The sequence below is a fragment of the Kogia breviceps genome, chromosome 1 (assembly GCF_026419965.1).
Source record: "Kogia breviceps isolate mKogBre1 chromosome 1, mKogBre1 haplotype 1, whole genome shotgun sequence".
In the NCBI taxonomy this organism is placed as follows: Eukaryota; Metazoa; Chordata; class Mammalia; order Artiodactyla; family Physeteridae; genus Kogia; species Kogia breviceps.
Genome location: NC_081310.1, coordinates 22,947,385 through 23,017,705, shown reverse-complemented (window position 1 = coordinate 23,017,705; position 70,321 = coordinate 22,947,385). Strand labels below are relative to the sequence as shown.

Genomic DNA, 70,321 nt, shown 5'->3' with positions numbered 1-70,321 from the left:
CAGAGGGCAGGACTAACCCCAGGACAGGCTACCTCCCAAGCTTTCTTCTCCCTGCTTCCTGCCATCTCCCCGCAGATCACCACCCTAACACGCTGGCTGGCAAAAACAGCTTCTCTGTGATTGGTACAGAGCAGGCAAAGTTACTGGTTCACACTCTGATGCACAGATAGCAAAAATGGATTCCAGGGCAAAGCATGATGTGAGCCCTTGCCCGAGCCTTCCCACCATCGAGGGAGAGGAGTCTGGCTGAGCAAGGAGGAGGTTCTCAACAAGTGAGAGAGGAAGAGAGTGTGTTTATTCTCCCCGGAGGAGAGGCTGTTTAGATTAGGAGTTTGGCTGAAGTGGATTCTCTGCCCTGGGAATAGCCTCAGGCAAGTATAGACTCCAGAGTAGCTGAGTGGAAGGAAGCTTCAACCCTCTCCCCACCCTTCCCTTCCAGGCTGAGCATTCACCAGGGCCCCATAGCGCTGGGGCCAAGCCCAGGGCTATGTGAGGGGAGCGAGGGGGGACCTCATCAGCATATTTAGTTACCAGAACTTAGCCTGCCTGAGACTCCAGCTTTGGTTTTGGGGTTTAAAAATGTATTCTTTTTTTCCCCTCCTTTCCTTTTCTTTTTACAGATTAATGATTTCTTCTTTTAATTAAAAATTTGCATGTTCAACTTTTTTTTTTTTCAAATTCAAGCAAAATAATGTAGGAAAAAATCCTACTACCTGCTAAAACTAGAAATGAATGGAGTTGGGCAAGACCTTAAAACAAATGGAAGGACACAAAGGAAGGCTGAAACTGAAACTGCACAACTCAGACTGGGACTTGAACCCACTGTCTTTTAATTGAGATCACACACCTGGTCTCAGGAGTTAATGAAGCTCATCACAGAAAGAATTCAGTGAGAGACAAAGTGATAGGTAAGAAGTGGATTTATTTAAAGAGATACACATTCCGTACACAGAATGCGGTCCATCTCAAAAGGCGAGAATGGCCCTGGGAGAAACACACTCCACAAACAGAGTTTGGGCCATCTCAGAAGGCAAGAGGCCCTGAAATGTGGGGTGGTTATGTTTTTATGGGCTGGGCAATCTCATAGGCTAACGAGTGGGAGGATTATTCCAATTATTTGGGGGAAGGGGTGGGGATTTCCAGGAATTGGGCCACCACCCACTTTTTTGCATTTAATGGTCAGCCTCGGAACTGTCATGGTGCCTGTGGGTGTGTCACTTAGCATGCTGATATACTGATACTATATATATTAGGTGAAAGTCTAATCTTCCACCATCTTGGACCTATTTGGTTCTAATCAGTATCTTCAACAGCTATGTCATTCTTTTCAAAGTTGTGCCCTGCCCCTTCCCCTCCTGTTTCATTAGCAATGGACTATTATGCCATTTTTTGGATAAGAAGACTCATAATAAAAAATAACAATTCTCCAAAATTTAATTTACAGATTTGAGGCCATCCATTAAAAATACCAAAAAATACTATTTTTTTTAACCAGACAAGCTAATTATAAAGTTTATATGAAAAAAGGAACAGGAATATCTAGGAAAATGCTGAGGAAAAAAAGCAGTGACAGGTGATGAGGCCTCCCAGATATTAAAATATATTGTAAAACTTCAATAATTAAAACAACTCAGACAGACCAATGGAACAGAAGTGAACATTTTTAACGGGCCCCCAAATAGAGGAATTTTGTATATAACAAAAAGGCCCTCAGTCGATGGGAGGGAAGATGAACTATTCAATAAATGGAGTAGGGAAAACTAGGTAGTCATGTGGAAAAAATAATTAAATAGGAGTCATGCCACACAACAGCATAAGACCAGGACAAATTCCAAATAGATTAAATGAAGAAGAGAAGGAACCATAAAATTACACTGAGCCCAGTTCATTCACCTCCCAGGCTTGGGCTACCTGGCTCTGTGGAGAACACTGGCCACTGTTGCCATAGCCTTGTTCCCTGGCACCATCACTATCACAGTCTCCAGGATGTTACCCGAAAGATTGAGTTCACCTCTTGGTGGCTGTTAAGCCAAAAGACACAACCAAGCCAAAGATGGGAAGATGGAAGGACTTACTACTCACAGCAAGTAAGGGGAGCACCAGGGACCCTTCCCAAAGCAGTGTCTCCCCAATGGCAAAACTGGGGAAGCTTTAAGCTAAGGGAACATGCAAATTCACAGAGGGGCTTGAGCAGAGGAGAATGCAGCATAGAATTGGGGCACAGGTTGCCAAGTCTAAGCTTTAGTTGATTGAGGTCACGAGGATCAGAAAAGGTCATTCCATTCTCCACCTGGGTGGGGGGGGGGTCATAGTTCTTGCGGAACTCAAAGATATGTATCATATTGTTATGTAAATCACTTGAGGAGGATGTAGAACTCTGTTTTTTTCCCTGAACTATTGTTTCTTGACTGCTTTTCCTTTGTTTATGTATTCCCTCACTTCCCTTAGACCATTAATTACTGAGACCAGTTCAAGGGCAAGCATGGTGGCCAGGCTTAGATCACAAAATGACTTAGGCCAAAAAATGGCTTCTCTTATGTCAAGAAAGCCATGCCTGGTTCTCTTTCTCTGGGGACCCACTACCCTATCTGCTTTCAGTAGGGGTCTGGCTCTGGGATAGCCTCCACAGTGACACCACAGCAGGAAACACAGCACTGAGAACATGGCCAACTCAGTCAAACCCACAGAGCCTCTGACTCCTCCCGCCACTTCCAGATTTAGATGGAGCTTGGGGCTGTGAGGTGTGAGACTTGACTGCCCAGAAAGCCCACAACCCGGAAGTCCAGAGCAATCAATGCCACCACATGTTTTTTTAACATCTTTATTGGAGTATAATTGCTTTACATTTTTGTGTCAGTTTCTGCTGTATAACAAAGTGAATCAGCTATATGTATACATATATCCCCATATCCCTTCCCTCTTGAGCCTCCCTCCCTCCCTCCCTATCCCACCGCTCTAGGTGGTCACAAAGCACCGAGCTGATCTCCCTGTGCTATGCGGCTGCTTCCCACTAGCCATCTATTTTACATTTGGTAGTGTATATAAGTCCATGCCACTCTCTCACTTCATCCCAGCTTACCTTTCCCCCTCCTCGTGTCCTCAAGTCCATTCTCTATGTCTGCGTCTTTATTCCTGTCCTGCCCCTAGGTTCTTCAGAACCATTCCTTTTTTTTTTTTAATTCCATATATATATGTTAGCATATGGTATTTGTTTTTCTCTTTCTGACTTACTTCACTCTGTATGACAGACTCTATCTAGGTCCATCCACCTCACTACAAATAATTCAATTTCGTTTCTTTTTATGGCAGAGTAATATTCCACTGTGTATATGTGCCACATCTTCTTTATCCATTCATCTGTCGAGGGACACACCAATGAGAGACAAGAGTCAGGAAGGAGCCAGTGGATAATTTCTCTCCCTTCCACCTCCAAGGGGCTTTTCTGAAGCATGGTAGCAGAAGACCTGTTTGGAAGCAAACTACTATATTTCTTGTGAAGGCATGACCAGCTTGATGACATACTACCTTGTTCATGCCTTCCTGCCTACCCTCCTCAAATCCCTTTTACCCTCTCTCTTGCTGCTCTGGGACTGCATCTCCTAATAAAGCATATTTATATCTTTGCCTCACACTCTGTTCTCTAGATCACCTGGGCTAAGACATGAGAGAAGAAAGCATGGTAGACTTCCATTGTAAACTTGGAATGAGAAAGGCCCTTCTAACTATGACTCAAAATCCAAGAGCCATAGAAAAAAAGACTGGCAAATTTAAATACATAAAAATCTTCTGCATGGCAGAGAACACCATAAGCTAAATCAAAGGCAAACCACAAACTAGGAGAAGTAATTGCAATTCCTATCTCAGACAAAGGGTTAATCCACCTAATGTATACAGGCCTCCTAGAAGTCAGCAAAACAAAGACTCACACCTCAATAGAAAATTGGACAAAGGATATTAATACACAGTTCACAGAAAAAGAAATACTAATGGGTCCTAAGCATGTGAAAGGATGCTCAATTTCATACAAAATAAAAGAATGCAAATTAAATCATCACTGAGAAATATATAAAGAGCTCATAACTCAAGAAGACAACTCAGTAAAAAATGAGAAAGATTTGAAAAGATACTTCACGAAAGATACAAATGGCCAATAAGCACATGGAAAGAGGCTCATCGTTAATCATCAGGGAAATGAAAATTAAATCTATGATTAGATACCACCATATACCCACTAGAATGGCTAGAAGTTAAAAGACTACAAAGTGTTGATGAAAATGTGAAGCTATTAGAACTCTTATACTTTACTGATGGGAATATAAAGTGGTACAACTACTTTGGAAAGCAGTTGGCTAGTTTTGTAACAAGTTACACATACATGTTTTATATTACTCAGAAATTCCACTTCCTTTTCTTTACTGAAAAGAAATGAAAACATATAAACACAAAGAGATTTATCTGTGCGTGAATGTTCATAGCTACTTTACCCATAATTGTCCCAAACTGTAAAGAACTCAAATGTTCACCAACATCTCAATGAAAAACAACACAACTGGGACTTCCCTGGGTGCAGTGGTTACGAATCCGCCTGCCAATGCAGGGGACACTGGTTCGATCCCTGGTCTGGGAAAATCCCACATGCTGCGGAGCAACGAAGCCTGTGCACCACAACTACTGAGCCCAGGTGCCTAGAGCCCATGCTCCACAATAAAGAGCTTGCCAACTAGAGAAAGCCCGCGCACAGCAACGAAGACCCATTGCAGCCAAAAATAAATAAATTTATTTTAAAAAAAAAACCACAACCAAAAAAATGTGGCATATTTATTCAATGGACTAATACTCTGCAAGAAAATAGACTGAACTGTTGATACATGAAACATTGTGGATGAATCTCAGAACTGTGCTGAGCAAAAGAAGCCAGTTATAAGACAATACACATTGTATGATCCCATTTCTATGAAATTCTAGGACAGGAAAACTAATTGATTAATTAATTAATTAAAAACTAATTAATGCATTTATTTATTATCACTAATTTATAGTGATAGCTTTCAGAGCAGTGGTTTCCTGGGAAGGCATGGAGAAGGTGTTGATTAAAAAGAGGCATGGGGCTTCCCTGGTGGCGCAGTGGTTGAGAATCCGCCTGCCGATGCAGGGGACACGGGTTCGTGCCCTGGTCCGGGAAGATGCCACATGCCGCGGAGCAACTAAGCCCGTGAGCCATGGCCGCTGGGCCTGCGCGTCCGGAGCCTGTGCTCCGCAACGGGAGAGGCCACAGCAGTGAGAGGCCCGCATACCGCAAAAAAAAAAAAAAAAAAAAAAAAAAAAGAGGCATGAATGCACCCCAGTGTTCATTGCAGAACTATTTATAGTAGCCAAGACATGAAAACAACCTAAATGTCCATCGAAAGATGAATAAAGAAGATGTGGGGGCTTCCCTGGTGGCGCAGTGGTTGAGAGTCCGCCTGCCGATGCAGGGGACCCGGGTTCGTGCCCCGGTCCGGGAAGATCCCACATGCCGCGGAGAGGCTGGGCCCGTGAGCCATGGCCTCTGAGCCTGTGCGTCTGGAGCCTGTGCTCCACAACGGGAGAGGCCACAACAGTGAGAGGTCCGTGTACGCCCAAAATTTAAAAAAAAAGATGTGATACATATGTACAATGGAATACTACTCAGCCATAAAAAGAATGAAATAATGCCATCTGCAGCAACATAGATGAAACTAGAGATTATCATACTAAGTGAAGTAAGTCAGAGAAACAAATACCATATGATATCACTTATATGTGGCATCTAAAATATGACACAAATGAACTTATCTATGAAACAGACTCACAGACACAGAGAACAGACTCATGGTTGTCTGGGGGAGGGATGGATTGGGAGTTTGGGACTAGCAGATGCAAACTTTCTGCCACCCATTCTCCTCCTTCCTCCACATCTCCTCTTCTCCTCGCCTAGTGCTGGACACTCAGCGATGAGAGGGTTTATGATGGTCATGAAGGTAGTGACCTGGGTGTCAAGTGTGAGTCAGCACAAGCCACATGCCCACCACCTCTGCTAGGTTCTCTGTCAAGGCATCTAGTTGTTTTCACCTTCCCGAGGATCCAGGCAAAAAGACAAGGGGCTGGTCCTGAGCCTGGACTATCTGAGCCTTGGCCTACAAGGGCTCCCGGACTGGGCTCCATCAACACCTCAGACCCCTCTGAGCAGCCAAGGGGGAGGGAGGAGGAAAGAACAAGCATGGAGGCTCCCCAGAGAAACACTTCATCGCCCATTGAATTAATTTTCTCAGCAGATGTCTCCTTGAGTTTTATGAAAACCTGTTTGCGTCTGATAGACTAGAGCAAATCAACAAGGGAAGCTGATACTCCCCGGGGGCTCTGCCTCTGCAGAAGGGAGTGGGTTGCTTCCCACAGACTCCCCAGCAACTGCTCTGAAGCTCCTTACCACCAGTCAACGTTCCCTCCTTTCCTGTTACTGCAAATAGGCTGGGTTCTGTCTAAGAGCCGGGGCCTGGGGCTGGTCAGACTTACCATCATGCATTCTGAGATGTCTCCATCACTTTGAGGGGCCAGCCATTCCTGGGTCCCCCTGCCTCGTCTTTACATGGACAGTCAATGCAGCCCCCAACCCAGGGAGGGCCCTGGGACCCCAGTGTTCCTCCCTGCTACAAGCCCAAGATGACAGAAAACCCCACAGCTCTGTCCTGAGCTCCTGCTTGCCACGCTGGAAGGAAGACACAGAGCCCTGAGGCTCAGCTCCAGGGGTAAAAATCTCCCACCCCCGGCACCCCAGCCCAGAGGAGGATGTTGGGCAGAGTTCACCCTCAGAGCCGGAGGAAATTCCCAGCCCTGCCAGCGGTAAGCTGACAGCCCCAAACCAAAGCTTGGATGTCCCTCTACTGGGATAACGTAATTAGACTTCCATCCTTGTTCAGCGCTGTCTCCAGCAGGGCCGGTGCTTTCATTAATATGGTGGAGTCTGGAGCCCGCAGCTGCCTGCCAAGCCTCCAGCTAATTGGAAGCTGATGGCAGCCTCTGAGCGAGGGATAAATAGGCTCTGCTGGCATCCCGGCAGCCCAAGATGTCACCCCAGGCTGGGATCCCCTGGCTCTGCACCCTGCCGTGGTCGACACCGTGTCCATCATTCCAGCCTCCCTTCTGATGGACACAGTGATAATCCTTCCTCAGGTGTCAGGTGCCTGAACAGGGGACAACCCAACCATACCCTCCAGGCCCCCACTGCCCTCTGTGCAATTCCAGGATGTGCGTGACAGAATCAAATTCTTAACCACAAGATGTGGACAGCCCACTTCCTCACTTATAGGTGGATATATATTTTTCACTTTCACGTATGTAAAAAAAAAAACCTCTTCAATATGTCCAGTCAGAGTAGGGACTCAATTTAACAATTAGTCAATCCAAACCTCAGCCTGTTTGCTGTGAAATTTTAAGAGTGCCAAGCAAGGGCTCACCAAGCAGTTGTTCTGTTACAGGTGCTATGGAGATCCCTGCACCAAGATACAACTCCGGTTTGTGCTGGGATTACCACGGCCTTCTCTGGGCTATCCGGAATCAGAGCTGGGGACCCCCAAAGGGGCTAGCTACTCTTGGGGCCTTAGGATGATTCCCTTGGCTAGAGGCCCTGTGTCTGGGCATCTGACTGGCTGGTAAGCGGGAAGGATCCCTCGCCCAGGGCTCAGATGATGAACTGCTGCCCGGGGAACCAACTGTGATCGAGGAACAGACCAAGCACGGACCTCGTTCCCCACCAACGTGCCTGACCAGCTCTCTCATCACACGCCTGTGAGATCCCACAGACAGGATGGCCACGTGGGAGGAATCTGTGGTCCGTAGCTGATGTCCCCACTGAGAGTTCCTGGACAAAGGCCCAGACACTTGCTGAAGGAAGAGAGCCATCTTTAAAGATGTGTCCCAGTAAGAGCAGAAATGCCAGCACCACCCTCCTTGCTCCCCCTTTGCCTCACAGGGACTCCCACACCTCTGTCATGAGCTTGTGACTCCGAAAATGTCAAGACAGCAACACTGAGCCCCCAGTCGGGGCCACAGCTTGGGCCCCAGGCTGAGGAGCTGAGCCCTTCTCATCACGTCCCTGTCCTGTGCCCAAAGCCATAGCTGCAGTTGGGGTATCACTCAGCGGGGTGTAAATAAAGAGTGACTGAGGGCTTCCAGCCTGTGGAAGTCCCAGTTGCCTGTGTCCTGGGGGCTGGGAGGCCATATCCTTGTTCCTTAGGAAGGAAATATCTGGCTCAGTCCCTGAAGGGCTGCTATGGGAGGTGGCATTTGAAACACCCCATTTTTATCTGGCTAACCTCACACTTCCCGCCCTGAGAAGTCTCCACGCCCAGCTCACCCAACCCTCGAGCAGTAGCCCCTGCCTGCCTGTGGCCTCCACACCCCAGACAGGGGTCTTGGGTGCCAGCCTTCCAAGGAGGAAAGCCAGGGAGGGGGACCCTCCTTGCTGGCTGTGGCACATGCCCCCAGCACACTGCCTTCTGTCTCCTCTGCCTCAAAGGAGGCTCTCCTCTGAGGCTCTCCCCTTCCCTGCGCTCACGCACCCCTCTGTCTTTCTCTCTAGGGGCTGAGAATCTCTCTGGCCTTGGCTCTCAGCCGAATGATTGTGCACTTTAATTTCTTTACCAGGAGATGCCTTTACAGCTCTGGCCTCAGTAATTCACACGGCAGCAGTCTGCAGGGATGGGTATAATTCAGTGCCGAGAGGGCTCTGGGCTGTGCTGTTTGAGATGAAACTGCTGGGAAGGAGGCTAGAGCAGCAGAGAGGGGAGAGGCCCTGCGGGAGTGGGGGGGTCCTGCCCCCGCTGGGGGCTGGCTTAGTGCATTTGTGGTTTAGAATCCCCTGAAGACTTAATTTTTTTAATTTTTTTTTTTTGCGGTACGCGGGCCTCTCACTGCTGTGGCCTCTCCCGTTGCGGAGCACAGGCTGGACGCTCAGGCTCAGCGGCCATGGCTCACGGGCCCAGCTGCTCCGCGGCATGTGGGATCTTCCCGGACCGGGGCACGAACCCGTGTCCCCTGCATCGGCAGGCGGACTCTCAACCACTGCGCCACCAGGGAAGCCCCCCCTGGAGAACTTTATAAATGACGCTCCCCCATTCCCACCACAGACCAATCAAATAAAGCATGGGTGTTTTTAAAAAGCTTCTCTGGTGATTCTAAAGTTCACCCTGAGATGAGGTCAACAGGTTCAGGTACAGCTGCTGGGGAGGGAGAGAGAGGATGGGCCACTTCCAGTTGAAGGGGTGTCAATCCTGCCACCCACCTCCCCCTTTAAGGGCAGAGAACAAGGGGACAGGGGTGTAGACCCTGGGCGAGTGCCCCGGGCTCTAAATGAGAAGGTTGACCTTGCAAAGCTTGGCTGGAGGCGGAGTGGTGGGGGTGGGGGTGGGTCCCTGATGCTCAGATGCCCCAGAGAGTAACCAGAGAAGGGGGCACCGAAGTAGCTGGGCCTCTTACCGTGCTTCCTGACCTCACCTCCTGCTCCCTGAGCCCTCACCCCTGCTCTCATCCTCTAAATCCTCCCCATCCTCAAAGGCCCAGCTCAGATGGCACCTCTGATTCATTCAACAGGCAAATACATAGCACCTACTGTGTGCCAGGCCCTGGTTTCTGGGATGGGAAGTGGAGACATGGTTCCAGCCTGAAGCTGCTCACAGCAGAGGGACCCTGGGAATCACAGCTCTTCATATGGTGCAGTAACTGCCATGGAGGTGCTGGGAGCCCAGAAGCAGGGCTCTTAAATCAACCTAGGGGTCTTCCCAACGGGGCTTGAGGTTTTCTGGGGCAACAGGCTTCCCTGGAGGCTTTCTCAGACTCCCACAGCCTCGATTAGCATCCCCCTTTTCCCTGTGACCAATGCATGGGCACCTTCTCTCCACCAGGTGTCCCGTAACAGATGTTTTGTGGCTGCATCTGTGAACAGAAGTGAGGTGTTTGGGTGGGAGGAGGGTGTCTTATTCACCTTGGTAACCCCAAGGCCTAGCTGGGTGCCTGGTGTGCAGTAGGTACCCGATGAATGGTTGTTGAACTAAATACAGCCCTGGCTCACTTTCTTTTTTAAATTATTTTATTCATTTATTTTTGGCTGCGTTGGGTCTTCGTTGCCGCACGCGGGCTTTCTCTAGTTGCGGCGAGCAGGAGCTAATCTTCCTTGTGGTGTGCGGGTTTCTCATTGCGGTGGCTTCTCTTGCTGTGGAGCACGGGCTCCAGGTGCACGGGCTTCGGTAGCTGTGGCACGCGGGCTCAGCAGTTGTGGTGCATGGGCTCAGTAGTTGTGGCACATGGGCTCAGCAGTTGTGGCGCACGGGCTTAGTTGCTCCGCGGCATGTGGGGTCTTCCCAGAGCAGGACTCGAACCCGTGTGCCCTGCCTTGGCAGGCAGATTCCTAACCACTGTGCCCCCAGGGAAGCCCCGGCTCACTTTTGTTGGGGAAGGAGAAGCACAGCAAGGCCTTTCCCGAGGCCACGTCCTCAGGCCTCTGTGACACCAGGCCCTCCGCCTCTCTGTGCTCCGAGCACAGCACAGGCAGGCGGGGAGGGCGTGTTCAGTGGAGGTTACTGGTGCTGGGGCTGCTGCGGACCCTGAGGACGGCCGGCAGGAAGAAGGGGTGGGGAGGGCTGTGGGCCTGAGGTGGAGGCCAGACCCTGCCCCTGCAAGCAGGGCAGGATGGAGGCTGCAAGGACGGCCCCTCTGGAGGGCACCGAGTGGACAGGGCTTTTCACCTGGGGGACCAGAGCCAACACCACAGATGTGTTCCAGGGCTGTGCACGATTCACAGGAGGGATAAGGGACAGAGAGAGAGACTGAGCAGGGCCTGGGAGTGTTCTGTGAAGAAGAACGGGAGAAAAGAGGAAAGAAAGCATATGAGGTTTGTGGCAGATTAAAGTGAGGAGAAGGTCAAAGTGGAAGAGAGACGCGAGGCCTGAGGCCCCTGGGGGACCTTGACCGGTAGCCCTGCAGCCCTGCCAGGTGGGACCCCCAGATCCCCTCACAGGGCAAGCCTGCCTGGGCCTCAGCTCCTTCTCCCACCAGAGCCAGAAGTGTATAAGGATCACGTGGGGAGACTTTTCAAAATACACTGGCTCAGGCCCATCAGTCCCAGAGGTTTTGATCTGGGTAGGGGCCCAAGATGTGTATTTGAGGGGGAATAAAGGAAATTAATACATGTAAAGTGCTTAGAAGGGCTCCCATAAGCACTCAATAAATCTTAGATGTTTTATTCATTAGTTTCCAAAAAGCCTCCCTATTTTGAGTATCTGCACTGCACCAGAAAAGCCAACACTGATAAGCCAACCCCTCTGCCATCTTACAGAAGGAGAGATTGAAACTAGGGAATTCAGGGAGTGCTAGATGCAACCTTTCATCGAGGCCTGTCTTTCCTGCCTCCAGACCCATCCACTGCTCTCCATCCGCATCACGCACAGCCATGGTCCAGGCCAGCATCCCCTCTCACCAGCATGGCTCCAACAGCCCCTGTTTTTCTCTGCCTCACGTCCTGCAACCGTTCAACCAGAGAGATTGTCTAAGGGCACGTCTTCCTCCTCTCCTACCAGTCCCCAAATCTCTTCTAGAGCATGCTGCCAGGAAACAAAACAAGATGACCAAACTGGGATGAATTAGATCTTTCTTTCATCACCATCAGGCTTAGTTGTGCAGTTCCAGTGATGCATGTGTAGGGGGTGTATATTGGACACCATCTAGTGGACAGTAGGACAACTTATTTCCAGGCTATGGAATGAACTCCCCAAGCCTAGTCAGACTTCTAATATCAAAGATTTAGTACGTAGCCAGATTTTCAGAGCAAAGATTGCTTTGACTCCACAATAAGGTCAATGTAGCAAAGGTGACTTACAGCCTTCTTGGAAGGCCCTGGCAGTAGGTCCAGGGAAGGGAAGATTAGGGTGGTTCCACACAGAGGGTGACCTAGCCTCAGGGCTGGCTCTGCCGCTAAATGCTGGACCATGAGCAGTTTTCCTAGTGCCCAGGGCCTCCATTGCCTCATCTGTAAGCAAGTAGCTTATACTACATGAATCAAAAATCCCTTCCAGCTCTAACAGCCTATGGTCCGATTAGATCACACTCCTCCTGCCAAGCACAGGTCTCCTAGAAATGGGGTGACCATACCATTTATCATCCAAGCCAGGACAGTGTCTTCCAAGAGAAATGCTAAACCAAATGGACACCAGCACTGCAGGCATAAGTTGGATTGTCCTATGCAAACCAGGACAAATGGCCGTCCACCTATAAAGAGGCGACTCTTTGGAACCGTCAGTCATAGGATGAGGACATATACTCATAACCTCAATGCTTCCCATGGTTGTCCTAAGGATAGAGTGAAGAGGGAGAGAGTCCCTCTTTCCAGAGTGCCTTGGTTTGGGTTCCCTCAGAAGCAAACCTGACACAAGGATTTGGGTGGTGGTTTATTTTGGAATGGGAGGGAGGTGGGTAAGAAGTGAAACAGAAGAGGGACCATCACCAAAATAGTCTGCTTTAGGTTCCCTCTGAGGGCAATTGAAGGTTAATCCAGATGGGAAACCCTGGGAGCTTCAGAATGATCCCATCCCCAGGGCGAGGGAGCTGCGGTATTTCTAGTCTCAACCAGAGCAGATCCCAGATGCTGGAATGGAGGTGGGAATGTGCTGAATAGAGGAGATGAGGGAACATGCTGGGGGCACCCACAGAGTCTACTACACTGGGCTTCGGGGACGTTTTCATATCATACTATATAGGCAACGTTTTCAAGAGAAAAGAAGGAAGGAATAAGAGATAGCTTTGCCTCATACTTATTTAAGAAAAAGCTGCGGCTCATAAATGTACAATGAACCCATGAGCATATCCCCAGACCACCATCACTGTTAAGAGGGAAGGATTCTTCCTCACTCCTGATGGGAAAGATTTTCTAAGCACATTCTTGGCCTTTCTTTCCTCCTTAAGGACGCCTGAAGTGGTCCTATGGGGTGATATCCAGTTCCCCCTGGGCCAAGGGCACCTGCCCCTCCACGTCCTTGTTTACGCTACAGACAGCCCCCTGCAATCAAAGGGACAGCACTCAGCAGACAGGCACTGAAATGGACAGGGTTTCAAATCCCAGCAGACAAACCCACTACAGGTAGAGTCAGACGGTTCAAGGGCCGTCTGAAGGAGCCCAACGGGCTCCTTCCCACCTCTGTGGACAGACCGGGTCAAATGTCTTATGGAGAGCTTCCATCAAGGTTTGTTTGGTGGTGGTGTGTCGTTTGAAATTTTTTATTATGAACTATGTGAATGTGTATAATATGTGTAACCCTTTTAAAGAATAATAATAGTCATGTACTCATCATCCAGCTTGATAAATAGAATTACACCAATAACTTTGAAGCTCTCTGAGTTGTATTTCCCTCTGTCTTCCCAGAAATAATCACTATTGAATATGTGTTAATCATATCCTTGCTTTTCTTTAATGTATCATAACATGTGTGCAATACATTGTTAAACAATATAGTTTAGTTTTCTACTGTTTTGAATTTTATATAAATGGATGCAGTCTAAATGAATTATTCTCTGACTTTTTTCACTCAGCATTGTGTTTTTGAGATTCATATATATTGATATGTAGGCTGTAATTCATTCAGTTACATTGCTGTATAGTATTCCATTGAAAGATGGGTGGTTTCCATTTGGGGCGGTTATGAACAATCCTACTACCAACATTTTTGTAATGTTCTAGTCTTCCTGATGCTCATGGGCAAGTATTTTTCTAGCAATGGAATCATAGGTCAGAATGATGAACAAGTTCAACTTTATTAGGCAATGGCTGGTTGTGATTTTATTCTGCACTGGGATTGGCTCTAAATAGGGAAGTCACCGTTGTTCATTTATTTTGCAAATATTTGTTGAGTTCTCTTTGTGCCAGTCACTGTGCTAGGTAGAATTTCAAAAATGAGCCAGACATTGCCTTTGTCCTCAAGGATTCACAGGTTAGAAGGGAAAGCCAGCTATGTGAGCAGATTTTTATAAAACAGGATTCAGCACATGGTTAAGGAGAGTCCATGAGTTTAGTCTAGACTCTGGGCAGCTTTGAGAGAAGCCTTCTTTGGTTGTGTCTCTAGGGCACTGTCCCTGGGTCTGGAGAGGGGCCTTGCCCTCCATGCCCCATCTGTGGTATAATCCAGGTGACCAAGCCTGTCTTGGGGTTGACCTGGGTTCCTGAGTCTCCATCATCACTGGTTTGCTCACTGCTGCTTCTTTATACCCTTGCCCACAGCTTTGTCTCACAATAAGAGAATGCTTCTTTCCAGAACACTAGCCCTTGACTCATATAAATTAATCTTGTTCCTTACTGGGGCAGAGTGGGGAAAGCCTGGCTGGAACAGCGGTGCTCTCTCCACTCTGCCCTCACTAGCTGGGTGACCTTTGAGAAATCACATTACCTCTGACCTCAGCTGTAAATCCAGGAGACCCCAGACACAACTCCAAGATCCCTCCCTGTTTAAAAACTCTGGGGGTGGAGAGTGGGGCTGTTGGGCCGCTATTATTGTATTCCAGGGAATTAAATTCGACTCATTTATTTCTCAATAAGTCAAATAACAAATCACACTACAATAGTGTTCTACTGTAATTCAAACAGTCAAATGTTAAAACATTAAATTATTTGTGTGTATTTAGTTCTAACTAAATTTTCTGCCCTCTGAAATTGTACAGAAAGGAGAATCGCTGATTTTGATGCTATTTTTTTAAAAAGAACAGTTATTGAACAATAAATCGTAACAGTTGAAAGGCGCCTCTGTGTGAATGCGGTTAGGAAATCTGCACTCTGATGAGAATTACGCAATGATTTCCAAAGCAGCTCTGTTTCATAAACACAGATTCCCAACTGCGTCGTAATGTAACTGTGCCTTGGGGAAGCTATTACCCTCTTGAATTGGGAAGCTACCCGTAGCTTTAATTTCTTCCCTTTCCTCCTTTATATGTTTTGTAAAAGAACAAAGGTGTAAAATAAGATCGGCTTAGTCACTAAGAGAACAGGAACAGAGATCTTCAAACTAGAAACAAGGGAATGAAAATGTTCATTATTCGTGGCTTTGCTCTCACTCGAGAAATGAGGTTGCTGCCAGCACTCAAGTTCCTGCATCGGCCCCAGACCTACAGACCAAGCTTTGATCTTCATCTTTCTAGAATATTTCAGTCCATCCCAACAAAGCCCCGTTCTTTTTTTTTTTTTTTTTTTTTTTTTTTGCGGTACGCGGGCCTCTCACTGCTGTGGCCTCTCCCGTTGCAGAGCACAGACTCCGGACGCGCAGGCTCAGCGGCCACGGCTCACGGGCCCAGCCGCTCCGCGGCACGTGGGATCTTCTCGGACCGGGGCACGAACCCGCGTCCCCTGCATCGGCAGGCGGACTCTCAACCACTGCGCCACCAGGGAAACCCCAAAGCCCCGTTCTTGATAGAAAATCAGCGTCCAGGACAATTGCATGGGCTTAGCAGGGAACATAATTTTCTGAGGCAATGGTGAGTTTCTTTATGTCAGCCTCGTGGTTCAAAATAACGAGGCTTATTTGCTTTGTGAGAAATGAGCTCAGAAGACGGCACAGGCCAGGGCCCAAACCCGCCAGCTGAACTGCGTCCTCCTCTGAGGGGCTCTGCTTTTCACCAGGCCCTGTTGGACTTGCCCTCACTTCTTTAAAGGCAAGTCAAAAAATTTTTTTTTACATATTTATACAAGTATTCAATCATTGATTCGTTCATTCAGCAATTGTTCACTAGGTGCCTACCCTGTGCAGATGCAAAGGCTAAGGGTAAAGAATACAAAAGAATTCATGTGTTAAAACTTGCCTCTGGGGGCATCCAGAGCAGGAGTCTTGCATCATTTTTTATCCTTGAAGTCATGTGGCTTGGCTTGGCTTCTACAGGCTGCAAGTATTACTTACATAATCAGGAAAAACAACAAGGCTGTTTATATTGTGGCTTTTTAAAAAGGGAGACAAGAAAAGGATGGTGAGGCCACGTGTGGTGGAGGCAGCCATGGAAACAGCCCTTCTCCGCCTCTCACTCTGCACAGACCCCTGGCTTCGAGCGCACACCCCAGTCTCCCACCATCATTTCTCTCTTCCCTCATCGTGCAAGAGCATTATTTTCCTCTAGTCTCACTCTGTTAATAAACCAGGCAACATGATGTACGGTAAAGAGCATTTGGAAGTTAAGAACAAACAGGGAAAGAAAATAAGACATGTTTATATCATTTAAAAAGAACTATGACTCTTAGAGTAAACAAGGTGGGGAATATTTTTTAATGGGCAAAAGGTAGAACAAGAAATTGAAACAGCCAATGAATATAAAAAAGATATTTGGGCTTCCCTGGTGGCACAGTGGTTGAGAGTCTGCCTGCCAGTGCAGGGGACGCAGGTTCGAGCCCTGGTCTGGGAGGATCCCACATGCCGCGGAGTAACTGGGCCCGTGAGCCACAATTACTGAGCCTACGCATCTGGAGCCTGTGCTCCGCAACAAGAGAGGCCACGATAGCGAGAGTCCCGCGCACCGCGATGAAGAGTGGCCCCCCGCTCACCGCAACTAGAGAAAGCCCTCGCACAGAAACAAAGACCCAACACAGCCAAAAATAAATAATAATAAAATTTTTTTAAAAATACCTGGAGGGCTTCCCTGGTGGCGCAGTGGTTGAGAATCCGCCTGCCGATGCAGGAGACACGGGTTCGTGCCCTGGTCCGGGAAGATCCCACATGCCGCGGAGCAACTAAGCCCGTGAGCCATGGCCGCTGGGCCTGTGCGTCCGGAGCCTGTGCTCCACAACGGGAGAGGCCACAACAGTGAGAGGCCCGCATACCGCAAAAAATAAATAAATAAATAAAAATAAAAATAAAAAATACCTAGAGACACTGCTGAGGCAGGTGAGAGCAAGGCGCACCAAGCAACTCTGTGCCTCCCTGAGGAAAAATAACTAAACACGGGCAGAGGAGGTCCTAAAAAGCCTGAGGCCAAATGGCATCATAGGCACTCTGGGTGAACTTGCTGGAAGGAGCTCAGGAAAAACCATCCAGATGCTTCGGTCAGCTTCTCAAGATGTTCTTTAAAATGCTCGGAAAGGTGGAAAGCCTTGTCTGCCAAAGAGAAAGGAAATTGGAGAAATGTCAACAGTGGACAAGGCCCCTTATAAAACAGAAATGAAAACTTTTATTCCTCCCAAAATGGAAACGAAAAGAAGTTCAGGGATTTCAACCACCCAAAAAGCCTCCTTTGGCCTCTTTCTCGTCTTCTGAGTACCTCCCCCAAACCACAGGAGATCCTGGCCTGTCTTTTGGCAATGATGCAAAGAAACTGGGAGAGATATGAGTGACAGTGCTGCCGACGGCAGGCTGCCTGCCATCCGCAAAAGAAGTCTGTTCAGAGGAAGGAAAAGTACTGAAAGGATCTTGCTGCATCCTGAGCCAAAGGAAAGCTGATGTGGCAAAAAAAAAAAAAAAAAAAGGAGGCTGTCAAGGCTGATCCAGACAAGAAAAAAAAGGTAGAGGAGAAAGAAAGAAGGAGAGAAAGATGAGGAAGAGGAAGATTAAGACAACAAAGTTGAAGGTGGTGAATGAAGTAGTTCTAGGGCAACATTTTTTTTCTTGTCTATTAAGCATTTAACCTCGTGGACACAATTCATTTCTTTTTTCATTCCTTTTAAATTAAAAAAAAATTGAAATGCAAAGCTGGGTCAGATTTTCTTTTAAACTGCCCCTTTTTGGGGTGGGATGTTATTGTTAACAAGGATTCCCAAATAATTTTTTATACAACCCTGTCCTGGTGATATTTTCCAAGGCCACTAACCTTACCTGGTGTTGTATACTGGTTGTGACCCAGCATGGGAATTCAAAGCAGGCTCTTGTAGGTGCACAGGACAAATTAATTATATAGGGGCACTGTCATTTTTTCAGTTGTCTCTCATGCAGCTTATACAAAATAATTGTTCTGTTACTGAATTCTACTCTGTAATTAGGGGTCGGGGGAGTTGTAACAGTTTTGTGACAGCCTGAATGCTTCTAAGTAAATATAATGGTTTATTAGTTTTTTGAAAAAAGAAAATTATTTTACGGCATTATAATGAGAAGCAAACAAAATAATGTTTGGGAAGGCCCACTGTAAAACACGAAAATCTATATAAGTGTGAAGGAACCTTATTATTAAACAGGTGGGCTGTGCAGAGGACGTGCCAAATGTGGATTCATTCATTCATTCAACAAAATATTTTGAGTGCTTGGCACTGTTCCAGGCACTGAGAATATTACTACATTGCAAAATTGATAAAAACCCCTGCCCTGGTGGAGCTTACATTTTGGTGAAAGAGACAGACAAAAAAACATATACATGTGTACGAAATATGCTAAGGCGTAATAAGTGCAAAGAAGAACACAAGCAGGACAAGAAGTTGAAGATGGCGTGCAGACGAAGCATCTTAGCTGGGGTCATCACAGTGATGTGTGAGGAGAAGCTGAACGAAGAGAGGGAGTGAGCCCTGCCCTCACTGGTAAGGACTGTTCCGGGAAACGTAAATGCAAATCTCCAAGGTGGGAGTGAATCTGTGGCATTTGAGGAACAGGAAGGAAGCCCGCGTGGCTGGGGCAGCTGGAGCCCTCAGGAGACGGAGGCCATGAAGTCAGGGTAGCAGACAGGGCTCAGATTCAGCCACAGGAAGAATTCTGGCTTTTATTCCAAGTGTGATGAGAAGCCTTTGGAAGGTTTTGAATGTCGAAGTAACACAGGTTGAGATCTAAAGTGACCTCACATGCTTTCGTGGGGAGAAAAGACTGCAGGAAGGCCAGCAGGGAAGGGGACTGTCTCAGAACCACAAAAGATGACGGCGGTCCAGACAGTGGTGCTGTGTTGATGGGAAGGTGGTGAGAAACTACTGAGGTCATGGAAGTCAGGATTCAGTGATGGATTGGATGTAGAGCAAAAGAGAAAAGGAGTCAAGTTGACTCCAAGGCCTTTGGCTTAAGCAACGTGGAGAACCATGGGCCATTTCCTGAGGTAGAAAGTACTAGGGGAAGTTTTGGACATCACTGGATATATATATAAGACATCCAAACAGAAATATCGAGTAGGCAGTAGAATATACCTGGCTCTCCTTGGTGTTTTACGGCAGGAATTCTTTTCTTTCTCAATTGAAGTATAGTTGATTTACAATGTTGTGTTATTTCTGCTGTACGGCAAAGTGATTCAGTTATACATATTATATATATATATTCTTCTTCATATTCTTTTCCATTAGGGTCTATTATAGGAAATTGAATATAGTTCCCTGTGGCATATAATAGGACCTTGTTGTTTATCCATTCTATATATAATAGTTTGCATCTGCTTGTCCCAAACTCCCAATCCAACCCTCCTCTTTGGCAACCACAAGTCTGTTCTCTATGTCTGTGAGTCTGTTTCTGTTTCGTAGACAAGGTCATTTGTGTCATAATTTAGATTCCACATATAAGTGATATCATATGGTATTTGTCTTTCTCTTTCTGACTTACTTCACTTAGTATGATAATCTCTAGGTCCATCCATGTGGCTGCAAATGGCATTGTTTCTTTCATTTTTATGGCTGAGTAATATTCCACTGTGTATATATATATATATATAAAAAACACATTTTCTTTATCCATTCATCTGTTGATGGACATTTAGGTTGTTGCCATATCTTGACTATTGTAAATAGTGCTGCTACGAACATAGGGATGTATGTATCTTTCTGAATGATAGTTTTGTCTGGATATACGTAGGGCAGGAATTCTTAACCTTTGTGTGTGCACCCAGGACCCATTTGTTGATCCATTGAAGTCTGTGGACCTCAAATGCAATGGTAGCTTCTAGATACACTATCGGGCAAGTTATCTAAGTCACAAAACAGAAAGCCCCACAGACCAAATTAAGATGCTTGAATTGTGGGGCTTATTAAATCCATCTGAAACACCTGATTGAAACTTCCTGCAGCAGGGAACAACATGGGGTGCATAACATACCCAGGACAGGCTAGAGGTGAGGTGGAGCACACCATCTAAACCTGGGGTCATGCAATGTTCATTTTTCTGTCCCTCTCTCTCTCTCTCTCTCTGTCTCTCTGCTTCGTCATCCAACCCCACTGACAGTGGGGTTATGAAGACCAGAGCTGAGGACGTTCAAGGCAACTCAACAGACAGTATCTGGAACCAACTCACAGTCACCTATCAGAAAGATACAGGGGCAACTACACCTGGCCACAAATGTAGCTTGCCAACCAGCCTGCTGAACAGACATGGGTTTTATCTGCAATTCTTGGGCAGAGTGCAGGGGAGCCAGAATGGGACCATAGCGTTATCGCCAGTGAGTGGCCATTAGGGAGGACATAGTTGTCAACCCTGACGTCGAATGATGATGCCTTTTGGTTTCCCTCCAAGTAAAATTCTCTTATTTGTTCCATCATATATTCCACTTAACTCTATTTATCTTCAACATATCTAACAGGTCACTACTTAAGCTTCTTCCCTATGTCCCACAACCTACTTGCTTACTCAGCATCCATGTCTCAAAAGCGACTAGCTTTCTTCTTCTCCTCTCTGTTTAACACGTTTTGTTTCATTCATTCCGTTTATTTTTCTTGTCCTCTATAGAACTGAATAGCCTCAAAGACAGCACACTCCGTTACAATGTTTGAAATGAATAAAATGCATAGAATTTAAAAAGAAACCAGTTATATAAAAACACAGTTCAACATTAAGAAACAAGATCTAGTAGCAGCAGGTCTCTTAACTACCGCAATTTAAGTAGTGATGAGCTTAATACTGAGTTCTCTCCAACAATCGTAAAGCGATAGGCAAGCAGCTGTGCTAACTATTGCTGACAAAGTCACAGGTATTGCTAAGACTCCCAGAATCTGTATCCATGCATTAAAATTCATAATGAAGGCGATGCTAGATTTCAGTTAGTATTGGGTCCCAACGGTCTGCGGACTGCAGTTAGAACGTCCGCCGAGGGCGAGCCCAGGTTGACCTTTCTTTGGCAGATCAACCACATTCCCGAGCCAGCCCAGCGCCTTCCAGACCTGTTGGCCCTCAGGGGAGAGAGGATACACGTATTAAAAAGGAACGAGGCTGGAATTAGTTGTGAGAGCACGTAAGCCTTCCTGGGGACAAATGGTTAAAGGGGTGGCGCTTCGTCTTTCAAAGAGCTACAGACGCGGGTAAGCCCGGCCTCGGCCTCGGTCCGCAGCAGCCAGGGTCGAGCTCCCGCAGCCTCAGGCGCCAGAGAAACGCCGCCCCACTGCCGGCAGGGGGCGCGCGCGCCGGCGGCCCCGCCCAGTGAGCACGGGCGCCGGGGCGTGCCCGCCGCCAGGCATCAGCAATCTATCCGGAGCGGCGGGTGGCCTACGCGGCGTGCTTGGAGGCGGCGGCGGCTGCGTCTCTAGACGTTCGGGCGCCAGCGGGGAGCGGACCGGCGGGCGAGGCGGCGGTAGCAGCAGCTGGTCTCTAGGTAGCGGCGTCGGGCCCTCGGAGCTGCAGCAGCTTGAGGAGGAGGATGGCGGAGTCATCGGACAAGCTCTACCGGGTCGAGTACGCCAAGAGCGGGCGCGCCTCTTGCAAAAAATGCAGCGAGAGCATCCCCAAGGACTCGCTCCGGATGGCCATCATGGTGCAGGTGTGGGCGGAGAGGCCGCTTTGTGCGAGGCTGGGGTTTCCGCGCGTCCGGGGAGGGTGGGGGGAGGGCTGGTCGGGAGCTGCAGGTCGGGAGCTGCAGGCCGGGCCGGCCCCTCCGAGCCCGCGCGGGGCCTGCGGGCGCAGCTGCTTCCTCTCGTCCCGTGTATGGCCCGTTTTGCTGATCTTGCAGCAAAAGTCCGGGAAATACGGTCAGGAGCTGGTGGTGCCTTTTACTTTGTAAAAATAAGCAGCCGCTTCTGTCCTTATTTCTGGGTTTGTTTTATTGCCATTCGCCCTGGGAAGGAAACGTACGCGTGGTATTTTGAAGGTAGTCTGGTTTTGACCTACCTTATTCTGGAAGATTTTTGTCCTACATTGATGGTGGCGACTGGCAAGTGAGGGTTTTTTTTTTTTTTTAATCTATTTTTGGCTATCATTTCAACACCCGCTCACTCTCATTTTTTTTAAATTATGCAAAACTATGCAAGTTGGTGTCATTTCAGTACACTGCATTCACTTTTGGCTTAATTTACGGTTTAACATTTTCCTCAAACTTTCCAAGTTCACAGACACGTCCTCCTGATGCCTTTGCAGCTATCTGGTTTGAGTAAGAGTGGCTCCTGGGGTTCCTCAACTGGGCTTCTTGACAGATTCGGGATTTCCCTGCGGTGGTCCCTGAGGCTTGCCAGATGGTGGGAGGGGTGTTGGAAAGAGGTAGTATGTCTGGAGGTTTCTGCCTCCTTCAGCTCCTGTCTGCCTGCCTAATCAGGGTTTCCACCTGCCCTGTCTTCCCCACCCCCCCCCCAACAGAAAGCTTTTATCCAAGCTTAGTGCTCATGGTCAAGGTAACTTGATTTTCCTTCCGGGCCGTGAGGCAGTATATGTTTTATGAATGACCGGATGGTACTGCTAGCTTTGCAGCAGTTACTGGCTGGAGGGGAGTGGGTACCATAGTGTACTTAGGCAGTCTCATTTCATACTATGGCAGGGACTGAGGTTGTCAACTTGGAATCAGCCTCAGGGCCACCTAGCTCAGTACCTGGCACACAATACTTATTCGTTCAGTAAACACTCGCTGAGCAGCTGCTAGGTTCTGGGCACTGTGTTAGGTACTAGGGGCACAAGGAGAGACTCCACCCCTGGGAGCTTCCAGTTTGGTTAAAGGGGTGATGACTGGTAAACATTGCTGTACAGGGGTGGGTGCCACCTGATGGAGCTGTTCCCTAGGCATATGATGTGCCCAAGATGGGAGCTCACCACAGAAGTGGCAGGAAGTTGAGGATGGAGAAGTGGGCAAGGCCTACCATTTGAGGCGCTATATCTCCCGCAGAGCATCTTTTCGCCCGCAGAGCATCTTTTCCCGCAGAGCCACTGATCGTATGAAGTTGCCATTAGTGCAGGGGCTCTTAACCTGGAGTCTGTGGGATGGCAGATAGAACTCAAGAGGTCCATGAGTTTCAGTGAGAAAAAATATGCATGCCTATCTTCACTAGACTTAAGTTACAATTCATTACTTCCTACAATTATGAATGTAACCTGCAAAGCAAAGGTGCATTAGGAGTACCTGTGATTTTTGTCATCAGTAGTAGTTACTGTTATTTTCACATCACTTTACAGTTGTTGGGGATTTCTTAAAATAACCATTTACACTCATTTCTCGCTACAAGATCACAGAAGTTATTAAAGTGGGTACTATGTCTCGTTATTTAATGCTTTAAAGCTTGTAGATTACTGTATCTCAGTAAACGTTTTAAATGTTTTGATAATTATTTCAATATAATTGATTTCCTTTGTGAGCCTATGTATTTTATCATGCATTTTAAAATGTTAGTCTGAGAGAGGGACATCCATAGCCTTCACCAGACAGCCAGAGATGGCCCTGTTCTATTGGGAAAGACAGACAGAAAACCTCAGTCCAGCCAGTGTGTGGAGACAAGGACACTGGTGAGGAATGAAGAGGTGGGTTGGCTCTCTCTATCGGAGTCCAGGTGGTAAGAAAGTCTAACATTCTGGATCCTTCTTGATAGTGAAGGAAATTATTATTAAAATTAAGTGTGGGGCTTCCCTGGTGGCGCAGTAGTTGAGAGTCCGCCTGCCGGTGCAGGGGACGCGGGTTCGTGCCCCGGTCCAGGAAGATCCCACGTGCCGCGGAGCGGCTGGGCCCGTGAGCCATGGCGCGTCTGGAGCCCATGCTCCGCAACGGTAGAGGCCACAACAGTGAGAGGCCCGCGTACCATAAAAAAAAAAAAAAAAGAAAAAAAAATTAAGTGTGGTTTTCTCTAACTGTAATTGGGGGTGGAGTTTTAACTCAGAATGTAACACAGTGGTCTTGTAGGCTGAGCTGGTGAAGGCCAGAAAGAAAGAAGCCATTCTTCCCCGCCCACCCCCGCCCCACTTCCCTTGGATTTAAATACCTTCTTTTACATTTTGTATGGGAGGATTGTTCTCTGAGTATCAAATACCTGATACTTTAGCTGGCATGCCCTGGGGCAGCCTCGAGGGGATGAACTGGGCCTTCCAGGCTTTTGACTTGTTGGTGTTCTTGGGAGGGCCTGCAGCAAACGGCATGGTGACTTTCTTCGTGGTAGTGGTCGTTCCGCTCTCTGCGGGGTAGGGTGGCCGTGGTGTGGCCTCCTTTCATGGCCCTTTTCTCTGGAAACAGACTGAGAGTGGCTGGGTGAGGACCCCGGTGTGTGGTAAGCACTCATGTTTGCTGAGTATACAGCCAAGGATTCTGCTGCTTGCCCGAGCCTGGTAGCTGCTGAGTGGAGCCAGTAGTCTTGTGCCCTTGGTCCAGTTCCCTTCTGGCTGTATCGTTCTCAGTCCTAAGTTCTAAAATAAAGCCTTGCCTTGGTTAAGGGGTCTTTCCTCTCTGGGGGGGGAGGACGGGAGCCCTAACAGTCCCCCAAGCCTGTGCTGTGAGTACACCCTTGTGCAGGTCTCCTCTCTGGTGCCTGGCAATGCGCCAGTGGGTGGGGGCGTGGCACCCAGACCGAAGTTTAAGGGGCAAGTGTCAGGGCCCAGCAGAGCCAGGAAGAGATGCCACGGCCATGAGTTCCAGTGGGGGGCAAAGCCACTGAGCCACGTGCCCCCCTTTGCTCTTAGAGCAGGCTTAGACAGGGGTCCCAGGGCAGGAAGACCCAGGTCGAGGCCACCACAGATGTTGTAACAAGACGTCCAGACGCTTAACAAGGTGTCGGCTGCCTTGGTGAAAGTTTGAGAGCCAGGGCACAAGTCTACTCTCTGAAATGCCGTTTGTCGTCTCGTTGTGGGGGGAGGGCTGTCTTAGGTTTGGAGGGAGTGTCTTTTCCACGGCAGGAGTTCCTCCATCCCACCTTTCTTCCCTCTTCCCTCCGGACTTGGGGCACTCCACAGACACTGTGTGATTGCCCTCTGAGCGGCGTGGCCGGTTGCTAGCAAGACAGGCATCGTGCCTCTCTGGGAGCTTCTGAGCCGGCGCAGGACACAGACATTGATCAAATAATAACCCAAATGGATCTTGACTCTGGGGGCCATGGGAAGGGGTGTTATGGGACCTGAGGAAGTGCCGTTCGCCCCAGGTAGGGCTGGGGCACATTCTGGGCCCAGGAAACAGCCGATGCTGCCGTAAACCCGAGCTGCTTGATGCTGAAGAGTCCTGTGCCCCAGCCTTATTAACCCTACACTTTATTTAATACCGTATATTAAATCCAGAGAGAGGCCGCTCGCGGAGTAGGAGAGGGCCAGTTGGGAGATCTTGTCACTGCTTTCTCAGAGTACTTCCCCTGTCCACACGACTCCATCCTGAAAGTTCCGCATGGTATTTATTTTTAATGCTGTTTTATGCCATCTGCTTGACATTTAGATTTATGTTCTATCAAAGCAGATGTTTGGGGCCTCTCTTGCTTCGGTCAGACCGTTTGTATATTTTTAAGTACCTCTTCCTGCCGAGCAGCGTAGTGGAAAGAACCGTGGTCACTGTTTCAAGTTGAGGCCGAGTCACTTGCTGCCTGTCTGAGCCCCACCCCCATGCAACTGTGAAATAAGGGTGCTGTTTCCCCAGAGGCAACTTCAGGGTGTCCCCTGGTGGCTGATGAGGGGGAGGAGGGACCTCCCAGCTGCTGGGGGTGAGGTGACACCCCCCCCCATCTCTTTCACTCTCCCTCATAGAAGTCCTTCATCCCACGCACATCTGCGTGGCTCGCTGCCGGTGTGACACTTCTCTGACACATTTGCTCAGCCTGGCGCTGAGCTGGGACTTGTTCCACATTGTTCTAAGTGCACAGAGCCCTTTGGGCCTGGCGGTGGCGCCTGTCCGCGTGTGGGCGTGCGGGACGCAGGACTTGCGTGCATCTCCTGTGCCCTCACTGAGCTCTGGGCTGAGCCTGTGACTGAAGCGTGGTGGCGACTTTGGTAACAGTACGCTGAACTCTTAGCGGAAACGCCGGTCAGTCCCGAGGGATGTCCTGGTCCCTGTCCCCAGGGCGGGCTCGGCAGCAGGCACGGCAGCTTTCATAGCTGAGGGGTGGGTGCAGATCGCCCATCCGTTTGCAGCTTTTCCCCTGCGACGTCGGGGAGTGGAGAGGAGGCTGCCCTTGGTTTACAGGTAAGCAAACGGGGGCTAGGATGCCAGGTGCTGAGGGCCGGGCCTGAGGCTCACTGCCCTTTTCCTCCTCTGGTTCCGCCCTTCTAGTCGCCCATGTTCGACGGGAAGGTCCCGCACTGGTACCACTTCTCCTGCTTCTGGAAGGTCGGCCACTGCATACGGCACCCTGATGTCGAGGTGGATGGGTTCTCCGAGCTCCGCTGGGATGACCAGCAGAAGGTCAAGAAGACGGCCGAGGCTGGAGGAGTGACAGGTGCGTGCACAGCGGGGAGGTGCGGGGGTCACCCCAACCCCGGAAGCTTCCTGGGTTGTCGGGGGGTGGGGGAGCTTTTCTGTGGGAGCAAAGAGAAGGTCCTTCAGCTTACCCCTCTGTTACTTCAGCAGCACCTCAGTGACCCAGTGTTCTGTTTGGTGCAGGATATTATTTCTCCAGATGCTTGAAATGTAGCCTCTACATTTGTTGCGGTTGTTGTCTTTAATTGACCTTGTTTTTAGAGGAGCTTTAGGTTCACAGCAAAATGAAGCAGAAAGTATGGAGAGTTCCATGTTCCCCCAGAGGCGTGACCTCCGCCACCATCAACATCCCCCAGCAGATGGTCCATTTGTTACAGTCACTGAACCTACACTGATACATCATCACCCCAAGTCCGTAGTTTTTATTACTCATCACTCGTGGTGTTGTACGTCTCATATGGGTTTGGGCAAATGTATAATGACATGTATCAATCATTATAACATCGTACAGAGTGTTCCCACCCCCTTACAAAATTCCTCTGTGTTCCACCTGTGAATCCCTCCCTCTCCCAACCACTGACATTTTTCCTATCTCCATAGTTTCATCTTTTCTAGAATGTCACATAGTTAGAATCAAACAGTATGCAACCTTTTCAGGTTGGCTTATTTCATTTCATAATAATGCATTTAGATTCCTGCATATCTTTTCACAGCTCAATAACTTACCCCTTTTGGGCACTGAATAATATTCCATTGTCGGGAGGTACCACAGTTTATCCATTCACCTATTTAAGGACACCGCGGGTGCTTCCAAGTTTTGGCACTTAGGAATAAAACTACTGTACACATCCATGTGCAGGGTTTTGGGTGGACCTAAGTTGTCAACTCATTTGGGTAAATACCAAGGCACACAATTGCTGGATTGTATGGTAAGAGTATGTTTAGACTGCGAGCTGTCTTCTAAAGTGGCCACACCATTTACATTACCACCAGCAATGAATGAGAGTTCCTGTTACTCCACGTTCTTAACCAGCATTTTTTACCAATGTTTTGGATTTTGGCAATCTAAAATGTTTGTAGTGGTATCTCATTTTAATTTGCAGTTCCTTAGTACCATAAGAATGTCTGTTTGCCATCTGTATATGTTCTTTGGTAAAGGGTCTGTTCAGATATTCTCCCAATTTTAATCAGGTTTGTTTTATTGAGTTCCTCATATAGTTTGGACAACAGTCCCTGATCAGGTGTGTCTTTTGCAAGTATTTTCTCCCGGTCTGTGGCTTGTCGTTTTTATTCTCTTGGCACTGTCTTTCACATAGTAGACATTTTTGATTTTAATGAAGTCTAGCTTCTCAATTATTTCTTTCATGTACTAGGTCTGGTACTGTATCTAAAAAGTCATCACCATACCCAAGGTCATCTAGATTTTCTCCTGTGTTATCTTCTAGGCGTTTTCTAGTTTCGTGTTTTATTTAAGTCTGTGATCCATTTTGAGTTGATATTTGTGAAGGGTTTAATCTGTTGTCTAGATTAAATTTTTTTGCATGCGGATGCCCGGTTGTCCCCACACCACTTGTTGAAAAGGCTGTTCTCCACTGTGTTGCCTTTGCTCCTCAAACATCAGTTGATTGTATCTGTGTGGGTATACTCCTGGGCTGTATTCTGGCATATTTATCAATTTGTGTATTTCACCAGTACCACACTGTCTTGATTATATAGCTTTATAGCAAGTCTTGAAGTCAGGCAGTGTCAGTCCCCTGACTTCGTTCCTCTTCAATATTGTATTGGCTGTTCTGGGTCCTCTGCCTCTCCATATAAGCCTTGGTCAGTTTGTCAGCATCCGCAAACTTGCTGAGATGCCTTTAAATTTTAAACAGTTTTTAAATTTTAAAGTGTTTCGGCTTTTTTTTTTTTTTTTTGTCCCCTTTTGAAGAAAATCTCCTGAGCCTGAATTCTCATTTCTCTGCCTTGCTGTGAACTGACCCAGTTTAACCTGCTGTTGTGACTCCAGGCTGTTGAGGAGAACAAAAAGTTAAATCGTCCCAGATCCTGTAATTCAGAGAGAACTATCATTAATGTTGCGGGTGTCTTATTAGAAAATTATTTTCTATTCAAATATTGATGCGTGTGTGTTTTCATTCCTACAGAAATGGGATTCTACCTTAGGTATTAACTTTTTTTAATGTTCAGTCACCTTTTCTTGTGATAAAGTATACATAACACAATATTTACCATCTTAACCATTTTTAAGTGTACGTTTCAGTGGTGTTAAGTGCATTCGCATTGTTATGCAGTCATCACCACCATTCCTCTCCAAAACTCTGCCATCTTCCCAAACTAATACTCCATACCCATTAAACAGTAATTCCTCATTTACCTCCCCCCAATCTCTGACGGCCACTCTTATTTCTGTCTCTATGAATTTGACTACTTCTAAGTACCTCATATGGGTGGAATCATACAGTATTTGTCCTTTTGTGTTTGGCTTATACTATATTTGTCCATTTGTGTCTGACTTATTTCACTCCGCATAATGTCTTCAGGGTTCATTCATGTGGCGTGTGTCAGAATTTCCTTCCTTTTTAAGGGTGAATAATACTCTGTTACGTGGCTATACCAGATTTTGTTTATCCATTCATTCATTGATGGACACGTGCGTTGTTTCTGCCTTTTGGTGATTGGTGAACATTGGTATACAAATATCTGTTCCAGACCCTGCTTTCCGTCCTCTTATGTATATACCCAGAAGTGGAATTGCTGGATCGTATGGTTATTCTATATTCAGTTTTTTGTGTAAACTGCAGTACTGTTTGCCACAGCAGCTGCGGGATTATACATCCCCACCAGCAATACATGGGGTTCTGATTTCTCCACATCTGTATCAACACTTTTATTTTCTGGATTTTGGCAGGAGGGGAGGGGAGGTTGGTTTTTCGGGATTTTTTTTTTTTTTTTTTAGTAATACTCTTCCTAATGATTTGAAGTGGTATTTCATGGTGATCTTGATTTGTATTTCCCTGTACCTACCTATTGCATTTTACAGCTTAATATTTACTCTTCATGTTAAAAGTTACAGATTTCCATCATTATTGTTAAAGGTACGTAGTATTCATTTCTTGAGGTCTTGCTAAATTTTGTGCATCACTCAAGTATATGATATATATTAATTTCATTGAATCCTTGCCCCAGCCCTTTACCAGTTTTTCCAATATGAGGAGCTGAGACACCTAGAGGTTAGGTAAGCGGCCCAAGGTTACGCTGGTGGTAAATGCTCGAGGTGAGATTCAAGTCCAGACTCTCTTGCTTTTGAAACTAGACTTTAAACCATTTGGCTCTATTACACATAGAGCTGCCGCAGGTTTCTGATATATCCTGGGCACCTGTCCAATTTTTTCTTTAATTCCAAGAGGAGGAAACACTGCTGAAAGAGATGAAGTATTTGAAGGTCTTCTGCGTGTGTGCCAACTTGCCTTTCAGAAAGGTTGTATCAGTTCCACTTGTACCAACAGGATGAGATGTACCCATTTATTTCTCCACTTCCACACCATCCCTAAGTATTTTCATTCCTTTTCATTTTGCTCCTCGTGACATGGAACATTTTGTCATGTGTTGATCAGTCACTTGTGTTACTTTAGTAGTTGTGTGTGTCTTTTGCTAATTTTTCTCTTAGGGTATTTTTCTTTTCCTTAGTGAAGTACAAAAGATAGTAATTCTTGGTCTCATGTTTTGCAAATATTTTTCCTGGTTTGACATTTTTCTTTTAGATAGGTTATTTTCTGTTTCATCATATTGAATGAAGCTTCATCTTTGACTAAATGTTCTTGTCATATCTGTTGAATAAAGTATCTGTTTTTGGTATTTTGAAATGTTTCATCCGGAATTTTAAAAATAATGTACATACCGTTGTATGCACAAACTTGACGTGTACAGTTCGGTGAGTTTTGACAAATGCATACACACATCTAATATTCACCCCATCATATTTCTGTACCCGCCACCCCCAGAAAGGTCCCTTATGCCCTTTCCGAGTCATCCTCCCCCTCAGCAAGGTAACCACTGTTCTGATTCCTACCCCTTTGGATTAATTTTTTTTTTTTTTTTTTTTTTTTTTTGTGGTATGCGGGCCTCTCACTGCTGTGGCCTCTCCCGTTGCGGGGCACAGGCTCCGGACGCGCAGGCTCAGCGGCCATGGCTCACGGGCCCAGCCGCTCCGCGGCATGTGGGATCTTCCCGGACTGGGGCACGAACCCGTATCCCCTGCATCGGCAGGCGGATTCTCAACCACTGCGCCACCAGGGAAGCCCTGGATTAATTTTATGTGATTTAGAGTTTCAGGGAAAAAGGAATAGTATCGTTTTCTCGTAAGCTGCTTTCGCGCAGCATAATGTCTGTGAGACATATCCAGGTTGTCTCATGTGTCATCAGTTCTTTCTTTATTACTGAGGAGTAGTCTTTTGAGTATATCACACTTGGTTTAGCCGTTCTCCTGTTGGTAACCTTTAAGTTGTTGACAGATTGGGGCCATTACAAATACAGCTGCTACGAACACTTGTGTACAAGCTCTGTACGTACATGTGCTCTCATTTCTCTTGGGTATATACCTAGGAATGGAGTGGTAGATCATACATTAGATGTACGTCCAGCTTTTTAAAGAAAGTGCCAAACTCTTTTCCAAAGCAGTTGCACCATTTTACATCTCCACCAGCACTGTTAGAGAGTTCCTCCACACCCTCATCAGCACTTGGTATGGTCACTCTTTTTGATATTAGCCATTCCAGTAAGTGTGTAGTGATATCATGGTTTTAATTTGCATGTCTTTATTATTGAGTGGTAAGAGTTCTTAGAATATTCTAGGTGCGTGTCCTCTATTAGATATAAATAATGCAAATACCTTCTCCCAGTCAGAGGTTTGTCTTTTCATTTATTTACTGACTTTTAAAAAATTTTATTTATTTAATTTATTTATTTTTGGCTGCATTGGGTCTTCGTTGCTGCACACGGGCTTTCTCTAGTTGCGGCCAGCGGGGGCTACTCTTCATTGCGGTGCACAGGCTTCTCATTGCAGTGGCTTCTCTTGTTGCGGAGCACGGGCTCTAGACGCGCAGGCTTCAGTAGTTGAGGCTCTCAGGCTTTAGAGCACAGGCTCAGTAGTTGTGGCGCATGGGCTTAGTAGCTCTGCGGCATGTGGGATCTTCGCAGACCAGGGCTTGAACCCGTGTCCCCTGCATTGGTAGGCGGATTCTTAACCACTGCACCACCAGGGAAGCCCTACTGATATTTTCTGAAGAGCAAGTTTTTCGTTTTGATGAAGTCCAATTTGTTGGTTTTTTGTGGGGTTTTTTCTCCTTTTTGGGGTAGTAATTTCTGTCTCCTAAGAAATCTTTGCCTACTCTTTAAGGCCATTGAAGGATATGCTCCAGAACTTCTGGGAGTTTTGTAGTTTTAGCTTATCTTAAATTATTTAATTTTATTTATGTTAAATTAACTTTTGTGTTAGGTGTGAGGTACACGTTTTTTGTTTTTTTTTTCCATGTGGCTATTTTGTTCCAGCACGATTTGTTGAAAAGACTTTGACTTCCTTATCAAAATCAGTTGATGATAGATCTGTATCTGGTCTCTATTTGGTTCCATTGATTTATGCTACTCCACTGTCTTAATGATTGTAACCTTAGGGTAAGTCGTGAAGTCTCGTAGTGTAATTCCTCTAAGTTTTTTCTTTTTCAATAGTATTTTGACCTTTCTAGGTCCTTTGTCATCTCCTTACAAATTTTGTGGCGAACTTGTCAGTTTCTCCCTCGGAAAAGCTTGCTGGGATTTTGATTGGCATTGCATCAAATCTGTAGATCAAATTGGGGATTATTATTGACATCTTAGTAAATTGAGTCTTTCGGTCCATAAACATGATGTTCAGTTTTTCTTTAATTTCAGCAAAATCTTATAGATTCAGTGTAGAGAGAGATCTTGTATGTCTTATTAAATTTATCTCTAAGTATTCTGTGTATTTTAATGCTGTTTAAATAGTAGTGTGCTTTAATTTCTTTTTCCAGTATGTTTATTGCTAATATATAGAGATGTTTTATATTGACCTTGTGCTCTGCAAATTTGCTAAATTCACTTACTAGTACTAGTAGCTTTTTTGTAGATTCTTAAGACTAATCTCAGTTACAGTCGTGTCAACTACAAATAGAAATGGCTTTACTTGTTCTTTTCTGCAGTTACACATTTTGTTTCTTTTTCTTGCACATATTAGAGCATCCAGTACAGTGTTGTCTGTGGTAAGAGAAGACAGCCTTGCTTTATTCCTGATCTTAGGAGAGAAACATTCAGTCTTGGAGTTTATTTTTATATAAGAGAAGAATCTAGTTTCTGTCCCAAATGGTTGGCCATTTTTCCCCAGGATTCTTTATTGAATGATTCAATCTTTCCCCGCTAATTAGGAATGCCACCTTACCACATATTTACTTTTTTTTTTCTCTTGATTATGGAGGTTTTGTTGTTGTTGTTTGTCAGCTCTCTTGTTTTTGTTTTCTTTATTGAAGTATAGTTGAATAGTATATAAATTACAGGTGTACAATAGAGTGACTCGTGTAATATATTACATTTATATTTATAAAATATTGGTTATATTCCCCGTGTTTTACAATATATCCTTGTAGCTCCACATATTTAATTCTTACATTACTTTTATCTGCTCCTATGTCAAAATACTCCCTTTAACTCAACACTCAACTTTGATAAATGAAAGTGTAATGGAAATTAGAAGGCAGTGTTGGAATTTAGTACGGAACAAGGTTTTCATAGTAAGCACTTAAGTTCTTTCCAAAGTGAAGAAGGAGGCTACAGAGGAAATGGAGAGGGGGGGACAGTGAGACCACCACCAGCTAACATTGTGCTGTTTCCAGGAGGCTGTCTGAGAATTTTTTTTAATTTTATTGCCAGAAAAGAAGTTCTGTTAACCAACCACAGTGGTTAGAAGCAAGTGTAGATGAGATGGACCAGCTGTGGTCAGCCAGAACACAAGGTGTCCTGGTAGAGGAGGAGGACAGGGGCTCCTTGGAGCCGCGCGGAGACTGCTGAAATGAGCGTGGCTGTGTTTCATGCTTCAGGCAAAGGCCAAGATGGAGTTGGCAGCAAGACAGAGAAGACACTGGGCGACTTTGCGGCAGAATACGCCAAGTCCAACCGAAGCACGTGCAAGGGCTGCATGGAGAAGATAGAAAAGGTGAGAGCTTTGGACTTCACCTGTCTGACTTTCTGGATTAGATAGAAAAGGTGAGAGCTTTGGACTTCACCTGTCTGACTTTCTGGATTTCTTGCGTTGGATGTCATTGGATATCTCAAGAGAAAAGAAAAAATAGGGGCTTTAGGTGCTGGCTCAACACTAGTGGTTAAAAATAAAGTGAAGATCTTAGTAGAGACAGGAGATGACAGTGACTTTTCTTCCAGGCAGGTCTGTCCCTGATTATTCATGGTCCAGCCCATGTACGTCGCTGCACCTGCTTTTAGGAGACCTGGGAGAGTTTGAAAAACACTTACACAAGGGCTCTCTCCTGGGCTCTGCGGTGGCTGGGGGAAAGCTGTGTTTTATGGTAGGATTAAGTTTAAGGAGTGTGTTTCTTCCCTGGTATGAGCCTCCAGGTTACTTCCTCTTAATCAGGAACTTCATTAACCACGCTTCCCTACCAACTCTGGTCCCTGAAGAATGACAGCTGGTCTGGTCTGGCAGAATGACGGCTATCTGAGTAGCAGGGACACAGGTGCAGGGGTCGGCCTGTGCCCTTTAGCCTCATTCCCCAAGATGCCCTGATCTTAGGTAAACAGGCTGGTTGATTAATTCAAGGCATCGATTAAAGGTTTCTGCCTCCTTGCTATTATACAGGAAATTGAGGTGAGTCCGTGGGTGTTTAAAAAGGAAAAACATGGAATTGCTAGATCTTTTCCAGCTACCTTCAACCACAAGAACTTGAGGCAAAAGTTAAGGTTCCAGAGGGAATGCCCGAGGTTGTGTGCTGCTGAGTGTCGCGTGGCCTGAAGTGGAGTAGTGTCAGTGCTCACTGCTCCGAGGTTTCCAGTCTGGGCTCACAGGCATGAAACTCACTCGGAATGTCAGGCCTGGGAATTGTAAACCTGGGGAGGATGGCAGGACTAGATTCTAGCTTACAGGTTTATTACTGCCTTTTAGGGGGTCTTCATATCTGTAAAGAGACTGAAGAGTCTGGGTGGAGGGGATTGCAGAAAGTCCCAGCTAGAATTGGGGTCTGCAGTGGCTCCTGAGCCTGCAGTATAGCAACCCAGGCGTTGTTCTTATGTCTGCACCAGGTCAGCAGAACATCCTCAGGGTAATGCTGCTGCTTCCTCACTTGCCCAGGCAGCTAGGTAGGTGGGTAGCTGGTCGGACTTAACCCCTTCTTAAATGGAGTGCTGAGGCTTGAGGGTAATACAATCCTTGGTGACATAAAAGAGCCAAAACCTCCCAGCAGCCCTCCCATTGCCTTCGGTGTGGACCTGGTCACCCCAGCCCTCCCGGTGTTTGACCATCCTTCCTTGTCTGTCTTCAGTAACACATGTGGATTCTCCTACAGGGCCAGGTGCGCCTGTCCAAGAAGATGGTGGACCCCGAGAAGCCCCAGCTAGGCATGATCGACCGCTGGTACCACCCGAACTGCTTTGTGCAGAACAGGGAGGAGCTGGGCTTCCGGCCTGAGTACAGCGCGAGCCAGCTCAAGGGCTTCAGCCTCCTCACCGCAGAGGACAAAGAAGCCCTGAAGAAGCAGCTCCCGGGCATCAAGAGTGAAGGGTGGGTGCAGGGGCCGGCAGGGTGGAGGCTTCACGCAGACCCAGAGTCCATATCACTCCTGTGTTCCCCGTGCTGCCCATCAGAAAGGTGGGGGGCAGCAGAGCCCCGCCCCTTCCCCAGCTGAGGCAGTGGGGGACAGAGCAGGGCAGGACTGGGGGAGCCTGCAGTGCGTGTTCCTGCTGCTCCTGGTGGTCTATTCCCTGTCCCGCACCTGACCTCCATGGACGGGCAGAGAGCAAATCCCACGTCCCCCTGCTCCATCTGAGCGTTCCCCTAGCTGGATCCACCACCACCTTTCCTCTGACCCCTGCAGGACCCACTTTCACGTCCCCCTGATGTCCTCGTGTGTGGAGATGTGTCCCTGTGTGTCTGGGTCTCTCTTGAGAACGGTGCTGGGAGAATCCTGACTATTTTTAGATTTGGGGGTGGGGGGTGGGCAGTCGATAAGGTACCTGGTTGAGAGTTCAGAATGGTGTGGGTTTCATACGGCGCTAACATCTAGGTCTGTGTTGGTCCTGTGGGCGCCTCTTTCCTGTGTTCCCTCTGCTGGCCTCTCGGCCCCAGTCTAGTTGCTTTGGTGACGAGCCCACCGATGGGGGCGTGGCAGGGCTGGGGTGTACACTGTGCTCCTTGGACAGTGTAGGGTCTGGGTGACCCCACCGCCCCCTCATCAAGCGGCCTTCATGCAGTATTTCAGTTCAAAACGCACAAGTTTATGGCACCGCACACGTGGCTCTGGAATGTGAAAGGAAACTGGGAAGTCGGACCCGCAGATTTAAAAAGCCTCAGGGTGCTTTGATATATGGGGTGTCGGTGTAGGAGTGAACAAGCTCACGTTCATGCTGTAACAGCCAGCACTGGCTGAGCACTTTTGGCGTGCCGGGCACTACGCTAAGCCTGTCACAGAGGATATTTCACTTAACCATCACCACGATCCTACAGAGCAGATGGTATTCTTTTCCCTGTTTTTACGGATGAGGAAAAAATGCAAGGGTTTGATCTCAGGCCTGTGTGATGGCTGAAAGTGAGTATTAACCACCGTGGCTGACCTGCCCTATTTCTAGGGCCTACTGATGACCCCCAGTGCACCCTCTCTTTGCTGACCCGGCTGAGGCAGACTGGTTGGCAGCGCCTAGACCTCCGCTTCTTGTTGGGCTTTAAGTGGCAGCACAGCCTCCCCGGTCTGAGAACAGCCTCTTGGCCTCAGGAGCAGCCCTGTGTCGTAGATTGATAAGGCTCAGTGCCTGGCACTGGTGCTTGTCTTTCTGCAGTCCCTGCCCTCAGCAGTGGTCTTAACCTGTGGCGTAGTCCCTGCCGGAACCTTCCAGGCCATCTCATCTGTGCCACGCCTGGTTGTTCCAAGGCCCTGGAGGGACCGCTGGCCCCTCCTGGCAGCTGTGCTTCCTGAAATGGATGACGTCAGCCACAGACACTGCCTGAACAGAGGGCGAGCTCCTCAGTGGACAGGGCCTGGCTGAGGCCCATGAGAATGGCCTTAGGCTGCTGTGTCGCCAGAGCTGTTGGCTTTCAGGGCTTTAACGGCTCTGGTTCTTTCCCTTACATCCTTTGTCTCTTTCAGAAAGAGAAAAGGCGACGAGGTGGATGGAGTGGAGGAAGTGGCCAAGAAGAAATCTAGAAAAGAAAAAGACAAGGAGAGTAAGCTTGAAAAGGCCCTCAAGGTGAGTCCCAAGCTGGGCGTCTCCTCTCGCCATTCAGTCTCAACTCTCCTCCTCATTCTGGGGAGAAAGTTCAAGGAGGTGTGTGTGTCCTGCTTAATGAGAGCTTTAGAAATTCCCAACTTGAGGGCTTCCCTGGGGGCGCAGTGGTTGAGAGTCCGCCTGCCGATGGCAGGGGACACGGGTTCGTGCCCCGGTCCGGGAAGATCCCACATGTTGCGGAGCGGCTGGGCCCGTGAGCCGTGGCCACTGGGCCTGCGCGTCCAGAGCCTGTGCTCCGCGATGGGAGAGGCCACAGCAGTGAGAGGCCCGCGTACTGCAAAAAAAAAAAAAAAATTCCCAATTTGATAGCTGTTGTTAAATAGCCTGGCTTTTCCCCCAGGTTTCCTTCCCTCCTCCCCAAACAACAGTTCTTACGTGAAAGCACGCACAGTGGGCTCTAGGCGCCAGAGCAGCAGTAGCCAGGCTCGGCAGGAGCTGAGCTGTCTGAGCTGCTGCTTCCCGCTCGGCAGCCTCACGCTAGGACGGGCACGTCATGCTTCAGCCACACTGCATTCACGGTGCCTCCCGGACCTGTAGCACGTTGGAAACTGCGTATTGAATTCAAGGATGCCACAGACAATGGCTGAAAGAGATAGAGTTCCATGTTTTTTAATGAAAATCTCTTGTTAAAAAAATAAATAAATAAAGGGCATGTATTAAGAGGAGCAAACTGCCCGTTAGGTCAGTGGTCATTGACCAGAGAAATTCGTCACTGTGTTGGTTACGTGTGTGTCAAAACGAAGTAAAAAATGGTTAACCAGAAAAAGGTGAGTGTTCGGGAAACTAGGGGAGAGCAGTCAGTCGCTTCTTGGGAACATGATTTCCATGAGCCCTCTGCTGGGCTCTTACATGAGTATTCCGTTTTTGCCGGTGGGGTAAAAAATTAGAAGCAAGTTCTGGTGTGGTTCCAGCTGCTTGATAAGAATCACAGATTCAGTGTGGTTGTCCTTCCATTAAAAATGTGTCAGGGCTTCCCTGGTGGCGCAGCGGTTGAGAGTCCGCCTGCCGATGCAGGGGACCTGGGTTCATGCCCCGGTTGGGGAGGATCCCACATGCCGCAGAGCGGCTGGGCCCGTGAGCCGTGGCCGCCGAGCCTGCGCGTCTGGAGCCTGTGCTCCGCGACGGGAGAGGCCACAGCAGTGAGAGGCCCGCGGTACCACCAAAAAAAAAAAAAAAAAAATAGTGTCAGTTTGGTGCCAACCCCAGCTGCAGTGGAGCTGGGGTGCTCTTTTGCATTTGCCCTTCGTGCCCATCTTCCCCGTCTCCAGTGTTGTCAGAGGTCAAAACAAAGTCAAGCTGGGAACGCTGCCCGTGGTCCCCACCCTGGCACACCCATTTGTGCTGGCCTCCCATCCTTGGTCGCGCAGATGAGATAGGTCTGCTTCTCTGATCTAACCTTGTACCCTTAGACTTTTGCCTCGTGTTCCCTCATCTCTGTCACCAGTGGCCCAGCACGTGGCACTGCAGGCAAGGATGTTATCGATCGGCCCTTACAGAGGCTGGGAAAGGGCGCGCGTGTGTGGCGTGTGTGTGTGTTAAACAACTCGAGGTGGTGGGGTCTGAGGCTGAGACGTGAGTAACTCGCCCACCACCCTCAAATGGGAGGACGCTCTTCCCTGCCCCGCCTCCAACGTCGGGAGGCTACTACTGCCTCGCTGGCCAAGGTGGTCGTGAGAGTACATGCGATGGCGTGAAAAGTGTCCCACGCAGAGTAGGCACTGCATGAATATTACCACCGAGGTTTAAAGTTCCATCTCCAGAGGAGCTTAAGTCTGTTCCTCGGCGCTACTGAGTATTGAGGAGGTGGGAGGTGTTTGGGGAGCGCCCCTGCTGCTCGCTTTCAGGCTATTGAGGAGCCGCCCCTTCCTCCCTTAGGGGCCGGGTGTTGGGGCAGATGAACCTGGTGCTTCGGGCGCGTTCCCGTGTGTCCTGGGACTGGTCTCTGAGGGGCTGGTTCCGGGGACACTGGCGCCTGGGCCGCGGCCTCTGCACCTGCCTCGACCCTCCCTGAGCGCCCGCGCCCCCGGCGGACACGGTGGCCGCGAACTGGGAGCACAGTGCCGGGGATGCGGCAGCCCCGGGGCAGCTCCGCTGAGCGCGGGGCTGTGACTAGAGGCAGAAGCGAGCCAGGGTGGAGTCTTCAGTTGGGTTTCTTTCTTTGAGAAGAGCTGGTCTCTCAGCTGCTGGCTCTTGTGCACAGGCCCAGAACAACCTGATCTGGAACATCAAGGACGAGCTAAAGAAAGCGTGTTCGACGAATGACCTGAAAGAGCTGCTCATCTTCAACAAGCAACAAGTGCCCTCCGGGGAGTCTGCGGTGAGCTGCCTTTGTGTCACGGGCACCGCGAGCTGGGCGGCCAGGCCGTGCGCGGTGACTGTCCCGGTGGAGTGTGGGAGGCCCTCCAGGTGAACCCCTGCTGGTATTCACTGGGAGTGAAATTCCATAGTCGTGTTACACGGGCATTGCCATCGAGGTCGCCGCTTGCAGGGACAGGAAGGGGCAGGCGCTCAAGGACCGAGGTGGGCCGCACATCTGCCTCGTGTGTTCATGCCACAGACTTTGGCCCGAGGAGCCCTCTCTGCTGCCGCCTTCTCACAGACTCCCCTGCAGGCCCTGCCCTGCCGTCCCTCTGGTACAGAAACAGTGGATGTTCTGGGTTCTCCCTTTGTTTCGAAGTCACCGAGGGAAAGGGGAGCTGCAGGAGCCCCTCATGCGTGGAGATAAAGTCTCATAAAGCACAAAACTGCAAGCTCCAACTGTAAACCACCTTCTCCGGGGAATGTTAGGGACCTCAGGGCAGTCCCCCCCTTCTTGTTTACCGAGTGGAGTCCGTGCAGATTCTTCCTCCCGCGTTGGTGAATGTCCTCTCCTGTAGCTGCTCCTTTCCTCCTTGACTTGCTTCTCGTCTTCACTGGCTTCAGATCTTGGACCGAGTGGCCGACGGCATGGTGTTCGGTGCCCTCCTTCCCTGCGAGGAATGCTCAGGCCAGCTGGTCTTCAAGAGCGATGCCTATTACTGTACTGGGGATGTCACTGCCTGGACCAAGTGTATGGTCAAGACACAGACGCCCAACCGGAAGGAGTGGGTGACCCCAAAGGTAAGTGGGGGTGTGGATCCTGGGATGTATTTGCAGAAAAACCTGGTCCCATCTTCTGGGCTTGTCCACGCTCCAGGTCACCACGACTGCAGGGCAGAGTTTCTCAGACCTCTTTACATCGAGGCCATGCTCAGAATCAGATCATAGAGTTATGTCTTTGGTTCTGTACATTTGCAGACTACACAGATGTAGTGCCAAAGCACTTCCAGCTGGAGCACAAGTTTGTCCAACTGGTGTAAAAATCTTCTTGCTTGCTAAGACCGTGTGTTACTTTTATTTCCGTTTATCAAGTACCTCCCCTCTGCCAGGCACTGTTCTGGGCACAAGGGACACGGTGGTGAACAAATGATAATTCCTGCCTTTATGACGGGAGAGTGTTTTCTCAGAGCAAGACATTTCCTTGCCTTGGTGCTAGACGGGGAGTTGGGCCCAGAGTTCACGTCTCCTGTTGAGCTCTCTCTCATTCTCTTGAATTCTCAGAATGTAAAAAACCTCAGTTGGGGGACCTTGTTTGGAGCCGCGCTGTTGGGGGAGCCAGCAGTGTCTTGGGGGGCTGGCTGCTGGATGGACTCCCCCGTGCCCTCAGACTCGGTGCGAGCTGGTGCCCCACCACCTGGGGCTGTCCTGGGCTCCCTGGGCTTGGGATTTGATGTCTGTCAAGTTCCCTCACCGCCCGTGCCTTCTCCCCGGGTGGTTTAGCATTTGGACCAGTGGCACATAGTAAGCGCTCCATAATTGTTGCTTGTGGGTCCTGGTGGCACTTACCACCTCAGCATCCGGAGCTGAACTCCACTTTCCCGCTTGCCCCTTCTGCTCATTCTTTTCTTGCCTTCTCTGTTCTCTACCATAATTACTGTATACGGATCTCTGTACTTTTGCTTGTTCGGTTGCTCTACAACAAGTCTGACCTTGTCCTTTCCCCACCCCTAAAACCTTACAGTGATTCCCCATTTCTTCTAGAAATATTTCCCCAGTTTTTCTGAGAATGTCATTTTTACAGGCCCGTTTGTGGTATTTGTATCCCTTTTAATATCTTAGGTTAGGAAAAAAGTAAGATCGTGATGTGAACTGTTGAGTATTTTATATGTCAGTTGCACTGCATCTGTGTATGTATATTTTTAAAGGGTTATTTTAAAACGGGACCTACAGGTGCAAGACATTTTGTCAGGTGGACAGTGCTTGCTACCCATGCAAATTCATGGATTTATAGACTATGGGTAGGGACTGTGCTGCCCCCAGGGGCTTGGATCACAGAATCAGGGTCCTCTCCTTAGCTTGAACTCCCCTCCCCCAAAGCCCTCCATGATCTGGCTCCAGCTACCTTCTGCAGCCCCTCTTTCTTCCACCTTTTTCCTCCTTACATACCACTCACACCACCCCTACACACACTCACTCACTCCCCGCCCCGCCCCTGACTTGGCAGGTCACTGCCTGCAAGGAGCCCTCCCAGCATTCCCAGTATTGCATCACTTCAGCACACCTCTGGTTTAGAAGCTAGCGCCTATGTAGAAGTTGCCTTCGTATATCTGACTGTCGGTCAAGGGTGAGCTGCTTTCTCAAAGGCTGAAACTCTTTCTAAACTCACTGTGATGTGTGGCACTGTGTTAGATACCCAGCGTACGTTTTATCCACCATCCACCAGGCAGTCATTGACCATGGATCTAGCAGGGAAGGGCTGTTTCTTGATGAGAAGAAGACTTAGGAGGGTAGGGACCTGGTCCCTGAGCCTGGTATACGTGATGTTTATTGAGTGACCACCTACAGCACAGCCCATTGTGAATCGCCTGGAATGCCGGTGGACCGTGCTGGTGGCAGAGTTAATATTGAATACTGACTGTTGATGGGCTCCCTGCATTCTCAGTCCCTTCTCCTAGGAAGGGAAGGGAATTTCCCTGATTGCCTTTAGGATAATAATCTCTCTCCCATGCTCTGGGGAGTCTGGGGGGGGGGGCGCTTTTGGTCATGGAATGGACATATGACCCCAGGAAGAAGCCTCTTCATTCTTGAGGGGGACAACTCCAGAATGAGGCCTGGGGGTTGTAATCAGATTCCAGCAGTGGTTCCCCGACCAGATTATCAACTGGGTTTTTTTGTTTGGTTTGTTTTTTTAAGGAAAATATTTTTTCTCTTCGAGCATCACAGTACCAGCTGTATTATAAATGTAGAAGTACTGCAAATAAGCACCATATCAGCAGTAATACTGTTATTTCATACTAAAAGCCTCAAATTTTCCTATTTTGTGTTATTCTTTATCGTAAGAAGAAAAAGATTCTTAAGTTCTTTTCTCTATCGGGTGGTCATTTCAAGGGAGAACTGGTCTCTTAACTAAAACTTACACTCTTTAGGAATTCCGAGAAATCTCTTACCTCAAGAAATTGAAGATCCGAAAGCAGGACCGTATATTCCCCCCAGAGGCCAGCGCCCCGCTGGCGGCAGCACCCCTGCCCTCTGCGGCCTCAGCGCCCGCCACTGTGAACTCCGCTACCCCAGGTGCAGCTCCGGGCCAGCCTCGGGGAGGAGGTGGGTGGGGACTGGGGCCCTGAGCTTAGGGTGGAGTGGGTGTCCCTCTGGGTTCTTTGCTGGCTGATCCTGGGGGGAAGCTCTGCCCTTGTTCTCCCCATCCCACCCCCAGCAGGAGGAGATAGGTTGGGGAGGGGGGCTTCTGAGAAAGGCCAGGGAGATGGTTACCTGCAAGGGGCATTCAGACTCTCCTGCCTGACAGTGCTACGCTACAGAGCAGCATTCCAGGGCTCAGCTCTGTGCTCCCCACCTGTCATCCTGAGCCTGACGTGATGCTGGGTCTCTGTCACCTGCAGAGACTTGCTGTACTTGTTGTGATTGGTGTCAGCGAGAAATACTCCACACCAACAAAGACAGTGAGATGAGTTGGTGTTTTGGGGGCAGAGGATGCTGCTGTCTTTGTTTACTCAGGGACATGTGGCGTAGTCTAATGGTTACGGCCACCGTGTGCTGGGTGGAGGATGAGGATTCTTCCGTGAACGTGAGCCCAGCGGTGACCTCCCTCCACCCTCTGGGGAGGGGACGTGTGGGTGGTCATCCCGAGTTCACCCTGCTGCGTGCAGCCTGGGTCCAAGAGCAAGTGTGGTGGGCCAGGCGGGGTCGACGTCCGGGCCCTGCCCTGAGGGTCCCTTCTGCTTTCCCCTTACTTGCAGTTCACAGCTAAGTGATCCCGTTCCCTGTGGAGACCTCGGCCAACTTTCAGTTAAACCCTACGGGTATCCCTAGTTGTTCTCCCTCACGGGGACAGCTTAAAGGACTCCTCCCCACAGCATCTCTTGTGGAAATGTGTAACCAGCTCTGTATGTTCCCGTTTGCAACAAACAGAAGGCACACCCCCGACCCGGGTCTTTTCTGGCCCGGGGTCAGTGCTAAATACCTAAAATGCCAGCGTTCTTGGTGCCTGAATCAGTTCTCTCAGCTCAGTGTGGTCATGCCGACCAAAGCTCTCCGTGACTGCCGTGGACAAGCCTGCTTTTTAAATTTTTTTTTTTTGGCCATGCCACACGGCGTGCAGGGTCTTAGCTCTCCAACCAGGGATCGAACCCATGCCCCCTGCAGTGGAAGCGCGGGAACCCTAACCACTGGACTGCCAGGGAAGTCCCCAAGGCTAGTTTTTTTTTTTAATGGGGTTGATTAAGAAGCATCCTGTGAGAACTGTAGTTTGCTTTTAGGCATGGGGTGGGAACAGAATAACAGAAGGAATTGGGAGTTCACGTGACCCCGGCGTCCCGCCCTCTGGCCAGCCTCCTGGTCCTTCCTCGCCCGTCTGTGGAGCAGACCCAGGGCGCCCCCGGCCACCTCCGCTCGAGGCCTGCTGTGGAGCAGTGCCAGTGCACGGCTTCCCCCTGGCCGGTCCTTTCTGTGCTGAGGACTGAGTACAGGTTGCTGTCCTGTCCTCTGCTTTCCTGCTACTCTTATTACTCTTTTCTTCAGTTTACGTAGACTTCTCAAGGAGATCCCTTTCTCCCTGATCAGAGAGGGTGCTGAGGCCGTTCGGGGCCCTTGCAGCCGGTCTGGCTTTTCCCTGGGAGCTGCTGCCTGGTCTCCTGCTCCCACCCTCCACCCCGGGCAGCAGCCCTGCCTAGTGATCCTTTTCTCCCATCCCAGACAAGCCGTTATCCAACATGAAGATCCTGACTCTTGGGAAGCTCTCCCAGAACAAGGATGAAGTGAAGGCCACGATCGAGAAGCTCGGGGGGAAGCTGACGGGGACCACCAACAAGGCCTCCCTGTGCATCAGTACCAAAAGTGAGTGCAGTCCGCCTGTGAACCAGAGGGAGCCCCGTCTCTCAGGAGCGTGTTGAGAATTAAATGAGGTGAAGTGCCGAGCACAGTGTCTGACGCACAGAGGGACCCCAAAAATGTGTCTCTTATCATCGCTGGCATTGTTCAGCTTCTCTGTAAAGGGGTGTGGGCACTTGTACTTGGCATTGCCGCTCCGCGCTGTGGTCTATATTCACGTATCTAAAACTCCCAAATGAAGACTGTAGCCCACTCTTCTCACCTTGTTCACAAGATGTTGGTAGGTTTGCCTCCAGACAAAAAGTTCACAGCTTAAGTAGGTTTGGAAAATGCAGAGTTAAACAAAGCTGAACAGGTTTCTTTGCAGGCTTAATGTGCCGACAGCCATTGTAAGTCTCCAAGACCAGAAAACAGTACACCGCTCTTCCCATAGGGATCTGACTTCCTTTCCCTATGTAATACTTGTTAACATCTCGTTCTATAGAAGGGTTTGGCAAAAGCAGCTCTCACTCATCACACCTTAGAAGAAGGGGGGGTGTTGCTGGTGAGAGATGATTGTTGAAATGAACCTCAAGGCCTCAAGCACTAGATTTTGAAGGAGAGGAGAGCTGTGGGTGACGAGGGTTGGGAAGTACCCAGCAAGTAGTAGCTGTGTAGTGATTTGAGATTTCAAAGTTCTTTCCCTCCGATTTGAACAGAGGAGGTCGACAAGATGAATAAAAAGATGGAGGAAGTAAAAGAAGCCAACGTCCGCGTCGTGTCTGAGGATTTCCTCCAGGACATCTCCGCCTCGACCAAGAGCCTTCAGGAGTTGCTCTCAACCCACCTCTTGTCCCCCTGGGGGGCCGAGGTGAAGGCGGAGCCTGTTGAAGCCGTGGCCCCAAAAGGGAAGTCGGGGGCTGTGCTCTCCAAGAAGAGCAAGGGCCCCGTCAAGGAGGAAGGTGAGGCCCCGAGCTGCCCCGCCCTGCCGTGGCCCCATCCTGCCGGGGGCCGTGGCCTCTGCCCCAGGCTGGCCAGGTCCGCCCGTACCCAGCCTCTCCCTTTGCGCCCGAATGGTCTGTTGAACTCTGCCCACACCAGTTTTCTCATTCATTTTCCCTGGGCGCAGGATGGTGCGAGGCAGCACACAGATGCCATGTTGACATCTGACACAGGTGAAGGTGACCCACTCGCCCTGCCTGCCACCTTCCCCTTGCCTTTTGTTTATTTTTAATTTAATGTCTGCATTTCTCTATCCCCTTCCAAGGTACCAACAAATCTGAAAAGAGAATGAAATTGACTCTTAAAGGAGGAGCAGCTGTCGACCCTGATTCCGGTGAGGAAGCGGGAGCAGAGCGAGCTGTGGGCCCGCCATTGATGAGGGAAACCATGTGGGCCGGGGCCGCACCTCGCCCTCCGGCCTCGAGGCTCCCCGCTCCTGAGAACGCGCACGTCCTGTGGGGCACCTGCAGACCCCCTTCTCCCCGTGGGACTCACCTCAGGGGCTCTGTCCGTGACAGGTCTGGAACACAGCGCACACGTCCTGGAGAAAGGCGGGAAGGTCTTCAGTGCCACCCTCGGCCTGGTGGACATCGTTAAGGGAACCAACTCCTATTACAAGCTGCAGCTCCTGGAGGATGACAAAGAGAGCAGGTGCGCCGGGGGCGGGAGCGTCCAGCAGGGCTGTGCTCCTGAGAGGCTCTCGGTGCTCCTGGGAGCCAGCCGCCTCGTGGAGAGCATGGGTGTGTCGTGAGGCCTGCGGTGAGGGAGGGAAGAGGCCCTCGCCCCCAGACAGCCTTTCTGTCCTCACTCATCAGTGTTACCTCGGGCTCCCCAGTTACTAGAGGCGTTTGGGTTTGCATCTGTCTGTATGTTTTATTTTAAACATAGTGGAGGCAGGTAAGAGCCAGTTCCAGGGTGCTGAGGCGCTGGGCTGGCTTGGCCACGCACACTTTTCTTGTGGGGGCAGTTCTCTGCCAAGTCGATGGGCCCTCATTGCAGCCAGCACAGAACAGGAGCTGCAGGTAAGTGAGGAAGGTGTGTTAAGTTCTAAGCAGGGGGGCGGAGGGGGTGGGGAAGCACTTTCCTATATTAAACTGACCTTTCCTTTTTAGCAAATGAAAACAATTTACACATTGGAACTCCAGGATATCCAAAAAGCTTTCCTCGTTGAGAGGCAAACCCCTGTGAGAGTGGCAGCCCCCGAGAGATACAGTCAGCGCCCGGTGCACCTTGGCCAGCCGCAGGTTGTAGGCACTGGCAGGCTCAGGCTCTTCACATCTCACCACACCTTTCATTGAAAATGTCAATGTCAGAAGTGACCCTTAAAAGAGCACACGATATCTGTGTGGCTACTTAAAATTTCTGAAGAAGTAAAATCCTGCATCATTTACTTTACTACCTACTCTTGTTGGAGATAATGAAGGTCAAAGTAGGGTATGTTGCTTGTAAGACATACCTTCCAAAAGCTAGATGTGTACTGGAGTGCAGGAGAAGGGGTAGGGTTTTTGTGGCAATGTGCTGAGTGCCAGAGTGTGTTAAAACAACAGGCAAATGAGAACAGAATTGTCCACCTCCAGCAAGCAAATTCTAATGATGATTTTGGACATGGGTGTCATTCTGGTGGCCTAGATTTATGGGTTTTTAGAGGGAAAGGACGATGTGGACTGTTAGAGTCAGAAGGTTTTTTTTCAGGATAGGTCAGCGTGATGTCTTCCAAACATTTCCAGAGGGAAATAACCCATCAGAGAATGAATTTGTATTTCTCTGGGCAGTAGCCCAGAAAACCAGCAGGAAGCCCCAAATCTTCTTTGAAATCTCTGGTTTTATTTTTTAAATGCATCCAAATCTTTCTGGGTTTCCAATATATCTGTGTTTATTGTGATCTAAAATTTAACTTATGCATGATTTCCACTAAAAAAAAAAAATGAACTCGCCCAAAGCTAGGCAGCACAGCCCACAGGGTACCCAAGACTTGGCCCTAGATTGAGATAGAAACTGAAGGTGCTAGCCTGGGTCTGTAGGTGGCTGACCCTGCAGGCCAGTGGCCCGCCCCCTCCCATTTCATCACATCTCAGCCTCTGATCTGAGCCAGAGGTTCTTCATTATTTTTAATACACGTCGTTGATGGTTGCATCACCTTGAACTCATGACTTCCAAGTGTTACTTGCCGTGTTTCTTTGGGGAGAAGAATTGGATATTCTTATGTAAAGGTCTGTATGCCTCAGGATTTAGTCCTCAAGTTTGGCTGCCAGATCCAAGGTTAACCTGTTCTTTAGTACTTTTTATAGCCCACTTGCCAATATGATTTGGAAGAGCATTTTAAAATTACTTTAAACTTACAACACTCAGTTTAATAAAAGTAAAATAAAGGTCCTTCATTGTAATACCAATTCCTTTTGTTCCTCTTTGTCAGTCACCATCATTTTGGTGTGTTTGCAGTTGTTTCTCCCTCAAGGGGAACGGCAGGAAGGGAAACTCATCCTGAAATACAACAGGCTGACCCATGAATTTGTATCTGATGTTCCTCCTCTACTCCCACAGGTATTGGATATTCAGGTCCTGGGGCCGCGTGGGCACGGTAATTGGTAGTAACAAACTGGAGCAGATGCCATCCAAGGAGGATGCCATTGAGCATTTTACGAAATTATATGAAGAGAAAACGGGGAATGCCTGGCACTCCAAAAACTTCACAAAATATCCCAAAAAGTTCTACCCTCTGGAGATTGACTATGGCCAGGTAATCACTTAATGCTCTTACACCTTCTAGTTCTGATAAAAGGAAGGGACACTATTCTTTTAAAAACGTGCCATGGATCAGATGGCATCATTGGTGAATCCTGTCAAATGTTTAAGAATTAATACTGGTCCTTCATAAACTTTTCCAAGAGAGAAGAGGAGGGAACACTCTTCAACTCATTATGTGAGACCAGTATTATCCTGATACCAAAGACAAACAAAGACATCACGAGAAAACTCCAGTCCAATATCCTTATAAATATAGATGCAAAATCCTCAACAAAATACTAACAAACTGAATCTAGCAGCACATGAGGATTTATGCACCATGACTGAGTGGGATTTATCCCAGGAATGCAAGGTTGGTTCAACATGCAAGTCAAGTCAATGTAATATTAACATGAATAGAATAAAGGACAGAAGCCACACAGTCATCCTCATAAACATAGAAAAGGCATTTCATAAAATCCAACACCCTTTCATGAATAAATTCTACACCATGAAATATGAGATGGCGCTTAGATGAGAACACTGTGAGCATTTTTAAGACTATCAAGGAGGAACAGTCTTTGAAGTTGCTCCCTAAATAATAGGGAGTAATTCACAGATTCCAGGTGAGGTTTCTTATCTGAAGCTATGTTGAATCATAGATCACGTGACTTGCTTTATCATCAAGATACAATTATAGTGACTTGACGTGCTTCAGTAGGTCCCAGTTTTTAGTCCCAAATTATTTCCTAATAATTCCCCATTATTTATATTTGTTGCTTGACCATCTGCCTATATATTACCAGACAGCCTTCCATTGTCTCTTGGCCGATACTTTTGTGGCCGTTGGTTTTGACAAAATGCTCACCTTGTTTTTATTTTATTTATTTTTATTTTTGGCTGTGTTGGGTCTTCGTTGCTGCATGTGGGCTTTCTCTAGCTGCAGCGAGCGGGGGCTACTCTTCGTTGCAGTGGGCAGGCTTCTCATTGTGGTAGCTTCTCTTGTTGCGGTGCGAGGGCTTCAGTAGTTGCAGCACGTGGGCTTCAGTAGTTGTAACTCGCGGGCTCTAGAGCACAGGCTCAGTGGTTGTGGCCCACGGGCTCAGTTGGTCCGCAGCCCGTGGGATCTTCCCAGACCAGGGATCAAACCCGTGTCCCCTGCACTGGCAGGCAGATTCTTAACCACTGTGCCACCAGGGAAGTCCCACCTTGTTTTTATATGAAAGCTTATTGCTTTTATAATGGGGAGTGGTGCATGCTTGTATTGCAGAAAGAAAGAGATTTGTAGATGGTACAGATTTAATTCCAAATTTTTGAGGCCTAACATGTCTTAAAGGGGGAATTCTCTAGTTTATAGAGTGTCATGAGCTCTACCATTAAAAATAGAAATTAGCTCTTGTATAATGTTGAGGTGTGGAGAACTTGAAGTTTAGAGTTGCACAGACTTGGTCTAACTCAGCAGTGCCCCCGACTGAGTTTTTTTTCCCCATTTCAAAACTATATACAGGGCTTCCTTGGTGGCACATTGGTTGAGAGTCTGCCTGCCAATGCAGGGGACACGGGTTCATGCCCCGGTCCGGGAAGATCCCACATGCTGTGGATCAGCTGGGCCCGTGAGCCATGGCCGCTGAGCCTGTGCGTCCAGAGCCTGTGCTCCACAACAGGAGAGGCCACAACAATGAGAGGCCCACATACCACAAGAAAATACATATATATTTTATATATATATATATATATATATATATATTTTATATATATATATATATATATATATATATACACACACACACACACAGTTGAACAACACAGGTTTGAACTGCATAGGTCCACTTATATGTGGAATTTTTTTCATTAGTAAATACTGCAGTTCCACAGGATCCGTGGTTGGTTGAATCCACGGATGCGGCACTGAGGGTAGGGAGAAACCAGTCATATGGAGGACCAACTCTTATTCTCGGATTTTTGACTGCACAGAAGGTTAATGCCTTTAGTCCCTGAGTTGCTCAAGGGTCAACTGTATTTGTTTTAGAAAATTTTGAGAAATACAGAGGCACAAAGAATTAAAATCATGGTATATGTCTTTATATACTTCTTTCACGTCACAGCTACTTTTCCCCACTGTAACACTGGAGTCTTTCCTTACGTACTGTGTTGCCACCACCAGCTTTTGGCCTTACTGTTCTAGGAGCATTTCCCCATGTCTTCTAGAGCAATGCTGTCCAACAGAGAGAGATAGGTAGCCACTTAGGCAATTTTAAATATTCTAGTAGCTACATTTTAAAAAACAAAATGAAACAGTGAAATTAATACTAGTTATATATTTAACCCAGAATGTCCAAAGTATTATCATTCTGATATATTAATATCATTGAGATATTTTTACCTTTTTTTTTTAACTGAATATTTGATAGCTGGTGTATTATTAGCTCTTACAATACAGCTCAATTCAGAGTGGCCACATGTCAAAACCAGTGACTACTGTATTAAACTGCACTGAACTAGAGCATCATTTCTTAAGTCTGCATAGAATTCCATCCTGTGGGTGGCCATTATTTGTAATTTACCAAACAACACCCTCCCATGCCCCAATTAGATATTTAGATTATTTCCAGGTATTTGCTGTAATGATGCTGATATACTTATCTCTGTGCTTGTTATCATTAGAGATCGAGTTACCAGGTCACAGAGTATACATATTTAAATAAGGCGTTTTAACATACTGATCGCTTGCCTTCAGTGAAGTTACAGCTAGAGCAGGGGTCCCCAATCCCTGGGCCGTGGACCAGTACCTACTAGGAACCAGGCCACACAGCAGGAGGTGAGCGACAGGCGAGCGAGCCAAGCTTCGTCTGTATTTACAGTCGCTCCCCATCGCTCCCGTTACCGCCTGAGCTCCACCCCTGTCAGATCAGCGACGGCGTTAGATTCTCATAGGAGCGCGAACCCTACTGTGAACTGTGCATGCGAGGGATCTAGGTTGTGAGCTTATGAGAACCTAATGCCTGATGATCTGAGGTGGAGCTGAGGCGGTGATGCCAGCGCTGGGGAGCGGCTGCAAATACAGATCATCAGCGGCAGAGAGGTTTGACTGCACAGAGACCATCATAAATCAACTGCTTGCAGACTCATGTCAAAACGCTATCAGTGAGTGACAAGTGAAATCAAGCTCAGGGCTCCCACTGATTCTGCATTATGGTGAGCTGTGTAATTATTTCATTATATATTACAGTGCACTAATAATAGAAATAAAGTGCACAATAAATGTAGTGCACTTGAATCATCCCCAGACCATCCCCCCAGCCCCAGTCCGTGGAAGAATTGTCTTCCACAAAACCAGTCCCCAGTGCCAAAAAGATTGGGGACCACTGAGCTAGAGGATAAGAATACATTTAAGACTTGTGTTTTAGCATTAAGAGTAGATGGGGCTTCCCTGGTGGCGCAGTGGTTGAGAGTCCGCCCGCCAATGCAGGGGACGCGGGTTCGTGCCCCGGTCTGGGAAGATCCCACATGCCGCGGAGCGGCTGGGCCCATGAGCCATGGCCGCTGAGCCTGCGCCTCTGGAGCCTGTGCTCCACAACGGGAGAGGCCACAGCGGTGGAAGGCCCGCGTACCGCAAAAAAAAAAAAAAAAAAAAGAGAGTAGATGCATTGTGCCCCTGACAGCAGCAGCCCTGAACACGAGCACACAGGTTCCTCTCTGCAGCTTTGTTAAGCCAAGCAGATTCCAGGCTCAAGGCCCAATGCCAGTTACCTTCATTCAGAACAAATACCAAACACCGTTAGTAGTTAGGGACACCGTGATGGTCATAGTCCCTGCCCTTGTGGGTTCAAAAGTGAGAAGGGTTAAGGCATTTTCAGTATAGCCGGGTCTTGGCTCAGCCTGGATTCCACAGGTGGCAGGGGTAAAGTCCTGTGCTGGTAGAATATTAGGAAGAGCAGTCCCAGGGAACAGGGGTGAGGGGTGCAGACATGGGAGGGTTGATGCTAGGATGCGCTTTAGCTGCCTGGCAGGGAGTGGGACTGTTAGCTTGGTCCTCTGGTGTTAGAGAGAAGGCTGTGTGGATTCAGTCTTGGGGGAGGCAGGGCAAGAGAAGAAAGGAGACAAGATTTGTCCATCAGTCCAGTGTCCCCGGGGTCCAAGGATCACCCTCATAGCTGCCCAGCACTTCCAGGTTGGGCATGAGTGGGCCCTGGGCAGGTTCCCAGGCACAGGGCACCAACAACGCCGGCATGGGAGGCAGTGAGGGAGGAGGTGAGGGCATGAGGGGAGTGTGGGTGCCTGTGGGTGTGCCTGTGCAGAGCTGGATGCTTCAGTGGCATCCGGAATAAGAATCTGGAGCAGCCAAGAGGACTTGGAGGGGTGCACAGGAAGTATCTGATCCTTCACACATTCATACATGCTGCTCCTGGCAACTAATGCCAAACCTTTTTGATTAACACTCAGCTTTTGTGGTTTTTTTTTTTTTTTTTTTTTTTTTGGCTGGTGGCACTCTGTCCTGTGTCCTTTCTCTGCCAGACACCACCACCACTTTGCTTGGGTTGTTTGTGTCCCTTCCTGATTTTCTTTTTCCCTAAAGGATGAAGAGGCAGTAAAGAAGCTGACGGTAAACCCTGGCACCAAGTCCAAGCTCCCCAAGCCAGTGCAGGACCTCATTAAGATGATCTTTGATGTGGAAAGTATGAAGAAAGCCATGGTGGAGTATGAGGTTACTGCACTTTTGTTTTATTTGTGAGCGTTTGCTGGGGTTGATGATTTGAGTGCCGAGTTGGCAACGAGTTTGGTGGCTGGTCTTCAGCCTGAGACACGCAGGAGCTCTGAGGCCTGGGGTGCTTGCTCTTTTGCAGAGGATCGTTGGCCTGCTGTGAAACAGATGGTGTGTTGTCCCCTGGGTCCCTAGACCCACTTGCACGTTTCCCCTTGTTGCCATGATGGAGTGTGGGCATGGTATTCTGTGGCCCAACCAAACGGGCCACCTGGAGCTGTCGTGGGAAGTCCAAGACATAGCCCACTTACAGTAAAAGAACTGCTGTAGCCAGCATTGACAGAAGTGCAGAGAGCTGCTGACACTTGCTTCATCAGATAAAATTCATACCAGCTGTTTTTAAGAAGAGATTGGGCTGGGTGGGATGGGGGTGATGGTAGATGTTTTTGTCTAGGAAAAGTGGCGGGGGCTCTGGACAAGGCCAGGCGTTTTCAGTTTGTTTCCCTGGGAAATGAGTGCAGAAGGGCCCCTTGTTCTTGCTGCCTCTGGCATCAGAGCTCTTGAGTGCTGACCGAAGGGGCATTCCCACAGAGGTCTTCCAGGCGCTTGCTGGTTATCTGGCTGGCAAACAGACTCTCCCCTCTTCTCCAGCCACCGAGCCCAGAAGCTTCAGGGCTGCTCTGAAAAGCAAGCGGGGACCAGCAGAGAGAGCAAGAATTGCAGGTCGCCCTTGGTCATTACGCCCCTTCGCTGGCTTGCTCCCTCCCTGCTTCTTCCCAGGGCTTTCCTAGAGGCTCCGGGCAGCCTTGGAGGGGGGCAGGACGAATCTGAGTGGTATCAACCACTGGCAGCCTCTCTTCCTCAGCCCCGTATCTCCCTGTCTGGAGCTCAGCCTGGCAGGACTGCTGAGGCTCCACTGTTGTTAGAAAACAGAGTGTTGGGTCACCCCTAGGAAACCCCTGATGGATTTGAAGATAGCCGGGGCTTATGTGGACGTCTTGTTCAGTCTCGTTCACGGACGTCTTGTTCAAACAGATAAACAGCCTGACTTCTGTTCGGGAGGTCTGACCGGTTTGAACAGCTTGTGGGTGGACCCACCAGGAATGCTGGCAGAGACACGTGCGGAGGAGGGCAGGAGGCATCTTTGTTTCATTAACGTTTCAAAAGAAGTGTCCCACGTATCATTTCCTGCTTCCTGTGCTCTGGCTTATCTGTGATTCATAGAATTTCTCAACTGTGATCAGACCCAGTCTCTTTCTGTGAAAATGACATTTTTTTTTTTTTTTAGCTTGTTTTACACTCAAGACAGGGAAGTAGTTGATCAGCAGCAAGCAGAGGGCCAGGGGCCTGCTGCTGGAAGGCAGCCTGTGTTGAGAATGTGGAGGGTGGGGCGCCCGCTCCCAGCCTGATGGGCTCCCCGTGGGATTGGGTGGCCAGATGGATGAGTAAACGTGGTGCCCAGGGGAACTGAGCGCTCCCTGTGAGGCGGGTGAGTCCTGCGCCCAGAGCAGAGTCCCAGCCGAGGTCGGGAGGCTGTGCGCTGCATCCAGAGTCCTGGCTACAGCTCTCGCTGCGGCTGTGGCTCTCAGTGCCCTGACCCCAAGGCATCTCTTCCACTTCTCACCTTCTCCCTAAATGCAGCTGCTGTGGAGCCCCTGCCCCCCCCCAGCCCACAGCCGGGAGGGGAGGCAGCTTGTGTTGGTTGAGCCCTGTTCCTGTTCTTGTGGCCTTTGTGTGTGTGTGTGTGTGTGTGTGTGTTGAGGGTGTCAGTCAGAGAGACCAGGTCTTTTGTTAAATAAACACTGAAATGAGACAGCTCAGAGAAGTCGCTCCCCTCAGAGCACGTGCTCTCCCTCTGGTCACACTGCCCTTGGTCAGAGCATCTTCCGGAGTTCCTTCTTTAGAATTGCTTCAGAGCCAACTCGGTCCATGCTGAGGTCACTCTGTTCTTTTATTTTTCTGTGGTCTTGGCTCAAAATACATTATCCACCTCCTTCCCCGGACCGAGCGCCAACTATTGAACTCTTCCCAGACACCGGCTCTCCCCTGGGGGTGGACAGTGCTGAGGGTACAGAGGTGCTGACGTGCCGTAGCTTGTCATCATTAGACGCTGTCACCACTGGCCCCTGATTGGTTCCTGATGGGCTGTAAGCACTTTTCACATCCTATTTCATTTAATCGGCATAGTGGTCTCATCTCGCGAGTGCTTGTCCAGCTCAGTCTTTGTTCCAGGCCCTGCAGGTGCCGGAGGTGTCAAGACGGGCAAGGTGCGGTGCTGGGGCCGGGAGCTCAGAGGGCCCACTGGGGACAACCCTGGAGAGAGTGGCCCAGGTTTCAGGGTGAGGGGTGAGGGGCCCCGTGTGGCACTGAGGCGGGAGAGGGGCCGAGGCAGTGTTCGGGCAGGTCACTCCCACGGGGAGCGGGCGCCTCGCCTGCTAGCTGGCGACCAGGCCTCGGCCTCCAGATTTCACGCTGCAGCCGCTGCAGCCAGCCTGCCACCTCCCTGGATGCCGGGCCCCACGGTGTTGCGAGCAGCACTGTCGTAGGGACGGAAGTTTAACCTCGGGGTGACTGATTTGAAGGGCACGCTGTTGATTTGGTGGAAGCATGGATGTTCAGGAGTGTGTCCTCTGAAAAATAATTTTCACCGCCTTATGGTTCTTATTTTCCGGGTGGGAATGGCCTTGGCTCTGAGACCCCAGGGGGAGGGTGCACCTTCGTCCTCACTTTGGGATTAGACGGGAGTCCTGCTGTGTCACCTTCCTCCAGAAGCGTGGGGCTGTTTCAGACTGAGTGCAGGGGTGGGCGAGCCCTGCTTGGCTTATCCCTGCCGTAAATGCGCTGAGCCAGAATCTTCCCTCACAGACTCCTGTCCCCTGCAGTGGGGGCGAGGCTGCAAAGCCTGTGCAGCTGGGTCACCGGGTGTCCCCGGGAGGACCAGAAAGACTTGTGACTGCTTCTGTAAGGGCCCAGGAGGCCTGGGGTGCTGCTTGGTCTGGCTCTCCCATCATCTCGCTGCACGGTGCTTCCAAAGGGAAAAACACCCCTGTCTCCTCAGATTGACCTTCAGAAGATGCCCTTGGGGAAGCTGAGCAAAAGGCAGATCCAGGCTGCGTACTCCATCCTTAGTGAGGTCCAGCAGGTAAGCGAGGGACCGACCTCTCCTCCAGCTGCCCAGGGGGTCTCCTGGCTGGCCCGTCATGGCAGGGGGGCGGTGGAGAGCATGCAGCAGTACATTTACTCAAGGTTACATGTGAAATAGGCGTACTGATTCATGATGATTTAGATGTTTTCAATTCAACAAGTATGACAAGTGCCTGCCACTTTCAAAAAGACGGTCACAGTACTAATGAATTAGCGGCGTTTTCAGTTATCAGCTATGCAGTAAACTCCCTATACACCTAATGAGGAATTTCGTCTCCTGCCTCATAAAAATGTTCTGATTTTATTTTGTGTGTCCTTAAGAGAAGCTGAGTTTATTTTGCAGTTACTGGGAAATCATCAAATAGGAAGTTAAATATTGTCTTTCTTTCATTTATGTTCATTTCAACATCAGTTTGCTGAGCATCTCCAACGTCCCCCAGTCCCCGGAGCCTGATTTAAGCCTCTGCCCTGAAGGGGCTGGAGGGTGCCGCTTGTATTTGGGAGTGGCGTGTGAAAGAAGAAGAGCACACGGGAAGCTGAAGTGGGACCGGGGAGGTGGGCTCTGGCTGGTGCTGGAGAGGAGGTCCTGAAGTGTAGCAATTAAATGTGGTTACAGCCGGTCCTGAGCAGTGACCCCTTTCCTTGTTACCTGCTGCCTGAGACCTGGAAGGCTTTCCTCAGCCCAGGCTCTTTCCTGTTCCAGAATGTTCAGGCGGAGGGGCTGGGGTGGTTTCCTTTGCCCATAGCCCAGAGCACACTGCAGCACAGGCAGAGAGGTTTTAGGGTGTGGACAAGCCTGTGTCACAGGGAGAAGCAGACTTGGAGCTTCGTGCCTGCGGGGTGCCGAGTCATTGCGCCTCTACCATCCTGTAGGCCCCTAGGATGTCCGCCAAGTATGCAGTGACAAGTCCAGCTCCTCCGTCTCTTTGTGCATTTACTGAGCACCTTCTGCATAGAGCACTCGTTGGCATCACAGCATAGGGAGGGGCTCGCCCTTCTGTGCCTGGCCCTGGCCCTCCGGGGGCACCAAAGACGAATTCCCCACCTTAAAGGGGTAGGTCAGTGGCCAAAGGGGCCTGACTGAATGTGATAGCAGTGGGGTTTTCTCTCCCTTTCAACATTTTCCTATGAAATGTTTACAAACATACAAAAAGTCGAAAGCCATGAGCCCGCCACCCAGATGCCTCAGGTGACGTTTTGCGGAGTGGTGGAGGTTTTATGAGTCTGTCGCTACACAGTTCTCTGTACAAGTGAAGTTGTGTACGAGAAGCCCCGTGTGTGCCGAGCCGCACAGTCTGAGGATGAGATCCTGCCACCAACCCAGTTGAGTGACACCCCAGGAAGGGGGTTTCCTGGCCTGTGCGCGCCGCAGGCTGCCTCGGGACTCGGCTGCAGCGCCCAGCTTCCAGAGGGGAAAGGCCAGCCGGGTGCTGGGGACTGCGCGCTGCTTCAGCCTGTCCCCTCTGTCCCCTCTCCTAAAGGCAGTGTCCCAGGGCAGCAGCGACTCCCAGATCCTGGACCTCTCAAATCGCTTCTACACCCTGATCCCCCACGACTTCGGGATGAAGAAGCCTCCGCTCCTGAGCAACTCAGACAGCGTGCAGGTAGCGCCGAGGTTCAGCAGGAGCCCCGGGTCCCGGGCTTCGCAAGGCTGGGTGTCGCTCCCGTACCACTGCCCCTCCATGTCACGATCCCTGAGGGCAGCGGCCAGTGCTGGAGGCCCACCACTGACTGGGCCCTCGTTTTGAGGAGGGGTTTCTGCCCGTATTAGGAGCCTGCCCAAGGGTAGAACGGCGGTTGGGTTTTCTTGCCCTCGCTGGACCACGTCAGTCTGGGGAAAAAGGAGCCTTAGGAGAGAGGGAGCGTCTTCCTCCCTGCTTTCCCTCCCTGCTTCATAAGGGAGCCAGTGCTCAGTCCCCACCTGTCAACCCGTGCGTGCAGAGGAAAGACCGTTCTCACCATCACCGTGTGGCTTCTGCCTCTTGTCCCCCACGGAGCCGGCCTCCTTAGCATTCCAGAAATCCTTAGGAGTGTTCCTCTGTGAACGGATGACAGGCTGTCCCTGAGGCACCGCTTCACTGTCTGTGTCGGACGTTACCCGGGTGAGTCTTTCTCCCTCACCTTGGTCCTTAGCTCAGCGTTCTTCGTGTTCCTCCAGGCCAAGGTGGAAATGCTGGACAACCTGCTGGACATCGAGGTGGCCTACAGTCTGCTCAGGGGTGGTTCCGATGACAGCAGCAAGGACCCCATCGATGTCAACTATGAGAAGCTCAAAACTGACATCATGGTAACAGGGCCTGCCCTTTCTGAAGCGTCCAAACCCTTCACCCCAAGAGCAGCGGTCCCCAGACTTGCATGGGCGTCAGGATCTCCTGGAGAGCTCGTTAGAACAGATTGCTGGGGTCCGAGGATCGACCGTCCTAACGGGTTCCCAGGGGTCGCTGCTTGTGGTACTCTGAGCACCTCAGAGCATTTCACCTGTAAAGAAGCACCTTGTTTGCGGGCAGGCGTCCAAGTCAAGGCCTCGACTGAGTGTAAAGACCTGTTTTTGTGGGGCCTTAAAGTTTTGTCTTTCCCCTTAATCGAGAGAGGGTCTCTGATTTTGGAGGTTGTTGAGGTGTGAACTCGGCAGGGTCTGTTGCTGGTGTCCTGCTTCAGACGTAGAAGTGCCTGGTGGCAGCTGTAATAAAGCTATGTATGGTGCCTGGGTTCATGTCGTCTGGAGTCAAAGTGGCTCTGTTGGTGCACGTAGGCGTTGAACCTGGGTGTGCTGGAGGCTTGGGCGGCAGTGACCCTGCCTAGGCCACCTGGAGCAGAAATTTTTGCCTCAGCTCCGAGCTTGTCCTGGCCTTGAGCCTAGTCTCACATCTCCCGTGTGCCTGTCGCTTCCTCAGCCCCTGTGTCCTTCCCTGCAGTGTTAGGAGGTTCAAGTGCACCACGATCTGTTGAGCCTGGTGGTGTGTGTTTACGTCACTAAAAGAGTCTTTGCTCCGTGCCTAGGACAAAGTATAGGTCTGTGGGCGTATGCAGGGTAGGACACCAAATGGCCTGGTTCTTCGTGAAGGGGTTGTTACTCTCTCCATCTCTGATTCTGAAGCCGTTTAATTAAGAGGCAGTGAGGAAGACCAGAATTCCTGAATTCTCTTAACTTTGGTTAAGAGTATGAAAATGTAAGAGAACACACGTAGTATTCCCCATAGCATACCCATTTATTTAGGCAGAGGTTCCCTTATTTGATGGTTATTTGGCGGGTGTTTGCTCTGAGCCCTGATGTGCGTGGCCCTGAGGATTCAGAAGAGACGGAGCATTCCTCCCCCGTCGTCAAAACCCCTGGAGTCTGTCGGATTCCTGCTGCTTTTCATTGCAGGTCTTGACTGCAGGGTGTCTCCTGGCCCCGGTGTTTTAACTCTTGGTGAGCTGGACTGTTACCTGAGAGCCAGCTCCTTGTTCTAGAGGTTCCGTCTTCCCAGACAGTGAGCCCCGTGTTTCTAGCTTCCCTGATATCCCAAAGCACAGGGTTTTAAGGCAGAAGGAACACTGGGCTCATCCAAATAGGTGATGAAGAAGCCGATGCCTGGGGAAGTGGGGGCACTGGCCTGGCACCTGCCCTGGAGCGAGCGTGGTAGGGCTTGGAACACAGGCTGGCTCTTTCCCGCCCGGGCTCCACGTGGGCTGTTTATTACCTGTGCATCAGCAGAGCCTGTGATTGTTCTTCTTGCGTCTGTGCGGCTCTCTTGGAGGTCTCCCTTGCTCTAATTTCCAGACGCCTTTCTTCTAGGTGGTGGACAAAGATTCTGAAGAGGCTGAGATCATTAGGAAGTATGTGAAGAACACTCACGCGACCACACACAACGCATATGACTTGGAAGTCGTCGATGTAAGGCTCTCTCCTCCCTCTGCCCCCTTTGCGTCCTGCCAGCTCTTCCCTGCTCATTCCCCCGACCTGGGCCTGGCTAGAAAGGAGCAGTTAACTTTGCTTTAAATCACCGGAGGAAGTGACTCAGTTGTCTGTGGAACACAAAAGTTCGTAGTCCTATGGTTTGGGGCTGTCTTTTAATTCTGTTTTTAAAAGATATTTCCTACCCCAAAACCTAGTTTTGCAATCAGAACTGTGATCAGAGATCCAGAATAAAGTGCCTCAGGTGTGCACCTACACGTAGCATTAATTTTAATAGCTAGTCTCTGCTAAGTGGGACCTTGACTAGCAGCGTTGCTCCTTCCCAGCCTGATTGAAACGCCTTGCATACTGCAAAAGACCTTAAAAGTGTTCCAGCTCTGGGGGCAGCTGGTGGTTCTCCTGTGTCTAGTCAGATCTTTCCGTTACAACCAGAGTGACAAGTGGCTCCTCCTGCCTCTCTCCTTTATTCAACACTCCTGCCAGATCTTTAAGATAGAGCGTGAAGGAGAGAGCCAGCGTTACAAGCCGTTTAAGCAGCTGCATAACCGAAGGTTGCTGTGGCACGGGTCCAGGACCACCAACTTCGCTGGGATCCTGTCCCAGGGTCTCCGGATAGCCCCGCCTGAAGCACCTGTGGTACGTGCCTGGCCCGGGAGCTTTGGGGAGAGGGGGGTGGGCAGTGCCTGTTTCTGCTGCTGTCTCCACCAGAGCTTTGTGGGTACTTGCGTGAGACGTGCACATGCCCCGGTGAATAAGGGGCCTCGTTTAAAGATGTAGGTGTAGCCATGGTTGATAAGGTGAATGTTGCCAGATGTCCCTCTCCTGACCCTCACTATCCAGAGCATAGCTGCACACGTATCAAGCACAGTTTCTGGAACAAGGAAGTAAGTGTCCAGGCCCTGCTTTGAATGCTAATTGGGTGTGTTGACTGACAGAGAGCAGACTTTGGCCGCGGGCCAGGCTGAGTACAGACCTGCCTCTGCCACCCCCCCAGCGGGGGACCTCCTTGAGCTTCAGCATATGCCTCGGTGAAATGTGCCGATAAATGAGTAGAGCCTGACCCAGACCTGAGTGATTGCTGTGTCACCTGCTGGCTTATAGATGTGACCCACCAGGCAGGGACTTAGGAATAGTCTTCCAGGCCCCTCGTCTTTCAAGGCCCTCGTTTTCCAAGCCCCTCATTTTGTACTTGTGAAAAGAGGAGAGCAAAGAGGCTTAATGACTGGACTCATGAGTGCTGTGTGGTAGCAAACGCCCTAACCTCTCTGCAGCTCGTTTTCACTTACAAAAAGGAATAAATATAATAACCATGTTTACTGGGTGTTCACATGTGCCGGGCCCTGGTCTAAGAAGCTGTTATTAACTCATGTAATTTTCTTTTTTTTTTTTTTTTTTTTTTTGTGGTACACGGGCCTCTCACTGTTGTGGCCTCTCCCATTGCGGAGCACAGGCTCAGCGGCCATGGCTCACAGGCCCAGCCGCTCTGCGGCATGTGGGATCTTCCCAGACCGGGGCACGAACCCGTGTCTCCTGCATCGGCAGGCGGATTCTCAACCACTGCGCCACCAGGGAAGCCCCTAACTCATGTAATTTTCACAGCAGCTCCCTGGGGTACTTTTCCCCAGTTCAGAGAAGAAGTGGGGTCCAGAGAGATAAGTAACTTCTCCCAGCCCCTGGGTACCCAGCAGGGCTGCGGTCTGAACAGCCTGCTCCTGAGCATGGGCCTCTGCCACCTGCTGGGGGCGCTGTAGGAAGTGGGGACGTGCAGTCAGTAGGTGGTGTTGCTAACTTCCCATGAGAACGTCTTCAGCTGTCCCTTTTCCATCCCTCCAGACGGGCTACATGTTTGGTAAGGGGATCTATTTCGCCGACATGGTCTCTAAGAGTGCCAACTACTGCCACACTTCCCAGGGAGACCCAATAGGCTTGATCCTGTTGGGAGAAGTTGCCCTTGGAAACATGTGAGTAACCCTGGCTTTGGGGCTGATGGCACTTGATGGAGGTGGATGGGGTGAGCTGTAGGAAGGAGAGCTTCCCTTGGCTGGGGGTTGATCCTGAAAATTCCCCACCATGATTAAGAGGACCCACCAGTTAGGCAGTGGGTATCAGATGCCTTTGCACGTTAAGCAAACAAGATAACAGGAACGCCTCACAAGACCAAGGACAGGAATACAGCCAGGCCTCAGGAACTGGCAGTGTCCATTCTTCTGTGGACTGCGAAACAAAGAGGTTGACTTGCACAGAGGATGGTCACCTCATGGCCCCTGTCCCCCTGCTGATGTGTACATTTTCTGTCTGAGACAAACTCAGATTGAACTGGAATCTCAATCCCAGTTCCGGATTCCCTGCAGAAAAGGTCTGATTGGCCCAGCTTGCATTGACTGTCCACCTTGGTCCTATCAACCATGACCCAGAGAGAGCAGGGTTAGGTAACAGACCAGGAGGGGTCCCAGGTTCATGGGCTGGACAGAAACCTCCAGAACGGCCAGCCACACCACAGCTCTAAACGGGCCCTTTCCTGAAAGCGGCCCCGTGGCAGTGATCATGGGCATAAACCGTTCAAAAGGGGCTGCACCATCAGTTTCTAGAACCAGAGAAGGAGGGAGTTCCTAGCAGGGAAGGTGGACTGGGTTCTCTGAGTGTTTATCTCAGCAGCTCCCGTGGCCTTGCCCTGCTAGTCATACTGTTGTTTTGAGAGCCCAGTGACCCTGGAGGCTCTTCTGAACCTGTCTTCTCTTAAATAGGTATGAACTGAAGCACGCTTCGCATATCAGCAAGTTACCCAAGGGCAAGCACAGTGTCAAAGGTAATGTGTTTCAGAAACTTGCTGCTGCAGCCCCAGGCACCCTGAACGGCTCCGGGAGGGGGCTTTCTTTCCCCCAAGGCCAGGAGAGTCCTGGTTGGAGCTCCAGTAACCAGGTGCACTGGCTCTGGGTTTTAACCTGACTCTTAGCTTCAGCATTGAGGGACCTCTGGTGGCATAGTGGTACCTGGAGCTTCTTGAATTGATGCAGCTCATAGCCCGTGATGATTAGGACCCCCTACTGACTAGTTGAAGCGAGGGCTTTGGAATTCTGCTCAACAGAAAGAGGGGCAGGGACACTACTATGCTTATGAAAATCAGTTAAGGCTGATACCCTGGGACATGATAATATACCTACAGCTTTAGTTCTGGAAGAAGGATGCAGTGTGAGATGGGACTTGTGTGTCTCTTAAATGAACACATAGATCTCATCTCTCTGGAGCATTTTCAACATCTGTTGCCACAAATCATATCACTTCTGCCTTCTGTTTTGCAGGTTTAGGCAAAACTACCCCTGACCCTTCAGCTAGTATTACTATGGATGGTGTAGAGGTTCCTCTCGGGACTGGGATTTCATCCGGTGTTAACGACACCTGTCTGCTGTATAACGAGTATCCTTTTACGAGTGTGCTGTGTGAGCCCAAAGGAATGTTCTGGGGCTGTGGAGTCACTGATACGCAGCCAGGGGCTGGCTAGAGGCCATCCTGTTGTGTATCTCATGGTGAAGAGTTCCCCCCAGCGGTGTCCCTGGTTGGGGTGAGAGACCTGACCCCCCCCACCCAATGAGGGTTTGCAGGGTGTGGCCAGCAGGCCGGCTTAGGGGCAGCAAGCACACTCCGCGTGGAACCGTTTGCACCTTGACATGCTTCCCCTCCAGGTACATTGTCTATGATATTGCTCAGGTCAGTCTGAAGTATCTGCTGAAGCTGAAGTTCAACTTTAAGACCTCCCTGTGGTGAGCTGTGAGGCGTGGCAGCCTACTGACTGCGGTTCACACCTGACGTGCTTTGTACCGACTGACCAGAAACTTCAGCTGAGTTGCCGAGGGGTAGCACCTTCACTAAACCTCCTTAGAAGGGATTTTATATGAACACTAGGTCACATGTTAAATGATTCTCCCAACTTTTCAAATCCCTTGTTTGTGTTGCTCGGGGGGTGGGGCCGGGGGTTGCTTTGGGTTTTTCTCCTGCCAGCCATAACCCTGGTAGGTACACCTAACAATAGAGGAAAAGTTGGGGAGGGTTTTTCTGTGTGTCTAGACTAGTCCAGTGAAAGAACCTTGCAAGCCACGTTAGAACGTCTGCCTTACTGGTTTCCCCAGGGGAGGAAAAAATAATCTTCCACCCGTATTTCTAAGTGTTCATCTTTAGTTTTGGAAAAATGTTAAGCATTTATTTTGAGGTTAAAATAAAAACTAATTTCATACTATTTAAATTTCCTTTTTTATTTTGCATTTGTTGTCATCCTTTTAGCTTTTTGTTGGTGGTGTTTGGTGAGGAGTGTGGGGAGACCAAAGGGAGGAACGTGAACAATTTCTCATGCTTAGAAACGAAAAGTGCTTTTCTTTTCTAGAGACACTGGAACGTGGCAGCTCTCAGAATATGTAGTGTAGTAATTTTAAGTTGCATTTGAAATTCTCAACTTTCCTCTCAACAATTTTGTCTTCTGACTTAAAACTCTATCACCAAAATACCAAAGGGCTAATAGTAATTCTGAATTAAAATTGAAATGGCTTCTGTACTTGTGTATTGTGTGTCTGGTCTCATTCTGAGTGCAGATCTTTTCATCTTCACAGTGCAAGGTCCACAGAGACTGTAGGGGGATTGTTTGTACCCGTATCTGTGAAACCACAGAATGTGCCAGGCAACAAACAGCAGTGCCCAGTAGGAGTGCCGTGTCTGAGTGACAGAAAACCAAGCACAGGAGGGCATTCTTCTTTTTCTTCAGTTTGTCAGATACTTAGTGGTGATAAGACACATGTCAGCATGTTGTTCTGTTCTGTGGAGTACCATTTTACATATACTATATTGCCTCATACTACTACTGTATGTTTGAGTGTGGTGCTTATCAAATATTTACATTGAAGTTCCCTGAAAGCCAGGATGATATCTTATGACACTTTTGACCTTTTACAGAGGAGAACAGGAAGTATGGGCCAGAAGGTAGAGTCACAGGCAAGAGAAGGCAGCAGAATGAGCTGTTGTCTCAAACCCAAAGTTGCACCGGAATCTTTGGTCAGAGAAACAAAGGACAGACATCATTCCAGACAGGAAAGAAGAAAAACACATTTTCTCTGAGCTGAGCTACATTTTAGTGATTACAATGGCAGGTGCAGTTTATGAACTGTGGTTGTATCCCGTCATAGGTGTGTTTGTGACTTTCTGCCGTCAGCAAACTTTGAAGGCCACGCAAACCCAAGTTAGGGTGTCAGATTTCAGATACGGGCAAATCAACTTGATAACAGTCTTTGTGTTTTTTTTCAGTGTCCTTAAATTTTGATGAAAATCCTTAGCACCATTGACCTGAGGGCGCCTCTCCTGATCAGCCAGCCATTCAGTAATTTTCTCAGGCTCCATAGATCCTGAATATTCTGTATTCTAATGCCTTTTTTTTTTTTTTTTTTTTTTTTTTGTGGTGCACGGGCCTCTCACTGTTGTGGCCTCTCCCGTTGCGGAGCACAGGCTCCGGACGCGCAGGTTCAACGGCCATGGCTCACGGGCCCAGCCACTCTGCGGCATGTAGGATCTTCCCAGACCCCCCTGCATCGGCAGGCGGACTCTCAACCACTGCGCCGCCAGGGAAGCCCTCTTCACCTTTTTAATCAGCACAGAGAAAGGCAATTACCCCTCACGTGATTAGACAGTATTTTTAGGTTGGAGTGATAGCTTAATAGGTTCTCTGTAATCAAAACTGCTTGCTTTCTTAAAGAGAGATTCACATCTCTGATTCCGTAATTTTCTTGTAAAAGACAACGTGCCGTGTTATGATTCAGTATTCATATTTTGGTTTTCTTTCTTCACTTTATAATAATTCCAGGTAGCAGTGAAAACGTGCACAGTTAGTTTAAAATTTAAATCATACAGAAGCACAGGGTGCTCGGTGAGACGAGGTACTGCCCTCGGCCTCTCCTGGGAGCTGCCAGCCCTCCTGCCTTTGCCTGGAGATGCCCTTGCACGACAGACGCGTCGTCTGCCCAAGGCAGCACTTGGCTCACGTTTCAGTCCACGCCGTAGCGCACGCCCGAGGTTTAAACTTGCTGAACAGAAGCAGCCCCATTGATCCGATGCGTTAACCGATGGGTTTGGCGTTGGCTCTTCTCTCTCGCCGCTGTCTCTTGGAGGCTGAGAACATCTCCGACAGCCCAGAGGACTCCTGTGAAGCTGCTGCAGTGACATGGCTGGAACTTCGCGCTGGGGTGAACCCCAAAGCACTGCGCTTTTTGCGTGTCCCCTGAGTGAAGCCCGTGGCGTGTGCAGAGCGTGTGCGCCGTGTGTTCAGTGTTCACGCTGGAAGCTCTTCCACCTCGTGTCTTCTCTCCACGGAGATCTGAATATCAGGAATGGTTATCTCCAACCTGTTCGGCTCCTCGCCCCCAGGCTGCTTGAGGATTTCACATTTCCAAAGGGGCCTCACTTTCTTCCCCTTCAATTCTGTGTTTCAGCTCCCCAAAGAGCGGGAGTTGTTTTTTTCAGGAATAGTGTTTCTACCACTTCAACCAAGGCCGTTTATATTTTGACTTAACTGGGGGTTAATAGCCAGTTTTGAACCTCTGCCTGGAAGATCGGACAGCAGCCTCAGTTTGCCTATTTCTCTGGCTTAAGAGAGCAGAGCCAAGCCAGGATCTAGGTTCTAAGCAGGTAGATTTGGGGAGACTCGTTTTGAAAAGTAAAAAGGAAACAGGGCCTGCAAACGTTTTCCTCAGGTAAGAGGTTGCCGACTGGTGGACGGTGCTGGTGATGGGGACAGCCGGACGTGAGCCCCGCTCCACCACCGTGCTGTCTGCGCAGCCTTGCTTCTGGGCGAGGGGCTCATCTCGGCACAGGTGGGGCGCGCGGCAGCGGGCTCGTGCTCCTGAGTCCACGGGTTTTGCCACAGCCGCCGTCTCTCAGAAGTGGCCTGACTGAAGGCGGAATGGCTTCTGAGGGTTCGGCGGTGAGGTAGCACCCTGAGGGGATGGGTCTCGAGCTTCTAGGCCCCAGAATGTGCTTTTTTTCTTCTTTGTAATTTTAATCGGGGTAGAGTTGATCACAACACTCTATTAGTTTCACATGTACAGCGCAGTGACTCTGTTATACGTCTATCCACTCTTTTTAGATTCTTTTCCCATATAGGCCATTACAGAATATTGAGTAGAGTTCCCTGCGCTATACAGTAGGTCCTTAGTTACCTATTTTCTATATAGTAGTGTGTATGTGTCAATCCCAATCCCGGTATATGCTTAAGATCAGAGACCGGTCTATGGTCTGGGAAGCAAGGGGTGGAGTGGGAGTAGCTCCCGGCTCTTGGCACACATGACTTCCCCTGGAGCTCGACTGGTTTGGAAGTCCAAGGTCCTGAGGGAGACATGCTTCCCTAGGGGCCACAACAGTGGTTCCAGTGAATTGGAAGATAAGGCTGCCACCTGGCTGTTTGGGGCTCCTGAAAGGCCACCGTCCCCACAAGCGGAGAGAGGGGTTCCTCTACTGGCTGGGGTGACTGATTACCAAGTGGGAAATTGGGATGCTGGACCGCAGAGGCGGGAGGACGGTGTCTGCGGCCCGGGCACTTCTCAGCATCACCGCGTTCACGGGGGGCGGTCGGTGGAAGTCAGCAGCTCATGACAGTGGCGGGGCTTTTGAGGACTCAGACCCGCGGGAACGAAGGTTTGGGCACTTCACCAGGTCAAAAATTGATCAGCTACAGTTCTGGCTGAGGGCAGAAGAAATAGGCAATGGACAGTTGAAGAAGGAAGCTACAGGTAACAACTGTGGCTTTAAGGCCAAGTATAGAAATGGTTGAAGCAACCAGAGAGGGGGCTGGAGACAACTGGCCTCATTGGCCTGAGTCTAGGATTTGAGATGTTGGGTTAGAATGGCTATAAATATAAAACTGGACTCTTGTTTATGAAGGATCTATAAATGTCAGTATAGGTTACATTTGTACCCCCAAGCTCCCCACCCTGTACGTAGCTCAGTGGATCCTGAACTCAGGGTTACTGTTGCCCCCTCTCGAGAACCGATGATGGGCTCAGCCTGGGGGAAGAGCCCAAAGGGGAGAGCCCCTGTATTCCCAGGGTCATTTGAGCCCTTTCAACCAGGGCTCTTTCTCTTCACCGCAGAAAGATGAATCAAGCCATTCTGAATCCCTGAAATCTTTCGGTACCTACCTCTGAGTTGCTCTGAGAATGTGTGCTAATTCCTGTAAAGTACTTAGCGTGGTTCCTGACCTTGCTATGCCCTCAGTAAATCTTCGCCATCGTTGCTGAAATCCTAGAGAATGCCTTTGCTGGGGTAGGAGTCAAGACAGGAAGCTCCAGGTAAAAAATGAGAAACCAGGGACCAGGACAAAGGAAACAAATCCTGTGCTCGTTGGGAGCCTTTGGACAGTCAGGAGGAAGAGCCCAAGAGTATAAAGGTGACCTTGTGCCCACGTTTCCAATCTCCTGTGAAACCTCGCAGTGACCCTGGCCTCCCCTCAGGGTGGCTGCATCTTCCCGTCCCTCCCCGTCACCCACCTTAACTGTCAAGGGACAGACTCTCTAACAGTGTCCCCCCCCAGGGCCAGCCCCACTTCCAGCCAGGCCTGCTGGGGCTCAGAATAGCCCAGCTGCTGTCTCAGCAGATGGCCAGGCTAATTTTAGCCCTGTGGTACTCACCCAGAGACCAGGCTGGGCTTTTTAGATTTGAATAAGCTAGTGTGCAACTTTGGTTCGGAGCCAATAACAAAGCTTTGAGTTGTTGTGATCTGTGTGTCTGCCTAGCGCTTTACAGGCATTCCAGAAATATAATTTTTAAAGGATCGTGTTTCTCTCAAACAACAAGACCCCAAACTGTAGAGCCAGCAGGCGGTCAAGCCTGCGAGGTGCTGGGGAGAAGCCAGGAGGACGGTGAGAAGCAGGTGATGACACCAGCTCCTGCCCCTGGGCACGCTTACCCCTGGTTGCTCTCTTGGTCAAAATGAAAGAAGAAAGCCTTAGCTTCCTGGTTCATCTCTGGAATCACTTCTGGTTCATGGTCTGCATTTTGATGCCGTGGAAGGACCGTGATCAGAAAGAAATTAACCACAGATGCAAACAAGAACCTACTTTGGCAATTTCACATACGGTTCCTTAAGACAAGGTAGCATGAAGTAGCAGATGTGGAAACAGTGTCAGAGAGGGGAGACTGCCCCAAGTTCCCAACACAGGTTGGAATTGAGCAGGCTGAGAACCTGTATTTTCCAGCAGGATGTTTCTTATGCATCATCCCCCATATACGAAGACTGCCTTGCATACAAATTCCCTCGGAAAATTAAGAGACATCCCAGTGTGGCTTGGAGATCTGTGATCCGGCCTGCCTTTGCCTCTCTGTGCGCTGATGCTTAGTCACTGGAAGAAGTTGAGGACCTGAGAAGACATCGCTAGCATGATGAGACCAGACTCTAGTTCATGGCTTCCTAAGCTGGGTCTGTGAATTCTTGGAAGATGCTGGATGGTCATCAGGGAATCCACTGTGTCAACGGCTGCTTTCAGCGACAAGAAAAGGAAAGCCCAACTAACAGCTGCTCCAACCATAAGGACATATGTAATCTCCGTCAAGAAGCAGTCAGTGGCAGGACTGAGTAATTCGGCTCTGTTATTTCTCTTGGCTTTCCCTTCACGGTTGCAGGATGGCAGCCGGACTCCTAACATCAACATCCAAAGGAGAGAGTTGCCCCCTCATCCTTCTCTTTTTACCAGAAAGACAGACTTCTCCATTGCTCCTAGTAGACCAGTCTCATTGGCAAGGGTTGGGACACAGCTATAAGGGAGGTTAGACATGGAATATCTGGTAGTTTCAGCCTGTTTAGAGGGAAGTGGGCTCTACCAGCAAGGACCAAGGGGGTCAAGAATGGTGGCCGAGTGCATGTCAGTCCCTGGGAAGTATATGGAAAGGGAGTTGAGGCCCAGGCACACTTTTTTTCTGGGCAGTGGGTCCATAGGACCCACCAGATTCTCAGAAGTCTGTAGATGCAAGGCTTTTCCAGAACTGCAGCTGGGGAGAAGCACTAAGGCTCACTCAGCTGCTCTAACATTCTGTGATTTTCGTGAAGAAAGATGCAGACCATCATGAAAATAGAAAGACCAGAATAGTTTAAATGGCAGTACTTAGTGTTCATCTCACAGACAAAGTCAGGCTTCGAAGACACTGCAGAGGTCAAGGTTAGAAACCCCTGGGACCACCAAGTTTTTCTTTTCCTCCTTAGCTTTATATTTTTTTTTTTGCTGTGAACCCCAGTGTCCTTGCCCAAAGGATGGTCCTGCCCTGCTTGTCTGGAGCTGAAATCCTTCATCTGAGCGGGTACTGGATTTCAGTTGTACTCGTGGTGATTCCATTCCTTCTTGGGGTGGGGCAGCCACTGGAAACAGCTCCAACTGGCTGTGACAATCGGAGGAGATCTCCCAGGGCAGGGTTAATGACTCCCTAGGGACAAGGGCCTGTGGGCCACAGGCACCAAGAGCTGCATTGAACCTGGTGAACTGCAGCCTCAT

General features: G+C 49.2%; 1 protein-coding gene across 2 annotated transcripts; it reads left to right on the top strand.

Moving 5' to 3' along the window:
• The first annotated feature begins 21,206 nt into the window (after positions 1-21,206).
• On the top strand, positions 21,207-64,047 carry PARP1 (poly(ADP-ribose) polymerase 1). 2 transcript variants are annotated; one of them, XM_059065656.2, is made up of 23 exons: positions 21,207-21,669; positions 26,341-26,506; positions 33,591-33,706; positions 35,067-35,281; positions 36,861-36,960; positions 39,200-39,316; positions 39,922-40,098; positions 42,444-42,588; positions 44,227-44,367; positions 45,060-45,302; positions 45,608-45,676; positions 45,861-45,993; positions 47,884-48,079; positions 52,643-52,771; positions 55,827-55,910; positions 57,394-57,516; positions 58,071-58,199; positions 59,691-59,789; positions 60,294-60,446; positions 61,644-61,771; positions 62,555-62,616; positions 63,110-63,224; positions 63,491-64,047. In XM_059065656.2, the coding sequence occupies exons 1-23, from the start codon at positions 21,550-21,552 to the stop codon at positions 63,570-63,572; spliced, it is 3,042 nt and encodes a 1,013-aa protein (XP_058921639.1). In that variant the 5' UTR covers positions 21,207-21,549; the 3' UTR covers positions 63,573-64,047. The 2 variants fall into 2 exon arrangements, with proteins under 2 accessions (XP_058921639.1, XP_066884705.1); XM_067028604.1 differs by having other exon boundaries at positions 21,362-21,669; positions 42,444-42,618.
• Positions 64,048-70,321: the final 6,274 nt, after the last annotated feature.

Bases quoted from the DNA above. Each gene is read 5' to 3' on its own strand.
- PARP1 (XM_067028604.1), top strand. From the start codon at position 21,550: ATGGCGGAGTCATCGGACAAGCTCTACCGGGTCGAGTACGCCAAGAGC. The intron at 42,619-44,226 runs GTGGGTGGGGAC...CTCCCATCCCAG, and splicing joins GGGCCAGCCTCGGGGAGGAG to ACAAGCCGTTATCCAACATG. The intron at 44,368-45,059 runs GTGAGTGCAGTC...CGATTTGAACAG, and splicing joins CCTGTGCATCAGTACCAAAA to AGGAGGTCGACAAGATGAAT.